At 41.2% G+C, this 70726-nt stretch overlaps 6 protein-coding genes and 1 long non-coding RNA gene across 9 annotated transcripts in view; 3 read left to right on the forward strand and 4 right to left on the reverse strand.

Annotated features, from left to right (window-relative positions):
* The first annotated feature begins 12651 nt into the window (after nucleotides 1-12651).
* On the forward strand, nucleotides 12652-14564 carry LOC125295009. Of its 2 annotated transcripts, none has more exons than XR_007193616.1 (3): nucleotides 12652-12740; nucleotides 12857-12998; nucleotides 14500-14564. It is a non-coding gene; the product is annotated as an uncharacterized LOC125295009 (long non-coding RNA). The 2 variants fall into 2 exon arrangements; XR_007193617.1 differs by lacking the exon at nucleotides 14500-14564 and adding an exon at nucleotides 13060-13094.
* A 31422-nt stretch (nucleotides 14565-45986) lies between these two features.
* LOC125294745 (cytochrome c oxidase subunit 6A, mitochondrial) lies at nucleotides 45987-48323 on the forward strand. The gene is made up of 3 exons (XM_048243713.1): nucleotides 45987-46209; nucleotides 47059-47207; nucleotides 47951-48323. The coding sequence occupies exons 1-3, from the start codon at nucleotides 46110-46112 to the stop codon at nucleotides 48038-48040; spliced, it is 339 nt and encodes a 112-aa protein (XP_048099670.1). The 5' UTR covers nucleotides 45987-46109; the 3' UTR covers nucleotides 48041-48323.
* Nucleotides 48324-50220: 1897 nt separating this feature from the next.
* Nucleotides 50221-54311, reverse strand: LOC125294542 (phospholipase A2-like). Its single transcript, XM_048243387.1, has 4 exons — nucleotides 54296-54311; nucleotides 54043-54190; nucleotides 50831-50961; nucleotides 50221-50592 (listed from the first exon to the last, which is right to left on the reverse strand). The coding sequence occupies exons 1-4, from the start codon at nucleotides 54309-54311 to the stop codon at nucleotides 50384-50386; spliced, it is 504 nt and encodes a 167-aa protein (XP_048099344.1). The 3' UTR covers nucleotides 50221-50383.
* Nucleotides 54312-55444: 1133 nt separating this feature from the next.
* On the reverse strand, nucleotides 55445-58814 carry LOC125294691 (phospholipase A2, minor isoenzyme-like). Of its 2 annotated transcripts, none has more exons than XM_048243633.1 (5): nucleotides 58435-58814; nucleotides 57045-58206; nucleotides 56770-56917; nucleotides 56270-56403; nucleotides 55445-56121 (listed from the first exon to the last, which is right to left on the reverse strand). In XM_048243633.1, exons 2-5 carry the CDS (start codon nucleotides 57091-57093, stop codon nucleotides 55907-55909), a joined length of 546 nt encoding a protein of 181 aa, XP_048099590.1. In that variant the 5' UTR covers nucleotides 57094-58206; nucleotides 58435-58814; the 3' UTR covers nucleotides 55445-55906. The 2 variants fall into 2 exon arrangements, with proteins under 2 accessions (XP_048099590.1, XP_048099589.1); XM_048243632.1 differs by having other exon boundaries at nucleotides 57045-57118; nucleotides 58435-58813.
* A 335-nt stretch (nucleotides 58815-59149) lies between these two features.
* On the forward strand, nucleotides 59150-61938 carry LOC125295160 (phospholipase A2-like). Its single transcript, XM_048244342.1, has 4 exons — nucleotides 59150-59193; nucleotides 60489-60645; nucleotides 61212-61339; nucleotides 61808-61938. The coding sequence occupies exons 1-4, from the start codon at nucleotides 59154-59156 to the stop codon at nucleotides 61936-61938; spliced, it is 456 nt and encodes a 151-aa protein (XP_048100299.1). The 5' UTR covers nucleotides 59150-59153.
* A 208-nt stretch (nucleotides 61939-62146) lies between these two features.
* prkab1b (protein kinase, AMP-activated, beta 1 non-catalytic subunit, b) lies at nucleotides 62147-67368 on the reverse strand. The gene is made up of 8 exons (XM_048244341.1): nucleotides 67179-67368; nucleotides 66623-66814; nucleotides 65886-66052; nucleotides 65030-65123; nucleotides 64605-64719; nucleotides 64118-64251; nucleotides 63791-63859; nucleotides 62147-62784 (listed from the first exon to the last, which is right to left on the reverse strand). The coding sequence occupies exons 2-8, from the start codon at nucleotides 66776-66778 to the stop codon at nucleotides 62707-62709; spliced, it is 813 nt and encodes a 270-aa protein (XP_048100298.1). The 5' UTR covers nucleotides 66779-66814; nucleotides 67179-67368; the 3' UTR covers nucleotides 62147-62706.
* A 3201-nt stretch (nucleotides 67369-70569) lies between these two features.
* The window catches only part of LOC125295356 (transmembrane protein 233), a 5450-nt gene continuing 5293 nt past the window's right edge, over nucleotides 70570-70726 (reverse strand). The window contains exon 3 of the mRNA XM_048244644.1: nucleotides 70570-70726. This exon is cut by the window's right edge and continues 1144 nt beyond it. The gene's annotated coding sequence lies outside the window, so the exon portion shown is untranslated.

A 70726-nucleotide genomic window follows, 5' to 3' on the forward strand; every position in this document is an offset into this window, starting at 1 on the left:
GCTGATTGGACCTGCAGATTTTTGCAGGAGAAAACCCGTAAATATACCGCAGACCCAGACGTACTGAAGGGAAATGCAAATTGAGTGGAAGTACGTACTGTAGGACGCGGAGCCAGGCTACCTTTAAGCCATCCTTGCATACGAAAACTGTCACTGAGCTAGACGAATTCTGTGGGCGCGGTCTCATCTGGGCGAGCTCATGAATAGTAATGAGCTCATTCAATTCCACGTCAGACTGAGCAGCTTTTGTAATTGGCCTGATTTCTCCGCTTATTTCTTTTCAGTGGCTAGAGCTGACAGAGGAGGTAGCAGTTCATTTTCACATTCACAACATAACACAAACACATTTTCAATTAGATTAAATTCAAGGCGAGACACGGCAGGTGAAAACATCGTTTTTTCATGCACTGGTCAATTTCGAGATTTTGGGCTAATTTGCTACCTTAGCATGTATTCTTTCACACTACTACAACAACAAAGCCCGGTTTACACATTTAGGTGTTTATTTCATTACATTTTGTCTACTTTCAGCCTGTATATTTCTCCTAAATTCACCAAAAGTTAGTCTTCTAACGCTTCATGCTCTCTACAGCGACCGTGCTACAAAACATAACATGTGTAGTACCGTTGGAAAGCTCTGTTTTTCCTGCATGACGTTGTGCTATCCAAATATGGACACTTCCTTTGTAACCGCAACCAATCGCGAAAGTTCAAAGGCGAGTCTAGGCTGAGAACGGAATCTCTTGGCTGTGTTCCAAGGCTGTTTTCTCAAATTGAGTTTTTCTCATTTTCCAGTAGAAACATCTCAGCCTATGTAGCACCTATGTACACCAAACTTTCCAGTTATACACTATACAAGATATTCACAGAGGGATTTGTTAATAAATCATTCCTGGCCTGATTTATGTGACATTTTAATCAAAAATATATGGCAAAAATCGATTTTTTAAGGCTATGGACAGTATATTCTGATTTCCTAGGTAATGAAAGCAGATATCCTGAAATCCCTCTGTAATTTTATTTTTATCTTGTATGCAAACAAAATGAAAAAATAATTTTGTAACTGGCTTTATCATCAGATCTATCTACTGAAAATATATGCAAATTTGCGCATATTTAATGAAATAATGCCTAATTTGCATAATTAGACATTCGAATTTCAAAAACTTCTAATACATTTTTTGTTCATACTTGTGTAAATAATCAACCTGAGGAAGTTTCATGGTGATGTCTATTATTTAAAAATTTTACCCTATTCACCTGTAGTGTCTCGCCTTAATTCAATTAAATTCAAAAACGTTATTTATCCCCGAGGGGCAATTTTCTCTATTCAGGCATAGTGACATATAAGACATAACACAACATATAAGACAGGACAAAAGAAAGAACAGGACAGACAGGAGGGGGTAGTCCCAGGAGATGGAGGAGGAGGGGGCTTGGAGCATATTCAAGTTCAAAAGGCAAATAGCCTTAAAAGTAAAGGTGGCCTTCCTCCTGTTAGTCCAAGCCAGAGGACAGCGCAGACGCCTGCCAGAGGGCAGCCATTCAAAAAGTATATATAAGACATGGGTAGAGTCTTCTAAGATGCAGTTGGCATTCCTTAATGTTGCCTTGTCATGCAGTGATGTCAGAGACTGAAGAGGGTGGCCAATGATTTTAGAACATGTGTTCACAATGCTCTGGAGGTGTTTCTTATTTTTGACTGAGAGGAAATGAAACCAGCACATAGATGAAAAGGTCAGTATACTTTCAATAAAGTAGAATCTTCCTGTTCACTCCAAAGGAGTAAAGTTTCCTCAAGAAATACTGCCTCTGTTGACATTTTTTAATAATCACCTCTGTATTAGAGTCAAAACGCAGTTTGTAATCAATGACAGTGCCCAGGTATTTATATTCAAGTAACTTCCACAGGTTCTTCATGGATTGTAGTTGCAGTCCTGCTTCCTCCATGCTTAGTGAAGTCTATGAACATCTCCTTGGTCTTTGTAACATTTAGCTCCCAAAAGGAGCTATCACACCATTCCACAAAATCACTGAGGACAGGCCCGTGATCTTGGACAGAACCATGTAGCAGGGAAAGGAAAACAGTCTCGTCAGCAAACTTCACTAGATGACGATCAGCATGGCGGCTTCTACGGTCATCTGTGTACAAGATGAAAGGTAGTGGTGAGAGGACACAACCCTGGGCCAGTGGATGTGTATCTGATGTCAGAGAACCTCTTGTTGAGCACCTTCTGTGTTCTTTGGGTCAGAAAGTCTGTAATCCACAGAATTAGCTGATGATCCAGGTTGAAACAGTCCATATGTTTTTTAGCCAGCATGTGAGGTTGAATGGTGTTAAAGGCAGACGAGAAATCTGCGAATAGGAGCCGGGCAAAAGAATTTGAGCTTTCTACATGTTTATGGATGGCAATCAATATGTAGATCCCCCCCCCCCTTTTGGCATGATATGCAAACTTAAGAGGACCCATCTTTGAAACTGTTGCGCTGATAATATGAGCGTTCCACTCAAAATCCTTCTGTTGTGTTTTCTACATTTACAACAAACGTAATAACCATGCAGGAGTACAGGATCACAAACTCTTTACTGAAAACTTTCTTATGGACAGGCTCACTCAATACATCACTATAACTGTATCAATCCGCCGCTTCATAGGAAAACATAGTGCCGCATTACACATAAAATAGTTCCTTTGGAACATAACAACTCCTCCCCTTCTAGCATGGAAGTAAATTGTTAAAGGATAATTCCGGTGTGATTTTGACCTAAAGTGTGTTGAAACATGATAACGAGTGTGAATGTATGTCTCATAGCTCACCTCGGCTTGTCCCCTGCACTCAGAAATCTGGCGCTAGTTAGCCAATGCTACCAACACAGTGTTTCGCCAGGTGCCTCGGCATCGGCCTAGCCATGCAAATAAATCACTGTTTTACACCATTTACGAGGCTCAAAGTAGCTCCATACTTCATTGGTAGACTTCCGAGGGCCTTGCCATTTAAAACGAGACATAGAGAACTTTTGAAAAAAGCACTGTGTGAAAAAGGAGTCCTCTCTTTTTCCCCCACGACAAACTTTTGCAAAACTGCCTTGTGTCACACTTGCATGGACTGCAGTCAAACACTCATCTGCACTTTATTCCTGGTTTATGGCTGTGTATGGGTTTATGTCGTATGTATGTGTCTGTATTAAGGTGTTGATTTTAACTGTGATAAGGTAAATGGTACAGACCACCACCCCCCACATTCCCTATAATGGTTTAGCCCAGACCTAATTGGGTAATTGCCTAGCCTATTTAAAGGCAGGCTTATTTCACACGGGAGAGAGATACAATAGACTGGAAACACAGGAGAACCAGGCAGATATGCGGAAGAGCTTGAGGGCCAGAAATCAGGGAAGTCATAGAGTTTGTTTGTTTGTTTGTTTAATATTAAGTTAACCTTGCTTGTTGTGAGGCAAGGTTGGAGTGTGAGGTCCAGAGTTATGCAATGTCGCCTTGTTTGGACAGGGAGCCTAAAAAAGAGTAGGTTCCAGGTGCATAGTTAATGGCACGGTACGTGTTTGTTTGTCGACTGAAGAACCCTGTATTTCATGTTTTGGACCCCTATTGTGCTCCTGGATCTGCCTGTTGGTTTATGGACTAAATAAATTATATTTTTGTATGGAACTGCGGTCTCCTGCCTTCCCTCGACACCACCTAATCCAGTGGCGCACCTCCCTAAACGTGGGGTGGTCGCCTCGGTCCCTCACACACTGGTAGTTTATTTACAAGACGATTTATACAGACAGTACCTTAAGGAATTTTACCGTTAGACGCCATCTTGAATTTAGTCACGATAAGTCGAGTGATGAGTACAAACGAACAGGTATGATAAGGGATCAGATTCCAAAAATAATTTTTGGAGAGAGAGTACCACTCTGGGCAGTGAGTCGTTTCTGCCGACGCAAACAGGTCCACTTGTGCAGTCCCATACTGAGCCCAGACCTGGCTGACCACCTCTGGGTTCAATCTCCATTCCCCCGGGAGTGGCCCAGTCCTGGAGAGAATGTCGGCCGCCCTGTTCTCCACGCTTGGAACGTGTACTGCCCTCACTGAAGCCAGACGCGGCCATGTCCATGACAGCAACTCCTCCGCCACCTGGAGGCACCGCCAGGACCTCGTGCCGCCTTGGTGATTGACATGATATACCGCCGAGGTGCTGTCTGACCTCACCAGAACATGTTGGCTTCGCAACCCTGGCAGGAACCTCTGCAGGGCGAGATGGATGGCCTTCAGCTCGAGGACATTGATGTGCTCTGACGTCCAGGAGGGAGGCCACACGCCCCTCGCTGACAGCCCTTCCCAGACAGCTCCCCAGCCTGTCAGAGAAGCGTCTGTCGAGATGACTTGCCTCTTGTGAGGAAGGCCCCCCAGTGGAACACCCTGGAGTAAGAACCTCCTGTCCCTCCAAGGACGCAGGGCTCGGATGCAAGCAGGAGACACCCGCAACTTCACATGCCTGTCGCCTCGGGTGGAGCTGAAAGGCATTGAACCAACACTGCAGGGGCGTGCCTTCAGCAGGCCCAATGGCAGTACCAAGAGCTGCCGCCGCCATTAAGCCCAACAGCCTCTGGACTTTGTGGGCGGTGACCAGTCTGCCCAGCCGAAAGCCTGTCAGAGCCTCGGTCAAGCTGTCTGCCCTCCGTGGAGTGAGAGACGCCGTCATGCTGACCGAGTCGAGGAGGACACCAAGGAAATCCGCCTGCTGGCGGGGCTGCAAGTTGCTCTTTTTCCAGTTGACCGTGAAACCCAGGGCCTGGATATGGGTCAGAACCGTGTTGGTGTCGTGCACCACCTGCACCTGAGATGGGGCACAAATTAGCCAGTCGTCCAGGTACAGTAGAATCTTTAGGCCCTGGACCTGCAGGGGGGCTAGCGCAGCTGCCACCACGCGAGTAAAAATTCTGGGGGCCAGTGAAATGGGAGGACCTGAAACTGGAACACCCTGCCTTGGAAGGCGAAGCGGAGGAAGGACCTGTGTGCTGGGCAGATAGGGACGTGGAAGTACGCGTCTTTTAGATCCAGAGACGTAAACCACTCTTCTTCCTGGATGGAATGAATCACTATTCCAACGTGGACCATTTTGAATGGCAGCACCTTGAGGTACTGGTTCAAGGGCCTGAGGTCGAGGACCGGTCGGTAACCTCCGTCTTTTTTGGGCACAATAAAATATTTGGAATAAAACCCAGTGTGCCGTGCGTGCAGCGGTACTTCTGAGATGGCCCCTTTCAGAAGCAACTCCTGGACCTCCTTGACAAGCACGGAATTTAAAAGAGGGTCTTTCACAGACGTCATCTTGACCCCTGAAAACATAGGGGGCCGCCGTCGAAACTGTAGGCGGTAACCGTGAGTCACCGTAGCCACAACCCAAGAGTCTGGCACAATCCCTTCCCAGGAGGTCCTGGACAGCTGGGAAGGGCAATCGACGGGCAGCCCCGGATCCCTTGGCAGGACCGCCACCACGGCCTGCACCTCTGCCTGCGCCCCGTCGAGGTCCTCTGGGCCAGGGAGTTGGGGCTGAGCTCTGGTCTGGTGCACGCGCCCGGTCCCGGGGGCAGCGTGGTTGATACCCTGTGGTGTTGGGCGGGCTGCCACCGCCCATACTTACCTGATGCTGCCCTGTGGGGAACCGGAGCCCGCCTGTGGCACACACACTGACCAGTTTCTCTAGAAGCGCCAGCCTGTTCCACTCTGTCTAGCACCCCCTGGGAGTCTGGATGGAACACATGCCCAGGCACCACGGGGAGACCTAACAGGTCTGTCCTGATGGCATCAGGGAGAGAGGTTTGGGCAAGCCACACCTGTCTCGCACAGCACCCCAGAGAGGCCATAGCACTCCCCACATCACGCACGTCAGCTGGGAGTGGGCTGACAGTCTTGGCATCCACCAGGGCCCTTGCATCATGGTCCTCCGGGCTCATCGTTTTTCGCAGAGCCGCCAGAGTGATAGCCAGGGCGTTGCCCATACGGGCTGCCCGTGCTGATGCGTCAAAGCAGTGACTGATGAGACGGTCCGTCTTGGCACACTCCTTACGCAGGCAGCGTGGATTGGGAGATGCATTGGCAGGCCCCAGGGAAGTCCAGGCGGCGATGGACTGCTTGACCGGTGGCATATCCCCTAGCCCTGAGTCGGCCGGATAGGCAGCCTTTGCCAGCTGACGGCAACCTGGATTGAATTGGGGCACTGTAGTGACTTACCCCATGCCGTCTGCAGCACCTTCGTGTAATCCACTGCCACGGGTATACAGGGTGGTGGGCTGCTGTGCGAGACGCCTTCCCAGACGCCCCCAAGGGAAGCCATGTCTGGCATAGGGGCCTGAAGACCCAGGATCTTGGAGGCACTCAACACCCGTGACATCAAGGAGCCGACGGGGACCTCCCCTGGCACCGTGGATTCATCAGTTGGCTCCACCATGTCTGAATGTAGCTCATCCAGGAGGCCGTCCCCGCCACGTCATCGATGGTGAGAACGAGGGGCATGGAGCGACAGCACATCCACATCACCCAGATCAACATCCGCACCATGGCTCTCAGGCCTGGATGGGGAGAGACCTTCCTGGCCAAGGGGCAGAGAAGGGGATGACGTGCCCTGGAGACCCTCCAGCCTGTCCATCCTCCTAGCCAGAGCCTGGAGAGCTGAGAGAATCTGAAGCGACTCCGTGCCATTACCCTCGGTAACGGCAGCTGGAGCCGAAGCTAGCAGGTCCAGGGACCTCCACCTGATCATGCCTGGAAGGGGACTCATGTTGCCGTTTTGCGCCAGCGTATGCTTACGGCCATGCCTATGAGAGTGGGATGGTCGGTCGGGTGAGCGCCGCCTGTCCCGTCCACGCACGTGGCCACATGCCTGGTCAGCCCGGCGGAGCCGTTCCTCCCTAGGAAGGTCACAGGCTGCGCTGTAGGGGCTGTCGACATCCTCCAGGAGGTGGGCAGCCCCAAGGCAAGCGGGACACTCTCTATGCCCGTCATTGGGGGCCATCGTGGCCCTACAGACTCTGCAGTAGTGTGCCGCCATAGCCTACAACAGAAAAACACAATGCAATACAACACAATACAATACAATAAGGCACTTACCTTGGCCGTACAACGCACTGGGTCTGCAAGCAGCAGCCCGTAAAGAGATACAGCAGTGGTGTAATACAGTACACGGGTGGCCTGAAGCAGCGTGCGGACACGCTTAGCAGGCTCACACTGGCCCAGCTAGCTGCGGACAGCAGGGACGGGGTACACAACAGATACACAAAGAAGGCGGCCACCAGTGCGCGAACGCACCCGCCGACGTACACCAGTGGACAACTGGAGAAAAGACACACAGCAGCCCACACCTCGTGCAAGACTGCACCTAGCAAACACAAACAGCTAAACTTACCTTTTGCAAGTAGCCTAGCACACAACAACAAAGCTAACAAGAAGCACACAGTAACATTAGCGACTAAGCGGCCAAGCACATACGTGCTGATCAGGCCCACACAGGTTCCGGCTGCCAGAGCAGTAAACAGAAATAATAACGGTGGCCCACGCCGGTGCGCAAACGCACCCAGCAGGCTCACACCAAGCCCAACTAGCCGCGAACAGCCAGATAAGGTACACAGTAGTTAACAAACAACAACCCGGAAACCTGGCACACACAAAAGGAAAATAACACTGAAACGGCAGCCCGCAGCAGTGCGCGAACGCAGGCAGCAGGCTCACACTAGCTCCTCCGCCGTGCGGTATGGGGTGAACTCAGGAAAGGCGTCAACAAGTTAAACAAAGTTAAACAAAGTTAAATGAAGTTTCCTGAAAAAAACACAGGTTACTGCCACATGCAGACTAACAAACACAGTCAAAGCAAGAAAGCAGTGAAAGTATCGTGACTCGCGTATCACAGGTCTCAGATGAGGCGATCAAGGTGAGAGACTGAACCGGGAGCAATCTCCGCTATTTACAAGCTCGAGTCGTTCTGCTTCCGGAGGTCATGGGCATGACTTTGTTGACATATGGTCTCGGTGATAGGCAGAACGAAGGTGATCATTCCCTTTTTTAGACAGTAGTGATGGTCAGAGTGAGGTCGAAACAGATCGGACGTTTACGTATTACGGACGTTTCATTCCCGACTTAGCCACTGTCATGAAACCACTGAATGAACTGCTAAATAAAGGGAAGAAATGGCAGTGGACGTCAGCCTGTGAGTCAGCATTCCAGACATCTAAAGCAGTGTTTCCCAAAGTCTGAGATTTTGAAAGAATGAGATTTTATTTGGGTCGCCAGCAGGCCTCTCAAGTCTCACGCATTGAGCGTGAGACACACGCATTTCAATGACTTCACACGCTCACACACCACACATGGCATTTCTCACTCCGAGAAATTATTAACTTGCCCGCACAGATATTTCTAAGGGCTATATTTTACAAACGTGTCACACAACGTTGCTGTCTGTGCGCTCATTCAGCTCAGAGAGCTGCTATTCAGTTACTAACCTATCAGCCAAACAGAAAATAGGATTTCTCAACCAATCAGGAAATAGTTAAGTTTTGATGTGGGTCCGCAACGTGGAGACTGCTGGTCCGCGGAGTCGTGGAGTGAAATTAGGCCCGGTGCTTCGTCTGATAATTTACTGCGCAGTTGATCAAGATACCGCGGACCGACAAAAAAGAAAACAAACGTTTCTGCTATCGATGTCATTAAACATGGAGCCAGCCATACAATAAAGTGGTGGTATGAGCGTTCATTCAATGCAGGCGTCTGCGCGAGAGGAACTGAAACTAATTGATAAAGTTGGTATCAAAGCTTCTTTCTATCTGTTAAAACAGATCAGTGATTTACACCTATCTGCTCGCCAAAAAAGCTGGTATTGTGTTTCCTGAATCCTTACATTCAGGTATTCAAATTAAACTTAATTAAAAAAACATGCTTTTTTTTTTCTCCATTTCCTACTAATGTATGATGCTTGCATGAGGGAAACATCCCAAAAACAATAGCACCCATATAATTGTTGCTGTTTTGAGAAGTATTTATTTTCTTATGCAAGCATCATGCAACCATGCAAAAGCAATGAAACTAATTATATCTTACATTAGTAAAGCAGTCCTCTGATGTGCATGTCACAATTCAAACGGGACAAGAAAATAATTATTTTCTCACATTCACTTGCATTAACGATTTTTCAATCTAGAGGTCCAGCGGGGATAGCGGAAAGGGCAGGACTTACCAGCTCTATAGAGCTGCACAGTCCCGCCCACAGCCGATGCCGGATGTAAAAATGTAATGCAATTTCTCCATTGACAATTGCGGTAAAGCCATAAAAACTTAACTGCACGTGGTAGACTTAAAACCAGCTACGGCTGTACTAAGCGATTGTATATGCTCCTATAGACACCAAGAGTTCACGGGGCACTAACCTTGTTTTGAGATAAATGCCTTTTATTCGCGATCTCTTGGATAAATACTTCATTACCCACAATCCTGAACAATCCCACAGTGATGCCTCTGATTAGTGGAAAGGCCGTTAATGGTCATATAGTGAAGGACACTTTGTTCAGACCAACTTGTTCGTTCAATTTTTTGGGGGATTTGTAAAACTATATATTTTTGGAATCCTTACAAACTGAAGAATCAGAAAATCTTTGGTTGACAATTTTTAGAAGTCATTACTGCAGTCATTTTAGGACCTGAAAACGGTGTACTATTACAGTGTTTCTCAAAGTGTGGTCCGGGGACCACTGGTGGTCCGCGAGCAGACGTGGTAAAATATAATATAGATGAGTTGTTTGCAATATTGAACCAACTTGTATGTAGGCTAAATCCAAACAGTTCTGCAACACTGTCTATGTAAGATATGCCAGTTTAAATATGACTCCTCTGACACAATAAGCAAAGTGCAAAGACAATAAGCAAGGTGGTTCAGTGAGTAGGCCTATTGTGTAGGCTTACTATTGAAGTAGGTCTGATCTTTTTTTTTTTTTTTTTTAGCTAGGTGGTCCGTGGGCTTCTTTTTTATTGGTTAAGTGGTCCTTCGTCTGAAAAAGTTTGAGAAACACTACTATTACACTAAAAACGCCATAGGCTAATTTGCTGATATCTTGCAGAGTTGAAATTAAAGTAAATCTGTGGTAAAGAAAATTGAGGAAAAGTTGTTATACAGCATTTTTAGATAGTTCAAAGGGTCATTAATACAAATCCACCGTATAACATTTAAATCAGGTCCCCAGTGTCTCTAAAGTTTCATTCAAAAATGGATGCTTTGCTCTCAGGAGAGAAAATACTGGTATAGGGTAAAAATGTAAACTGTTATGTATTGTAACGTGACTAATCTGAATCTTATTTTTAAATTTAGAGATTCAATTGTCTCTGGGGTGCCAGGCAGTATTTGCTGCCAATTCAAATATAGTCACCGTTAGAGCGAAACTATCACACAAATCAAACAACACAAACACGTTTTATAAGTTTCAAATCATATATTGTGATAGTTTAAATTAAACCAAAAATATTCATACACAACTTAAATAATCGATATCCCTCCATACAATCAAAAACAAAAATGCTATTTAAACAAAAAGGGGAAGTAGGAGAGAGTCTGAGTCACTGAAGGAAAGCGAGTTGTGAAATATGTTGAATTATTTGTATACTGGTGGAAGGGAAACGTGAACTTCGAGATGAGTGTTTAGTTACCAGCGGAGACTAGCCAGGAGCTGCAGAGTAGGCCCTACGACTTGAACCAGGGATCTTCGCAACACCTCGACAAGAGAAAGGAAAACATCTTGCCATGCTACCGATCCATTCCGTCGTGCGCAACACAAAGTAGTTTGAGCCGGTCCTATTTTGCTCAGGGTCCGCGCTGCTTCATAGGAATTCCTCAAAGGGATTAATCCACAAGGGTACGATCCAGAGGAATCCAATGTAACTTATCCAGTGTGAATGTTCTGTTTTAAAATGCTCCCGTCATGTCTCACATGCCCTCGGTAACTACTCTCTCCGATAGAGCTTCCTGTCATTAGCGCTCCTCTCGCAGGTTAGGCCAAACAGCCTTTTATCGTCAGCTGACTGCATGACGTTAACCTAATTGGCGTTTAAGCAACCCGGTTGGATAAGCCTAAAGTAAATACATTTTTATTATAAAAAATATGGAGCGGCCCGCTACACTCTTCCCCCCATGGAAAAACAACCCATGGTTGGCAAAGAACGTCTACTCAACCAAAGCCATGAAAATCGTCGTCATCAGACTCTTCCAAGAAAATGTTGAGCACACTCTGCTTTTCTTGAGCATCTTTTTCAGCAGCAGTGGGAAAACAAGGTTTTAGATTGTTTACATGGATTGTACACAGGTCTTCTCCCGTGTCTTCTCTGACAACTTGGAAATTCACAGGGCCTAACTGCTGTATGACTCTGTAAGGTCCTTTCCATTTGGGCGCTAGTTTTGCTGTAAAGTGCTTTGCTGCTGAGGATTGAGCATGGTTTCTAACCCACACTCTATCCCTGGGTTGGTAAGTTACATCTCTTCTTTTTTATTATAATTTCTCAGCTGTCTAGCTTTTGCCTTTTGCTGCTGAGGTGTGCCTTTATTTGTAGGTTTTGATGTGTGCACCACTTCATAGCCAGCGGAATCAGGTGATAGGGCTTGTCCCTGTACAAGTTTATCCACAGGACTTCTGAGTTTTAAGCCCCAAGTGAAGCTCCGCTTGGCTGTCAAGCCTGTTGTTTCATGTGCACCCGGAGGAGTTTAGTGCAAATCTGAATTCAGGAAGGTATTGGTCCCATTTCCGATGATTATCCTCGACAAATTGTGAAATCATGCATTTTATGCTCCTGTTTACCCTTTCAGTCATGTTGGTTTGTGGATGGTACGCGGTAGTGAGTTTATGGGTAACTGTCCATGTTTCACAGAGTTCTGTAAACAAGTTGGAGACAAATTGTGAGCCTCTGTCCGATAGAAGAAAGTCTGGAACTCCCCAGCGCAGGAGAATTTCTTTTGAAACAGCTTTGCAATTACTGGTGCAGTAGCAGCACGCATGGGAAATAATTCCAACCAGTGGGTGTAGTAATCCACAAATACTAGTAAGTACTCATGGCAGCTTGGGCTACGGGGAAAAGGCCCCATAATATCCACTCCCAACATCTCATTTGGGAAAGTTACTTCAGTCTGTTGTATTTTGCCACAAGGTTTGTTATTTTCCCCTTTGTAGGTCTGACATTTCAAACAGGATCGGATGAAGTTCTTGACGTCGTCCCACATTTTTGGCCAGAAAACTACGTCATGGAGACGTTTGTATGTTTTAAACATGCCTTGATGGCCACACAACGGAGAATTGTGATATGCCTGTAGAATGGTGGTTATGAGTGTTTTTGGCACCCAAAAAGACGGTAATGGTATTTATTGTCAGCTAGGTGAGATTTCCTATAAACCATATTCTCAATCACAGAATATTTGGATTCTGAGACTTTACAACCCTCAGCTAAGGCTTTGATGATGCTGGATATTTCAGGATCTTTCTGTTGTTCCTCCCACAGTGTGGTCATGGAAAAGGGAAAGTCTTCTGTATCCTTCTGACTGAAGTCATCATACAGGCAGGGCCGAAAGTGGAATCCTAGACAGAGCATCCGGTGCCACATTGAGTTTGCTCTTCCGCATTCAATTACAAAATTGAATTTTTTGAGTCGAAGTGCCCATCTTATAAGACGACTAGACGTTTTAGTGCTGTTCATTACCCACTGTAAGGAGGCATGGTCAGTCACCACAGTAAACAACTTTGGTTCCAAATAATGCTCCCATTTCTCTAGAGCCCAGATAACTGCCAAACATTCTCTCTGTAGCAGAGTAATTGGCGCTCTGCTTTGTTTAGGGTACGGCTTGCATAAGCGATCACCTCCTCGTGACCGACTCCCTTCTTTTGGGCCAGGATTGCACCCAATCCCACGTCACTGGCGTCTGTATATACAAGGAAAGGAAAATCCAGGTCAGGATGTCCCAGAATGGGAGGAGAGGTAAGATGGCTTTTGAGTATATCAAATGACTTCATTTGAAGGCTCGTCCTTTTCTTTTCAGGGCATTGATTGGTTCAGCCACTTGAGAGAACCCTGGCACAAAGCAATGGTACCTCCTTTATGTTCGTAGGTGCTGGGTAGGATTTGATAGCTTCCACTTTTACTGGATCTGCGGCTATCCCTTTGGCAGATATGACATGACCCAGGTATTTGATTTGCCGGAGACAGAACTTGGATTTTTTAGATTCAATGTAAGTCCTGCAGCTCGGAGTTTCTGAAGCACGGCGCTTAGATCTTGGAAGTGTTGTTCAACTGTAGAGGAATATATCACGATATCGTCCAAATAAACTAAGCAATTCTTCCCTCTAAGTTCAGCGAGCGCTCGTTCCATTAACCGCTGGAAAGAGGAGGGCGCGTTCTTGAGTCCAAAAGGCATTACCCTGAACTGAAAAAAGGCCAGCAGGGGTCACAAAGGCTGTTTTCAATTTGCTGGAGTCATTCATGGCGACCTGCCAGTATCCACTATTGAGGTCCAAAGTGGAAAAGACTGAGCACCCAGCTAGTGATTCAAGTAGCTCATTGATATTAGGCAACGGGTAAGCGGCCCCGCTTTGGTCACTGCATTCACTTTCCGTAGTCAACACAGAACCTTTGACTTCCATCTTTCTTTGGGACCAGTACAACAGGAGAAGACCAGCCAGAATATGATGGTTCAACAATCCCATCGTTGAGCATTTCTTGAAGCTGCTGTTCTACAATCAATTGTTTTTCTGCAGACATACGGTATGGCTTCTGCTTGATTGGAACCCTCGGTGTTGGTGTATATATGATGTTGCAACAGTGTGGTTCTTCCTGGCTTCAAAGAACAAAGTTCAGGCTGGGACTCCAACAGTTGTCTTAGGCTTGTTTTTCCCCCAGTCATGTACGTCAGCATTTGCAACTGCACTGTCAATGTAATCCTGAGAAGTTAGTGCAACAGGAAGTGGAGTCAAGCAAGGAGGAGGAACAGAGGACAAGAGAGTGAGTTTGGGAGTAACACTGCAGTTGGAGGCTTGCTCATCACTCAGTTGAAAGAAGTAGATCTCTGGTTTGTTTTAAAACTGTACTGGTGGTCAGATGCATGGATTTGTAATCCACTGTAATATAAGTAATCAAGACCAAGGACTCGGTAGGCCAGTGCTTTGGGAGAGAGCACTGCCACTGGCAAGGTACAGACATTATTGCTTAGGTCAATGGTTACCTCAGCCCAACCAAGAGGAGTCTCTGTTTCCCCATTAGCCAGGAATAGTGGACCAGTGGTCCAAGGCTTTAAGTCATGTTTAGGCCTGTTAAGTGCCCTCCATACGCTATCAAGAACCAGAGTGTAACTAGCACCTGTGTCAACGATAGCCCTGCCGCTCCATGTGTCAATGACAACAGGGACCACCAACTGTTGGGGTATGCCACAACTACCAGGCCCCTTGCTCAGTCTCAGCTCTAGCTGCCTGTCGCTTTTCTGCAGAACCTTTGGAGGCAGAAGTCACAGACATTTTTCCACCATGCGGTTCCGGCTTTGGAGATCTTTGCATGCTTTTGGAAGATGGGCCCGATGACTGATGATCTCCAGCAGGGGACTGGTACTGGGGACATGAACCAGGTGAGTGTTGGCCTTTGCAACGCCAGCACATTACTGGAGGTTTCTCTGTGGGTTTATTTATAGTCACTCTCTGTTGTTGTGAGTTTCTACTGGTGTATGCTAGGCGTTGTTCATACTGTGCTTGTTGTTCTAGGTCTTTCTCTAGCTGGTGACCAAGCCTCACAAGCTCGCCCACGGAATTGACTTCGTCCCACGGAGATGACTTGCAAGCTGGGCGCCTAACACTCTTCAGGATCATTTTCACTATCTCCAAATCAGCAATGTCAGGATTCCAATGCTTACAAAGAGCTCGATATGAAAATGCAAAGTCTCGATAGACTCTTGTTCTCCTTGCCTCCGCTTCCTCACCCGGGTCTGCTAACTCGTCTTCATAGTCTTCGGACAAGAAAGCTGAAAGGAAGTCCTTCTGAAACTCAGCCCAAGACACAACCTGAGTTCTGGCAATCTCCCACCAATCGTGAGCGAAGCCATGCAGAACAGTCCTAAAGCTGGCAAGGGATCTCTGCATCAGACAGAGGATGAACAGCCAGAAAGTCTTGACACTTGGACAAATACAGAAGAGGATCCGGATCATCATGTGATCTGCCATAGGTAGGAAAAGACAGTTTTAGATGGTCTGTTTTGATGACACTGGGTTGTCCTGGCCCCAGGTGAATTGACCTGAGCAGAGGCGCGCTGAACGGAAAAGGAGGGAATTTGTGTTAGAAAAACTGCTTTCAATTTTTTTTTCAAGAGCCTTCAATTTACTGTTTTGTTCACTGTTTTCTGTCTGTAAGTTGCTCATGGCAACACATAATTGATCAAGCACGCTAACACAATGATCCATTTTTTTGTGACAGGATATTATGAGTGGCAAGGAAACTCTGGTGATGGCCATGAATGTCCTGCTGAACTTCACTTTGCAGCTGTTCCACCATAAATCGGACTTCACTGAGCTGTCGCGATTGTCCTGACTTTTCATCTCTCAGCAATCATAGGCTTTATTCCCTTTAACATTTTGTCTAATTCAACATCTAGTTGGTCTTTATGTTCTGCATTAGTTTTATCAAGTTTAATAAACTGCTCCTCGGTTTTGTCAGCAAAACCTTCAGTTTGGCCTCTAAAATGAAACCCCTGACTCAGTCCCATTTGCTTTGACAGATCACACACCTGACTATTGCAGTAATCTACTTTCTCAAAAGTAAAGACCAGTTCTCTGCATGGCCCAAAGACTGCAAAGCCAGTCTTCCCAGGGCTTTTCAGGCATTAGGAAAGAGTAGTAGGCAAGTCACGCTGAGCTGAGGGTGCAGAGGAACAAGTGGATGGAGAAGTAGCCATCTCCATATCAGGTTCTTGAGCATCTCCTGGTGGTGGAGAACTGCCTGGAAGCAATCTTAGGCAGCAGAACCAGGACAATCAGACATTCCCTGAAAACTTTGGGTAAATTTGGTGGGCTAGTCAGGCGACTAGGTAGAGTAGTGGGCTGGGGAGATATGGAAAATAATGATTTTCTTGGTGGATATATTGGGTGGAAGCAAAGACTAAGATCCAAAAGTGACTTGGAATGAGTGGAATCCTAGCTGATCACCTTGGGCAGACATGATTCATTAATAATGGTCCTTACTGAGGTGACTTAAGGGGAATGCTACAGTGACTGAACACCCTATAGTGCACAGTATTAAAGGCCACAGATTAAGTATCTGCTGAAAAAAGAGCAGGAGAGGGTAGAAAAACAGCAGCAGTACAAGAACTATACTCTTATGAGATTCCCACAATATTGCATTCAAAACACACAGTTCATTAGTTAATGATTAACAATAAACATTGCAGAGGAATTCAGTAACTCAGCATTCTGTAACGTGACTAATCTGAATCTTATTTTAAATTTAGAGATTCAATTGTCTGGGGTGCCAGGCAGTATTTGCTGCCAATTCAAATATAGTCACCCGTTAAGTTGAAACTATCACACAAATCAAACAACACAAACACGTTTTATAAGTTTCAAATCATATATTGTGATAGTTTAAATTAAACCAAAATATTCATACACAACTTAAATAATCGATATCCCTCCATACAATCAAAACAAAAATGCTATTTAAACAAAAAAGGGAAGTAGGAGGAGAGAGTCTGAGTCACTGAAGGAAAGCGAAGCCAGAAATATGTTGAATTATTTGTATACTGGTGGAAGGGAAACGTGAACTGGAGATGAGTGTTTAGTTACCAGCGGGAGACTAGCCAGGAGCTGCAGAGTAGGCCTACGACTTGAACCAGGGATCTTCGCAACACCTCGACAAGAGAAAGGAAAACATCTTGCCATGCTACCGATCCATTCCGTCGTGCGCAACACAAAGTAGTTTGAGCCGGTCCTATTTTGCTCAGGGTCCGCTGCTTCATAGGAATTCCTCAAAGGGATTAATCCACAAGGGTACGATCCAGAGGAATCCAATGTAACTTATCCAGTGTGAATGTTCTGTTTTAAAATGCTCCGTCATGTCTCACATGCCCTCGGTAACTACTCTCTCCGATAGAGCTTCCTGTCATTAGCGCCTCTCGCAGGTTAGGCCAAACAGCCTTTTATCGCCAGCTGACTGCATGGCGTTAACCTAATTGGCGTTTAAGCAACCCGTTGGATAAGCCTAAAGTAAATACATTTTTATTATAAAAATATGGAGCGCCCGCTACACTCTTCCCCATGGAAAAACAACCCATGGTTGGCAAAGAACGCCTACTCAACCAAAGCCATGAAAATCGTCGTCATCAGACTCTTCCAAGAAAATGTTGAGCACACTCTGCTTTTCTTGAGCATCTTTTCAGCAGCAGTGGAAAACAAGGTTTTAGATTGTTTACATGGATTGTACACAGGTCTTCTCCCGTGTCTTCTCTGACAACTTGGAAATTCACAGGGCCTAACTGCTGTATGACTCTGTAAGGTCCTTTCCATTTGGGCTTAGTTTTGCTGTAAAGTGCTTTGCTGCTGAGGATTGAGCATGGTTACTGAACCCACACTCTATCCCTGGGTTGGTAAGTTACATCTCTTCTTTTTTATTATAATTTCTCAGCTGTCTAGCTTTTGCCTTTTGCTGCTGAGGTGTGCCTTTATTTGTAGGTTTTTGATGTGCTGCACCACTTCATAGCCAGCGGAATCAGGTGATAGGGCTTGTCCCTGTACAAGTTTATCCACAGGACTTCTGAGTTTTCGCCCCAAGTGAAGCTCCGCAGCTGTCAAGCCTGTTGTTTCATGTACGGAGGAGTTTAGTGCAAATCTGAATTCAGGAAGGTATTGGTCCCATTTCCGATGATTATCCTCGACAAATTGTGAAATCATGCATTTTATGCTCCTGTTTACCCTTTCAGTCATGTTGGTTTGTGGATGGTACGCGGTAGTGAGTTTATGGGTAACTGTCCATGTTTCACAGAGTTCTGTAAACAAGTTGGAGACAAATTGTGAGCCTCTGTCCGATAGAAGAAAGTCTGAACTCCCCAGCGCAGGAGAATTTCTTTTGAAACAGCTTTGCAATTACTGGTGCAGTAGCAGCACGCATGGGAAATAATTCCAACCAGCGGGTGTAGTAATCCACAAATACTAGTAAGTACTCATGGCAGCTTGGGCTACGGGGAAAAGGCCCCATAATATCCACTCCCAACATCTCATTTGGGAAAGTTACTTCAGTCTGTTGTATTTTGCCACAAGGTTTGTTATTTTTTCCCTTTGTAGGTCTGACATTTCAAACAGGATCGGATGAAGTTCTTGACGTCGTCCCACATTTTTGGCCAGAAAACTACGCCATGGAGACGCTTTGTATGTTTTAAACATGCCTTGATGGCCACACAACGGAGAATTGTGATATGCCTGTAGAATGGTGGTTATGAGTGTTTTTGGCACCCAAAGACGGTAATGGTATTTATTGTCAGCTAGGTGAGATTTCCTATAAACCATATTCTCAATCACAGAATATTTGGATTCTGAGACTTTACAACCCTCAGCTAAGGCTTTGATGATGCTGGATATTTCAGGATCTTTCTGTTGTTCCTCCCACAGTGTGGTCATGGAAAAGGGAAAGTCTTCTGTATCCTTCTGACTGGAAGTCATCATACAGGCAGGGCCGAGTGGAATCTAGACAGAGCATCCGTGCCACATTGAGTTTGCCTTTCGGTATTCAATTACAAAATTGAATTTTTTGGAGTCGAAGTGCCCATCTTATAAGACGACTAGACGTTTTAGTGCTGTTCATTACCCACTGTAAGGAGGCATGGTCAGTCACCACAGTAAACAACTTTGGTTCCAAATAATGCTCCCATTTCTCTAGAGCCCAGATAACTGCCAAACATTCTCTCTCTAGCAGAGTAATTAGCTCTGCTTTGTTTAGGGTACGGCTTGCATAAGCGATCACCTCCTCGTGACCGACTCCTTCTTTTTGGGCCAGGATTGCACCCAATCCCGTCACTGGCGTCTGTATATACAAGGAAAGGAAAAATCCAGGTCAGGATGTCCCAGAATGGGAGGAGAGGTAAGATGGCTTTTGAGTATATCAAATGACTTCATTTGAAGGCTCGTCCTTTTCTTTTTCAGGGCATTGATTGGTTCAGCCACTTGAGAGAACCCTGGCACAAAGCAATGGTACCAGCCAGCTAAACCCATGAAGCTGTACTTCCTTTATGTTAAGTAGGTGCTGGGTAGGATTTGATAGCTTCCACTTTTACTGGATCTGCGGCTATCCCTTTGGCAGATATGACATGACCCAGGTATTTGATTTGCGGAGACAGAACTTGGATTTTTTAGATTCAATGTAAGTCCTGCAGCTCGGAGTTTCTGAAGTACGGCGTTTAGATCTTGGAAGTGTTGTTCAACTGTAGAGGAATATATCACGATATCGTCCAAATAAACTAAGCAATTCTTCCCTCTAAGTTCAGCGAGCGCTCGTTCCATTAACCGCTGGAAAGAGGAGGGCGCGTTCTTGAGTCCAAAAGGCATTACCCTGAACTGAAAAAGGCCAGCAGGGGTCACAAAGGCTGTTTTCAATTTGCTGGAGTCATTCATGGCGACCTGCCAGTATCCACTATTGAGGTCCAAAGTGGAAAAGACTGAGCACCCAGCTAGTGATTCAAGTAGCTCATTGATATTAGGCAACGGGTAAGCGTCCGTTTCGGTCACTGCATTCAATTTCCGGTAGTCAACACAGAACCTTTGACTTCCATCTTTCTTTGGGACCAGTACAACAGGAGAAGACCAGCCAGAATATGATGGTTCAACAATCCCATCGTTGAGCATTTCTTGAAGCTGCTGTTCTACAATCAATTGTTTTTCTGCAGACAGACATGGGGTATGGCTTCTGCTTGATTGGAACCTCGGTGTTGGTGTATATATGATGTTGCAACAGTGTGGTTCTTCCTGGCTTCAAAGAACAAAGTTCAGGCTGGGACTCCAACAGTTGTCTTAGGCTTGTTTTTCCCCAGTCATGTACGTCAGCATTTGCAACTGCACTGTCAATGTAATCCTGAGAAGTTAGTGCAACAGGAAGTGGAGTCAAGCAAGGAGGAGGAACAGAGGACAAGAGAGTGAGTTTGGGAGTAACACTGCAGTTGGAGGCTTGCTCATCACTCAGTTGAAAGAAGTAGATCTCTGGTTTGTTTTTAAAACTGTACTGGTGGTCAGATGCATGGATTTGTAATCCACTGTAATATAAGTAATCAAGACCAAGGACTACTCGGTAGGCCAGTGCTTTGGGAGAGAGCACTGCCACTGGCAAGGTACAGACATTATTGCTTAGGTCAATGGTTACCTCAGCCCAACCAAGAGGAGTCTCTGTTTCCCCATTAGCCAGGAATAGTGGACCAGTGGTCCAAGGCTTTAAGTCATGTTTAGGCCTGTTAAGTGCCCTCCCATGCGCTATCAAGAACCAGAGTGTAACTAGCACCTGTGTCAACGATAGCCCTGCCGCTCCATGTGTCAATGACAACAGGGACCACCAACTGTTGGGGTATGCCACAACTACCAGGCCCTTGCTCAGTCTCAGCTCTAGCTGCCTGCCGTTTTTCTGCAGAACCTTTGGAGGCAGAAGTCACAGACATTTTTCCACCATGCGGTTCCGGCTTTGGAGATCTTTGCATGCTTTTGGAAGATGGGCCCGATGACTGATGATCTCCAGCAGGGGACTGGTACTGGGGACATGAACCAGGTGAGTGTTGGCCTTTGCAACGCCAGCACATTACTGGAGGTTTCTCTGTGGGTTTATTTATAGTCACTCTCTGTTGTTGTGAGTTTCTACTGGTGTATGCTAGGCGTTGTTCATACTGTGCTTGTTGTTCTAGGTCTTTCTCTAGCTGGTGACCAAGCCTCACAAGCTCGTCCACGGAATTGACTCGTCCACGGAGATGACTTGCAAGCTGCGGCCTAACACTCTTCAGGATCATTTTCACTATCTCCAAATCAGCAATGTCAGGATTCCAATGCTTACAAAGAGCTCGATATGAAAATGCAAAGTCTCGAATAGACTCTTGTTCTCCTTGCCTCCGTTTCCTCACCCGGTCTGCTAACTCGTCTTCATAGTCTTCGGACAAGAAAGCGGAAAGGAAGTCCTTCTGAAACTCAGCCCAAGACACAACCTGAGTTCTGGCAATCTCCCACCAATCGTGGCGGTGCCATGCAGAACAGTCCCTAAAGCTGGCAAGGATCTCTGCATCAGACAGAGGATGAACAGCCAGAAAGTCTTGACACTTGGACAAAAACAGAAGAGGATCCGGATCATCATGTGATCTGCCATAGGTAGGAAAAGACAGTTTTAGATGGTCTGTTTTGATGACACTGGGTTGTCCTGGCCCCAGGTGAATTGACCTGAGCAGAGGCGTTGAACGGGAAAGGAGGGAATTTGTGTTAGAAAAACTGCTTTCAATTTTTTTTTTTTTTTTCTTCAATTTACTGTTTTGTTCACTGTTTTCTGTCTGTAAGTTGCTCATGGCAACACATAATTGATCAAGCACGCTAACACAATGATCCATTTTTGTGACAGGATATTATGAGTGGCAAGGAAACTCTGGTGATGGCCATGAATGTCCTGCTGAACTTCACTTTGCAGCTGTTCCACCATAAATCGGACTTCACTGAGCTGTGCGGTGTCCTGACTTTTCATCTCCTCAGCAATCATAGGCTTTATTCCCTTTAACATTTTGTCTAATTCAACATCTAGTTGGTCTTTATGTTCTGCATTAGTTTTATCAAGTTTAATAAACTGCTCCTCGGTTTTGTCAGCAAAAACCTTCAGTTTGGCCTCTAAATGAAACCGACTCAGTCCCATTTGCTTTGACAGATCACACACCTGACTATTGCAGTAATCTAATTTCTCAAAAAGTAAAGACCAGTTCTCTGCATGGCCCAAAGACTGCAAAGCCAGTCTTCCCAGGGTTTTTCCAGGCGTAGGAAGAGTAGTAGGCAAGTCACGCTGAGCTGAGGGTGCAGAGGAACAAGTGGATGGAGAAGTAGCCATCTCCATATCAGGTTCTTGAGCATCTCCTGGTGGTGGAGAACTGCCTGGAAGCAATCTTAGGGGCATAGAACCAGGACAATCAGACATTCCTGAAACTTTGGGTAAATTTGGTGGGCTAGTCAGACGACTAGGTAGAGTAGTGGGCTGGGGAGGATATGGAAAATACGCATTTTGCGGAGTGGCTATATTGGGTGGAGCAAGAAGACTAAGATCCAAAAGTGACTTGGAATGAGTGGAATCTAGCTGATCACCTTGGGCAGACATGATTCATTAATAATGGTCCTTACTGAGGTGACTTAAGGGAATGCTACAGTGACTGAACACCCTATAGTGCACAGTAGTAAAGGCCACAGATTAGAGTATCTGCTGAAAAAAGAGCAGGAGAGGGTAGAAAAAACAGCAGCAGTACAAGAACTATACTCTTATGAGATTCCCACAATATTGCATTCAAAACACACAGTTCATTAGTTAATGATTAACAATAAACATTGCAGAGAAATTCAGTAACTCAGCACACTGTTTCACAATGGGTGTATGTGTGTGTTTTTTTTTTTTATCCACATAGGCAGAGAGTTCTTTCAATGTTCAAAAAGGCTTTTCAGTCCTATAATCGTATCCCAGTCTTTCTGTAGCAGTTCAGCAAAAAACACCAGTGTAAGTTCAGGAATGTTAGTTTGCTTCTTTGGGAAAAAAAACGTCTGTGTGATTAGTTAGACAGTGTCCCGCCTGTTAACTATGTTCAGGTCCCATCTGGGGTGCCATTCTGTAACGTGACTAATCTGAATCTTATTTTTAAATTTAGAGATTCAATTGTCTCTGGGGTGCCAGGCAGTATTTGCTGCCAATTCAAATATAGTCACCGTTAGAGCGAAACTATCACACAAATCAAACAACACAAACACGTTTTATAAGTTTCAAATCATATATTGTGATAGTTTAAATTAAACCAAAATATTCATACACAACTTAAATAATCGATATCCCTCCATACAATCAAAAACAAAAATGCTATTTAAACAAAAAGGGGAAGTAGGAGAGAGTCTGAGTCACTGAAGGAAAGCGAGTTGTGAAATATGTTGAATTATTTGTATACTGGTGGAAGGGAAACGTGAACTTCGGAGATGAGTGTTTAGTTACCAGCGGGGAGACTAGCCAGGGGAGCTGCAGAGTAGGCCTACGACTTGAACCAGGGATCTTCGCAACACCTGCGACAGAGAAAGGAAAACATCTTGCCATGCTACCGATCCATTCCGTCGTGCAACACAAAGTAGTTTGAGCGGTCCTATTGCTCAGGGTCCGCGCTGCTTCATAGGAATTCCTCAAAGGGATTAATCCACAAGGGTACGATCCAGAGGAATCCAATGTAACTTATCCAGTGTGAATGTTCTGTTTTAAAATGCTCCCGTCATGTCTCACATGCCCTCGGTAACTACTCTCTCCGATAGAGCTTCCTGTCATTAGCGCTCCTCTCGCAGGTTAGGCCAAACAGCCTTTTATCGTCAGCTGACTGCGTGACGTTAACCTAATTGGCGTTTAAGCAACCCGGTTGGATAAGCCTAAAGTAAATACATTTTTATTATAAAAAATATGGAGCGGCCCGCTACAGTATCACCACAAAACTTTCCCAGTTTTTCACTTACATTAAGACAAGTATTTTTTGCATTACAAGTTTTCTGAAATGTAATGTTTAAATGTGCAAATAAGGCTTAATCTACTGAAATATGCACTAATGTGCACAAATGTCCAAACTTGACACGTACATTTTGGATGAAGCCTTAAAAATTAGCATTACTGTTTAATGATATAATAGTAGCCAGCAAGTAAAGAAGGTCCCTCTAAACACCATGGAGGTGTTAGGCAGCAGAATGTTAACAATCATGAGTTTTAACTTAGCTTTGGGAATCCTGGATATTTTGTTTTATTGTGTTAATGGAGATGCTTAGCTGAAAAATTGTGTACTTTGTTCAGAAAGCATATTCAAAAATATATTGAACCATCGTGAATTTTCAACATGGTGGCCGTGGCAGCCATTTGTCAACATGGCCATCTGTGCCAACTGTTTTCAGCAAGGCAGTTGGCGAATATCCGGAAGTGGAGTCTTTGGTGCAGCAACAACGAGGCAAATCCTCAAGTGTACACACTACAAGCATTCTTTGCGTGCCCATCGACTCATATGTGGCTCTGTTCAAATTGGTTCTGGAAGATTTCTTAATGGAAAACCCACAACTGAGAGATGTTTGCTGGCGGGCAACAGAGCAAGTTGAATCGGCATGCTCTGAGAAGGACAAATCCACCAAGGTTGAGTGCACAAATGCAGGCTAACGGTACATTCCTTGAAGCTTTGACTAATGCAGAATTTGTGAAATCGTTAAATGAGTGGGAAGCAAAGAAAGCTAAAAATGCAATTTTCAGATCCATCATGAACTACTTGCATCGAGTGGAGACAATCCTCATTTTGTGGCAGCTTCTCGCACTGCTGACCTTGCACTCCATCTTCAGGCTTCAGAAGGACTTAGCAAACTTTTCTTTGCATTTGACAGAATCAGATACAAGCGACTGTAGCCAAGATACATTGCTGACATGCATGACCTCAAAGCTAAGCATCCTAAGACCTGGAAGGAACATCAAGAGGGTAGTCTCTCAGTCACAAGGAGTGGCATTCCGTTTGTGTCAATCGGTGCAGACCATGCATGCAAACATCTCAACTAGGACCTATGAGATAAATAGAAACCATCAGGCAATAAACAAGATAAAGGCTGCCATACTCAGTCATGGCAATCCAGTTACTGCTGAAGGTGACCGGTTGTACAACATGATCACACATGCCTATGTCCCACAAGAATTTGTAACACAAATCTTGAGTGTTGATGCAACTGGACCGAAATTGTATGAAGACTATGTTGAAGGCAGAATCAATGGTGACAACAGCCTTTGGTCACCTGTCAAGAAACAAAACAACAATATGTTCATGTCAGGTAAACTTAAATCCTCTGTAAAACTGTGGATCTCAGAGAGACCAAAAATCTCTATGGGAGACTACTGTTTCTTGCCAGGTCTAACAGACATGTTGACCAAAAGCAGGCTGTGGGCAACTACAGTATGAGTTCACGCAAACACCACAAGCTCTTTTTGCCTCCAGTGGGGATGCACTTCAATGCTCAGACAAATCTAAATTGATACATCTTTTAGAAAATTTGGCAAAGGAATACAAAGATAATGAGGAGCAACTACAACCTGGATGTGAGGACATAGAATGTCAATGTAGAATGTCTCATCCCACACACAAAATTGCCCTTGTAGATGGCATGGTGGTTGTTCAAAAGTTGACAAAGCCAGCAACTGTAGGCACAGTCAAAGATCTAAGTGAGTGGTTCTATGACAGACTAATGTCACTATCCAGAGACTATGATGAGGTCATTCTGGTGTTTGACACATAGATAGATAGATAGATAGATAGATAGATAGATACTTTATTGATCCCCAAAGGGAAATTCAAAATCAACATACAAGGCTGATTCTTTCAAGCATATCACAACGCAGAAAAGAAGACGAGGAATCCCTATCCAGTACCAAATTAGAGATGATACAAACATCAAGAACATTCTGATAATAGGAAAAAAAAAATAATAATAATAAAAAGAACACACTAAAACAAAACACAACATATAATAAACTAAAGATGTCCTCCAATGAGGGGGGTGGTGGTGGGTAAAAAAACAAACAACAAAAACATAACATTAAGGCAGCTATTTGGCAGTAAAATATAAAACAAAAACCCTAATATGGGTCAATGATCATCTAAATCTATTTGACATGATTTCTTGCCATTTAACTTGACATTTTGACAGCTAGAAATTAAATTCTAGGTAATCCTGGAGATGTGAGATTGAGAAATTAGTATTTGAAGGCGACCATTTTGAAAATCCAAGATGGCATATATTGACCTTGGAAAATTGTCAACCAAACATTTTCTGATTCTTCAGGTTTCCAAAAATATATAGTTTTCATAATCCCCCCAAAAATTGAACGAAATTACACAAGGAAACTGACTAATAGTTTATTATTATAGTAAATATTGACAAAGAGTCTTTTACTGCCTATGACGAAAATCTTAATGTGATTAAAAACTTTCTTGACTTATATTGGTACTTGTATGGTTATGGTTATGGATTTAGCAGACGCCTTTGTCCAAAGCGACACATAAATACAAAACAACATAATAATATTTAAAATTGAACAGGGAACAGATTAAAATGTAGGTCAAATATAGTAAGGAGAATAGTTGTAGTACACAATAATATCAATTCAAGCAATAGCCTAATAAAAAGCAATGTAAAAAAGGGGAAAGGCAATAATAAAACAATAATGTCAATTCAATCAATAATATAAAAACAATGACATGCTAAGACTACATTAAGGAGAATATCAATAATAAACAATAATGTCAAATTAATTAACAGCCCAATTAAAATAAAACAACATTATATATACCATAACACATAAGCGCTTAAACAACTAAGTATATGTTGAATAGGAATGTCTTTAGACCCCTCTTAAACGACTCAAAACTACCACAGGAACGGAGAGCACTGGGCAGTTCATTCCACCAACATGGAACCACTGAAGAAAAGAGTCTGGAATTAGACCCAGTTTTCATGACTGGTCGACACAACATACGCTCACCAGAAGACCGCAGTGGGCGGTTGGGGATGTAAGGCTTGATTATTGAATTAAAATATCAACAATTAAAGTATCAACAAGGATTGGGGTTTATACATCACACAAACTTAGTCAGGGCCAATACACTATCAAATAGACCACTGTAAATGTTAGTTTAAATACTCAAACTTTTCAGGTAGCCGACAGGCTAACCTTTAGCAGCATTTCCGACATTGTATGTCATTACATAATGCAGCTAACATTTGCCTACATGCTGCAACACAGTATGAAATATATTATGTTTTAGTGAGTGTCCAAAGGGGTGAAAGCCACTTTAAATCGGGTCACATTATTGACTGTTGTGTGTCCGAGAGTCAGTTTGTGGGTTTTGTAAGGGCCAGCATGAGGGACGACCTACAAAGTTGTGGTGAGTTAAGCAGGGAGGTTGGTAACGTTAATGCGGCTAGCAGTGCTAGTTAACATTAGCTAGGCTACTGTAGCCTTCATACTGTATGATTCATATCAATCATTAACCTAGGAATACTTCGTGCATTTAATGAACATTTTGTGTAATAATTCACGGCAAATTAATAAACTGAATATGGTGGTCCAAGAGCAGACCATGCACCAGTCCATGCATCAGCCCGACTGAGCAGTGATGACAGCATAGGATGAGTCAGGTAACGTTACGAAGCACTGCCGTTAACATTAACCGCTTTCACACACATACACGATATAAAATACACGATGATAAATATAAATATAAATATTCAATATCAAAACACTATTATTTACACGATTACTCCTGAAATAACTGATATTAACTGCACATTCACTATATAAAAATCACTGTTTGGAGGAAAGGGTTCGCGTGCTGTTGCCGGTTGGAAATGGCAAAATAAATTGAGCCGATTTTGCCTATATTATTCAGTGAGGCGCAGTGGTTTATGGGATGAGTAGTTCTTTCCCTTGGAAATGAAAATATGTACAGTCTTGTACCTTTGACTTTTTTTGGATTTTCTCTTCGTTTTTTCACTCGAAATGATATGTTGTATGCATATGAGTTATGCCGTAGCTGGTTAGCCTAAGACATGCTGTAAAACTCTTTAGATACGGATTTTTCCAAACGTCAATGGAACAAATGAATGGGAATCTTACATCCGGCACCTAACCGCATTTTGGCTGTGGGCGGGACTGTGCAGCTCTATGACAAGAAAAAATAAGTTGTACCAATTGTGTCATTGGTTTTCACCACTAAAACCCAAATATATAAGTTATCTGAACAACAGAGTTAAATTTAAGTCTACTTGGCTAAATATTACAAGTTAACATAACTAAAAGGGAAAATATTTTTTTACAGTGTAGTCCTTAACGATAGCTAGCTAGCTGGTCCTTCCAGTATATCATCCACAAAGGGGTAGGCAAAAACAGATGAAGAAAAAAAAAATGTCTCTCTCCGTGCTACATTCACTACACATATGGATCCAGTCTAGTCCGCCAATTGTTGTGTTTTCTACACTTACAAACAAACGTAATAACCATGCAGATGTACAGGTTCACAAACTCTTTACTGAAAACGTTCTTATGGACAGGCTCACTCAATACATCACTATAACTGTATCAATCCGCAGCTTCATAGGAAAACATAGTGCCGCATTACTACACATAAATAGTTCCTTTGGAACATAACACCTTCATAACAAGGGAGGTGAGGGCTATGGGTCTTAGGTCATTCAGGACTTTAAGACTGCTCTTCTTGGGAATGGGAATGATTGTAGAGTGTTTCCATGACTGTGGGACATTGGCAGTAGATAGAGGCCTCTGGAATATCTGCTGGGAAACTCCTCTAAACTGCTCAGCACAGTATTTCAGTGTGTAACCGCAGATGTGATCTGGACCAGGAGTTTTCTTGATCTGTGTCCTCTTCAAACAATCCACCACAGACTCAACAGTGATGATGATGGGGTCACTCGGGGTCAAGCTACTGATGATATCCGCCAACTGAGACTGGTGATCTTTCTCAAACCTAGTGTAAAAAGAGTTAAGCTCATTGGGGAGGGATTCATCACTGTTGCCAGCCACACACACAGGTCTGAAGTCAGGCACAGTGTTGACTGCTGCCATTGTCTTAATACCCTGCAAGGCCTCCTGGAGATTACCTTGTGTGAATTCCTGTTCGATCTTGCTTTTATACGCTGCTTTAGCTTTTTTTGATGGCCTGCTTCATAGTGCTGGGCGGTATACCGGTTCACACCGTATACCGGTATATATTTTCGTTATGATATGAATTTTTAATATACCGCCATACCGGTGTATTTGATTACACAACGTTTGGAACGCTGCGCCGTGCAACAGTGTTTCAGACGGGACTTTTTTCACACGCACCCATGGTGCCACTGTGAGGCATAGTGAGGGTAAACACAAAACACCATAAGTTTTTCCCCTAAAGTTAAGTATGACCCTTAAGGCTTAATTTCTCCTTAGGTAAGGGGTTTATTTAAGGGTGTTACACAGGATACCTTAAATTGTTTCTTTAGTTAAGGACAAACGTTAAGGGATACTGCATTGAAAGGGATTTACCAAAGACCCTTGATTACTAGCTCCGCTTTAACCCTTTCTGGATTTACCGTCACAAAAATTCTATTGAGATTGTTCAACAGCTGTAACTAGCTGGCTAGTATGTGATGTCGTTAGTTAGCAACCCACCGAACACAGTGAAGTTTAATGTTCTTATCATTCATCTCACCTTAAGAATATTCGCTGAAATTCTCCAGGTAGCAAGTAAAGCATGTTATAGACATGCACTGAGCAATACTAGCTGGCTAGTTAGAAATGATCCAGACTGTCATCAGTGCACCAAAACGAACTTTTTGGTTAATGTTTTGCCTAGCGAACTGAACCGAACCTCATGGCAGGCTAACAAGACATACACATCCACATGAAGTTAACGTTAGCCTACCACTAACGTCATGTAAACCACACATAATATGTTTCTGATAGGCCTATTTGACAGAGTAAGCATATTAGCAGAGAGGTTTTATTTTAAATTGTCTAATTTTCAAAAAAGTATAATTATTGCAAGTTGCACTACTTTTTGTATTGGTTTGATACAAGATGTTTGTGAAATTTGCACAGTAAAAGTTCTGTATTTTGAGTGCAATTGTCTTTGCATTCTGATTAGATTCTTCATTAGAATCATGAGTGGCTCTTTGTAAACAGCATAATTTTCTGGGGCAATGCAAAACTGCATTACCACTAGTGTGGAGTTATTCTCCATCATGACAGTAAAATAGACCATCCTTAGTCAGTGTACTGCAGCAATTCCTCTCTCAACCTGTAGAAAATGCTGTGAACATCTGATTATGCATGGGGGAAAAAAATACCGTCATATACCGTGAAACCGTAAGAATTTTGAAAAATACCGCCCAGCACTACTGCTTCACTTCACTGTTAACTTGTTTTTTCTCCAACATAGATCCAGTGTAGGACAGTCGTTTCTTTTTGTTCAGGATAGCCTTATGGACCTAACCTATTTCAAAAAATACAAATAAAAACGGTTTTGTGTGGCAGGGCACCTTTAAAGACGGGTATGGGGCAAGGTGAATGGCTGGAGGGACCGGACGGCGCATGCGTTTGGACTTCCGTGTTTCGAGTTTTGCTCCGAAGAAGACCAGGCGGTTTGTTTAATGCGATATTTAATTAAATTGGTTGTTGTGCATAAACTGAGTTGTGACTGGGTCTGAATTTAGATTGATACGATGGAGGAGGGTGGTGGAGAGGATGAAGGGATGAGTGGGAGCGAGTCATGGAGTGTATACACTCAGAGTCAGGGACATGGTGGAGGAGGCAAAGGGAGAACAGCTAGGAGGGCACTTAAAGTGGAGGAAAACGATACAAGAGTTGTAAGAAGGAAAGTGACAGAAGAGGACGGGTATAAGGTTGTGATTAAATTTAAAGAGGGTAGTGATATACAGGACGTAAGTCTCTCTGCCTTAACGAGTGGAGTAAAAAAAATCAGTGGGTGAAGTAGAATTGGCAAAAGTGCTACGCGATGGCAGGTTGTTGATTAAGTGTAAGGACAACGAGATAAGGCTATGCGAGTACAAACAATCTGTAAAAAGGAAGTGAGTGAAGTGAGAATGTTTGGCGAACACCGGAGAGCGAGGGGGGTAATATCAGGAATCCCTTTAGGTGAGAAATTAGAGGAATGTAAAAAGATTATTAAGGGAGGAACAGTAGTTGAGAATAATCGTCTTAAAATGACGAAGAATGGTGAGAAAGTTGACAGTACTCCTGGAATTTCAGGAAGGGGTGCTGCCATCTAAAGTGATGATAGGGTTTAATAATAATAATAATAATAATAATAATAAACCTTTATTTGTATAGCACCTTTCATACACAGAACGCAGCTCAAAGTGCTTTACATTTGAAGCATGTAACACAATAATAGTCAGTCAGTCATTATCAATCACTTTTCTTTGCTGTTTATGTTATACTCAGCAACATATCAAAAATATAGAAAATGACGCCATAAGACTGGCAGCCTTAACCCTCTTACCCCCACAAGCACGCCATATGGCAACTGTGGCAAGGAAAAACTCCCATATTCCAGGAAGAAACCTTGAGCAGAACCTGACTTAATAGGGGAGCCCATCTGCTTCTGGCTGGCTGCCCTCCAATAGTAGCAGATGTAGAATAATCTGAAAATGTAGTCTACAGGATAAGATGAGTTAACTAAAAGCTTTCCTGTACAGGTATGTTTTCAGATCTTTTTAAAATATTTACTGAACTCGCCTGCTTGATGTACAGAGGCAGGGTGTTCCATAGTTTGGGGGCATAATGGATAAACGCAGCTTCTCCACTTTGTTTGTGGAGCACTTTGGGTGCGATTAAAAGATTAGAATTGGATGATCTAAGTTTCCTTTGTGGTTGATAAGATATTAAAAGCTCAGAGATATATGAAGGTGCTATGCCATTCAGAGCTTTGTAAGTAATTAACATAACCTTAAAATCAATTCTATAGGAAATAGGGAGCCAGTGCAATTCAGCCAACACAGGGGTGATGTGTTCTCTCTTCTTAGTCTTAGTTAAAAGTCTAGCCATGAGAGTTCTGTATGAGTGCCAATTTCTTTAGATGTTTTTGGGAAGACCAGTGAAAAGTGCATTGCAGTAGTCTAACCTGCTAGTGATAAAGGCGTGAATTAGTTTTTCTGCATCTTGTTGAGTTAAAAAGGGCCGCACTTTGGCAATGTTTCTCAAGTGGAAATAGGCTGTCTGAGTAACTTTACTGATATGGGGCTTAAAACTTAACTCTGCATCTAAGATGACACCGAGGCTTGTTACTTTTGGTTTGACCTGGTGTGCCAAGTTCCCCAGATTACTAAGAATAATATCTCGCTTTAGTTTTGGTCCAACCAGAAGTACCTCTGTTTTGTCATCATTTAGTTTCAAAAAGTTTTTGCTCATCCACTGATTAATGTTGGTTAGGCATGCAGTGAGGGAGCAAAGGCCATCTGGGTTAGTTGGCTCCACAGAAAGATACAGTTGGGTATCATCTGCGTAGCTGTGGAAGTTTACATTATGCTGACTTATGACGTTTCCCAATGGAAGCATATATAGAGAAAATAGCAGGGGACCAAGGCAGCTCCCCTGGGCCACACCAAAAGGCAAGTCATGTTTTTCAGATACATGATCTCCTAGACTGATATAAAAATCTCTGCCAGTAATGTAGGTTTGAAACCAGTTTAGAGCATTATCAGAGAGACCCACCCTTACTTCGAAAGGCGGTGAATTAGGATGCTATGATCAATGGTGTCAAATGCCGCACTCAAATCCAGAAGAATAAGGATTGAGACTTTGTTTGAGTCGGTAGCTAGTCTGAGATCATTGACTATCTTTACTAGAGCCGTTTCTGTGCTGTGATTTGATCTAAAACCTGATTGGAATTTTTCAAGGATACTGTTTTCGTTGAGGAAGGTATTTAACTGATTGCAAACAACTTTTTCAAGTACTTTGCTCAAAAACGATAGATTTGATATAGGCCTGTAGTTGCTCAGATTGGTATGGTCAAGATTTGACTTTTTAAGTAAAGGTTTCACAACAGCGGTTTTAAAAGCAGTTGGAAATATACCTGTTTCTAATGAGGTATTTATTACCTTGAGAAAAAAAGGAGCTAAGCCATCATATACTTTTTGAGGAATGTAGTAGGGATTGGATCTAAAACACATGTTGAGGAGCCGGTTTGAGTTATAATTTTACCAAGCTCAGATTGAGTAATAGTGCTAAAGGACCTTAATTTTTGGGGGCTGTTTTTGGGTGTACTATCAAACATATTACTTGTGTTACCAATAGTCTCCCTTATAGAAATGACTTTGTTTTTGAAGAAGTCTGCAAATTCTTCGCATCTTAGAGAGGATGCCTGACTGAGTGTATCAAAAGGTGTTTGATGCAATAGCCTATCAATGGTAGAGAACAACACCCTAGAGTTTCCACTGTTTTCAGCAATTACCTTAGAGAAGTGGTTCCTCCTCTCATTCGAATAGCTCTATTATAATTTGCAATTTTTTCTTTTTAGAATAGCACGGTGAACCTGTAACTTAGTTTTTCTCCATGTTCTCTCAGCTTTCCTACATGATCTTTTTAGATCATGGATATTTTCGCTCATCCAAGGTGTCAGTTTGCTACAGGGCCTTTTTTAGTCTTTAAGGGTGCCACTCTGTCAAGCAGAGCCTAATTCACGATTAAGAGCCTCTACCATTTGATCAATGGGATGATGTAAAATATCTAAATTTATGGAGTCTATAAGAGCTATGAACTGCTGTTCTGCTCTAATGTCCAAGAGTCGCGATTTGATTGCAATTTCGGGATGAATTTTTGGAGTATGTAGTACAATATTAAAAGATACACAATGATGATCAGACATATTTATATCATTTACTGATAAGTCTGTGACTTCTATCCCTCTGGAAATGACTAGATCGAGGGTGTTGCCAAGGTTGTGGGTGGGTCCTGTAACATGCTGCTTTAGCTCTAAACTGTCCAACACATTAAGGAACTTACTGGCTTTAGCATCAGTTGTCTTATTGACATGAATATTGAAGTCGCCATTTACAATTATCCGATCATAGCTAGTGATGATGAGCGACATAAGTTCAGAAAACTGGTCGAGAAAGCCAGTCCATAGTTTAGGAGGGCGGTATAAGGTTAATAGAAGTACAGCTGGGTCAGCCTTCAGAGTGAGGGCAATATACTCAAAGGAAGCGAATTCGCCAAAGTTGACTCGTGTGCAACTATATTTGTTTGAGAGAATGGAGGCAATTCCACCACCTCGTTTGCCTTGTCTAATTGAGTGGAAGAAATTATACTTTGGGGGACAAGTCTCAACAAGAACAGCTTCGCTGTCTGAAGTCAGCCAGGTTTCAACAAGAAACAGAAAATCCAATTTTTTTTCACTAATAAAATCATTGATTGCAAAGGTTTTGGTAGTAAGTGCACCTATATTTAGTAAACCCATGTTAGCTGAAAATGCCTCTGGCTTTTGAGGAATATGCTGAAGTATGGAAAGAATATTTGTTAGGTTTCTAGTTTTAAATTTGTCTTTTCTTTTTACGGTTTATGAGTTTTAGTGTGAGGGAGTATATTCCTCCACCCGTAAGATGCTACAAGTGTCAGAGATATGGACATATTGCAAGAGTGTGTAAAGGAAAGCAAAGATGTGGAAAGTGTGGTGGAGATCATGAGTAGGGTTGCAAAGGGGCGGAAAATTTCCGGTAAATTTCCGTAAACTTTCCATGGGAAGTTAAGCTGGGGAATTTTGGAAATATTCCAAATTGGAAACTTTCATGGAATTAAAGGAAATTATGGGAATTATTGGGAATTTACGGGAATTAACTGGGAATTTTTGGTAACTCCTACTGTTTCATATACAGACATTAACAATTTGGTTCGTAGTAAGCAATATGATTTGTTTGTTCGTATTTTCGCTTAGCTTAGCATACAAAGATAGCTAACATGCTAGCGGGAATCTCATTCTCTGCCTATGGTGTACAACACTGAAACCACTGAACTGCCCAAGATACACCACGCTACTCAACAACAAAATCCAATTGGTTGGAACATTGACTGACAATCAGTTTGTTCAGTTAGAATCCCAGAAAATGGTAAAACAAATAAAAATATAATGACACAACATACAGTACCACCCCAACCAAACCTTACACTCTAAGAAATGGAAGTACCAGTGTGTACCTAAGTCGGTACAAATGCTTGTCGCTGGGGCAGTACCCTTTTGAAGAACAATAATGTACCCATGAATGCAGGTACATTTGTGTACCCTAGCCATCTGTACCCATCAAGGTACACTTGTGTACCTGCAATGACTAAAATGTACCTGTATATATCATTATCACATAGTACCCTTAAAAGGTACTAATTAGGGTGTAAAGATTAACCGATGCATGCATCGGTATCCGTTTTTAACGTGTAAGATACGGCTACATCGATACGTGAAGCCCCGTATCGGAAAAAAACTAAAATGAACCGGTCGTTATATCGATTTACTTGTTATGAATCGGTTAACAACATTTTCTGGTCGCTCAGACTCTCATTTACGTTCCAAGCAGCGCATTCGTCCCACTTCCGGTTTTGAAACTATATGTGGTACGGAATTGTGGGTAATGCAGTTCATTTTTGGTTACATTCATTGCCTAAAGTTGTCAAATGACCTCATTACCCATACATCTACTGCAACTTAAGCATGTGACAACTTGCATTCGGTCGGCTTTTGTTTTTCGAAATCCAGCACGAAATTAAACACTTATAGCATTCCTAAACAGCAACGATAGTCTGTAGAGTAGCCTTACCTTTGATGAAGGGATTTCCTTAATGTTAAATAATAATTTGGCCCTTGCTGCTAAAACGATGCACAAATTATTAGCCAATGATTTTGTTAATATTCACTCAGACTTGTGGCATTATAGGTTTCTGCATTAGGTCTACTTTTGGAACAAAATAAGCCCAGAGAGTTTATTGATTTGTAGACCTATTTTATTCTTGTAGGGTAGGCTAGGCTATATGAGAAAAGGCCAAGAGTTTCTTAAGCGCTTTTATTTTGGTATTGTCTTACCTCAACAAGGCTACAGCTCCATGAAAACAATCAGATATAACTATAAAATCAGTGAAAGATCTATAAAGTCTATAAAAATGTATTTTTATGTTGTATTTGGCTGCTGTGTTTGACTGAAATGTAGACTATTCTTTTTTCATTTCAATACAGTATATGAAACAAACCTCAGTTTAGATAATCATATTCACACATTTTTTTTTGCCTAATTGACAACCGTGACCATGATAATTGATAATATAAAATTAATGTGCACCATAAGCCAATGATAAAAAATCTTTCAGAATGCTTTCCATTCTTGAACTGCATCGAATCGTACTGAATCGTTTTTTATAAACATGTATCTTTTCTTGTATCGAATCGTGCCCATGTATCTAGATGCAAATCATATCGTCTTTTACATGAGAGATTCACACCCCTAGTACTAATCGGTACTTCAAGGGTACAACCCCAGTGAAAATTTAAGGTGGTACAACTAAAATATATGCACAACCAATAAGTACATTTAAATGTTTATTCTGGGGGATATTACACACAATACTCCACATGAATACAGGTACAATAAATGTTATTAACATGTTCATATTAAAAACACATTCATATCAAAACATCAAAGTATCTTATATCCATATCAATATACATATTCACGTAAAACATGTTATCAATCTTAATGTAAGTGTAAATAATAAAACACTTTGGTTTACAATATTTTGTCTGAGTAGCCACATTGTGTTTATATGCAGTAGGAAAAAAATATATTAATTTGCACGATAGCACTAATAACACCTTTATATGATCTATAAAATACCAATATTTGAGTTAGTAATCACTCCAACAAACCTTGTATGCTTTCGAGTTCATGTTAAAGGAATTATCCGGAGTAAAATGCACTTTAGATCAATTTACGGATGATTGGGAGTACATACGTTGAGTTGACATCAAAATCATGTAATTCGCATGTGTTTTGAGAAAGTTCGATTTTACCGTTTTTAGTCAAAACTCATTTCGCCGCTACAAAACGCTATTTTTATACCTCTTCTACAGTTCCAAACAACATTACACTTACGTGGTAGTGAGTAGAGGGTCCCTAAAGCCAAACCGAAGTCTTTATGTGGTCGGATAGAGAGTCGAGAATGAATTTCATCAAGCCAGTACCTTTCCGTAAATGTTGCTGCTGCAGCTGGCGTCTTTAGGGGAAAGTCCGTAGGAGTCGATTGCCAAGTGTGGCGTAACACGCTCTGGAAATTCACAATTTAAAATTAGCCTTTTAAAAAAAAAAAAAAATAGTCCAGTCCATACAACTTCATTTCAATTTCGAAAGAAATACTGGACTTTTTTTTTTTTTTTTAAATGGCGACGAAATTGTGAATTTTTTGCCTTTGCCATAATGTGCAACGTAACGCATGCGCTATGTGCGCACACTCACAGTTATATATATAAAAAAAAATGCATTGATCATGGTGACAAGAAGTCCTCCCGGAGATGTGCCTTTTATCATTACTTTCAGTTACAATAACTTCGTACACAGAGGAAATAAGCGAACAGCTACATGCAAGGTGCGTGGTATGTATCAAAATAAAATACTGTATTTTTGTATTTAGAAAATAGCCTACTCAAAATACTTTTCAAGGAAGTATAGGAAGCACTGCAAAAAAGCTTTTTTTATCCCAAACATTTAGCCTATTAAAACTATATAGTAAAAAAACAATACAATTTGGCCCCCTCGTACCCGTTATGCAAGTTCATGTAGTGTGATCAGAATTAAGAATAATTCAAGAATTTACATTTACATTGTCATCTAGCTGATGCTTATCCAAATGACTGACAGAGCTTTCAATTAACCACATTATAATCAATAGGCCAAAATCATAATTGTGTATCTGTGCCGAAATTTGTAATTCAAGTCCAGTGCAGAACTGAATAAGAAAATCACACGGCTATGTATCTTGAAGTTCCAGTATGTGAGAGACTTGACGTGCCTCAATATCCAACCTCAAGTATGCAGCTAATAAGGAAATAATATTGTTATTTAATTAAACAAGGTGAACTTCTCCCCACTGTGGAATGCAGAAAAGGATGCTACAAGGAAGGGAATTCCAACACACTCAACACCTTACCATCTATTGATGTCATTGTGGTTGAGATATCTGACATTTTTCTGTTGAAGATTGGCATGGAGACAATGGGACATGGTTGCCTTTGTCAGTGTCCTTATGTGAACTTGCAGAGGTAAACTTGCTCGTCTTTACTTGCGTACGACTTCACACCAGTGCTTCAGACCAGAGCTGATGGTTCAGCAATAGCCGTCACTGAAAAGCTGTAAGTGTTGTTGAACACAGCTGTTCTCACATTAGCTGATTGCGATAAACGTTTTTGTGTTTTTCACATATAGTATTTTGCCGTATTTTTAAAATACAAAAATACACACCAATAAAGTATTTTGATACGAAATACAGAGCCAGTTCCTTCAACCCAATGAAATACAAATGACAAAATACTATTTTGCATTTGAAATACATATTACATGTTTCAAAAATACTACCCATCCCTGGGAACAGGCAGATTACATCATTATAGTCGGCCATATGATGACATTAATAAGAGTGCAATGAGCTGCATTGAGCATAATAAACTGCATTTAGAATTCCAAATCCATATTTCTAGAAATTTTGGTAAAAGTAACTTAAAAGTAATACAATAGTAGTGTAATGCCTTACAATTCAGAGACAGTAATATTATAATGTAATAAATTACTTTGAAATGTCAGTTATAAGTAATACATAATACATTACGATTTTGAAGTAACTTTCCCAACGCTGATCTTAACCAAATACATTGCTATTGGACAAAAAAAAATCTAAAAGTTGTCTGTATTATTATAATTTGCATAATTTATTATGCAATACTTTTCTATATGTATTTAACATCAATAAGAAAAATACCATTACAAAAAAAACACAAAGTTTGGTAACTTACGTAGTCATTAGATCCTTTAGGAAAGGTAAGCTTACTTCCAAGTGGCATATTCTGCCTTGGTGGGTATCTGTGAGAAGGATTTAACGTTAGATTTACGTTAGACCATTATCAAGCTCTGAGTAACTTTATAACATTATAGAATGGTTCTGAGTTGCTCCCTCCAGCTTCTAACTAGATAAGTAATGACAAACAGGATGTTCTGGTGAACATAGGCAACTCAACTAATTAATTTTCACCTAAACAAAATGAGAGTGATCATGCTTACTGCATGTATGCACATACCAGGCTTCTTTCACCTGCACTACCGTTGATATTAAACCAGCCTTTCAGGGAAGTTAGCAAGTATGTATGGCTAACAGTGCTAGGATATGCTCATATATCAATGGGCTAAGCTAGTTAGGATAATGATTGCTAGTGAAAGTTGGCTTCCACAAAAACTTAACATCGACATGGGAAATGACATGGAAAAGTAGATAAAACACACACACAAATAATTTCCTTACCATTTATCCCGATAGTCATGCATTATTGAAGGAGTTTGAACTCCATTTAAAATATCTGAATTCATAGCTAACCTAGGCTAAGTTGCTAGCGAATGCTAATGTTAGCCTTTAAGCCAACAATCTAACTCCATTACTGTAACAGTAGGCTATTTACAATTTACAAACCGAATTTCGATAAATTGCAACTACACCTTACCTCTGAATAGCTTTGCCTCCTCTTCCACAAAGATTATTCCATCCTGCACATGTGTTTTCTCACACCAAGCCAAAGATCGCAATCTTTGACCAAGCTCCTCACTGAAAGTTGCTCCATTCCTTGATGAGTGAGATGAACAACGTTAAAGCCTGTGTTGCAGGTTAACCACCACTGTTGATTAATGGGTACATAAAACACTCAATATATGTATATCATTTTTAAAAATGTCTCCAAATGGTGTTAAATGCCAGTTTTTGTTGTTTTAGCATTAGCGGGTTTTTGTACGCAATCGGGTGATGACGCCACTTTGGGGACTACTTGATCTGCGCTTCATTCATTTCAATGCATTTCAATGGACATCGCGCTTACACTTTCAACATAAAGTTTGTATATTTACACTTCGAATTTCGTCACAGTATTTATATCACAGCTACCCTATGATCTACCAATGGTAATAACGGTGCCTGATATCAATTTAGTCATTTTTCTGAATTTCGGGAGGTCTCGTTTTGGAGGGTATGTTTTACATTCATTCCTATGGGAAACGGTCGCGGTTACACTTTCAACATAAAGTTTGTATATTTACACTTCGAATTTCGTTACAGCATTTATATGACAACGACCCTATGGTCTAACAAAGATAACAATGTCTTGTTATCTAGAACGATTTTAGTTTAATGCAATTTTCTGAATTTGAGAGGCCTCGTTATGAGGCTACATAATGCACCTATTCAGTTCAATGTATTATGCTTATAACATTACGACACTTTTTTTGTTACTGTCAGTGAACAGCACCGAATGAAAGTCAACATTTTCTTTATATCTAGTGATAGTGATCATGTCGTTAGTTCAGATAAGTAGGCTACCGGGCAAACTTAGTCAGAAGATCAGAATATGAAGCATCATGATAGCTAGCTGGGCTAACTTTTTAGTCCCACCTGTGAGCCACCCCAGTTACTTAGCTTCTAGCCGCCGCCGATTAGGCTGGTCATGTCTTCAGCATGAATATTTTCGTTAACTACTGCTCGTGATTGATTGCCATTGACATCGTCAGGGTACGGCTTACCAAAGAGGGAGATAATATGGGCAAGTCGCAGTTTTGCAGGTGCTTGTGTGGGCTGTGCCGTCCCGATGGAAACTGTGGTGGAGAGCTGCAGTAACTAGGGAAGCGAGTGCATTTTGGCCGCTGGTCGAGGAGCTCCCCTGTGACCAGCATATGACACGATCTATCTACCTATCTATCTACCTGTTTATATACATATCTAGGCTATCTATAGCCTATCTATTTATCTATAATCTGCGCTATCTACTGCTGAACAATCCCTTACTCGTCTCTCTTTACTCCTCGTTACTCTCAAGGGTCTCAAGGTGGGCTTTGGTCTGTAGTCTCCCCAAGGTGACGTAATGCAATGCATTGTGGGGGAAAGGAGAATCACTTCAAACGCTGTGAAATAGTACCTGCTTTTTCGTATTATATTCCGTTTTGTGATACTCAACAACATCAAATACAATGGATAACAGTTTAAATGTTTATTATCAACAAGCAAATTGTGCAAATTCGTTGGAAAATGAACCCTGCAACACGGCCTTTAAGGGGAAAAATAACGGTTGCTCCCGTCCCGTATCTCCTCCCCCAACAACTTTTGAGTGACAGGCCATGTACTTTTTGTAGCCTAGGTACAAATATGGTCCCCTTGCGAAAAGGTACATTAATGATCCAGGAACTGTACATATTAGTACTTTAGGGGCTCAATTTTGTTCCCTTTAAGGTACAGGGTCAAAAGTTGTACCTAAAAGAACAAAAATGTACCCCAACCGTACCGCTATTTTTGAGAGTGTATAGATTATGTAAATTATATATAAATTGTCAAGCTTAATCAGACAGATTAATCGTCCCATTACAGTTTATGCAAAATGACGTACACCCATTTGAATGAGGACAAAAGTGACGACAAGCCCATAACTGGGCAACTCTGTTTGCAAACTTCCCCCAGTTTCACACCAGTTATTCCCACATGAGATGACATTTTCACTGGGAATTTATTTTCCCCATGCACATGAACGCATCATAGGTTTCCTTTATGTCTAGTAGCCTATGCTGATTGCTGTGTGCATGGGATTGACGTATGTGCAGGGTAGAAATTTGACTGAAATTGCATTAAATCAGGTTATTTTAACTAATATTATGCTGCAAGATGGGGTTTTGTCCACTTCATTTAAGTTCCCTGTTATAGACTAACTTGCCATATTAACAATTCCCAGTTTATTCACATTAATTCCCGTTTATTCCTGTTAATTTCCGTATATTCCCGTTAATTCCCATGGAAAGTTTCCAACTTTGAAAATTCCCAAAATTTTGCAACCCTAATCATGAGTATGGAAAGTGTGGAGATAGTGCTGAGAGGAAGTGCTGTAATTGTGGTGGGGATCACACAGCAGCTTATGGGGGGTGCCCAGTAAGGAAAAAGGCAGTAGAAGTGCAACAGATATGTGCAGATCGAAATCTTACGTATGCAAAGGCAACCAAAGTGGTCAACGAGCAGAAGAAAGAAAGCCCTGTAGGGAGTTACATGCAGGAAAGGGATACGGATGTGGTAGAAATCAATACAGAAAAGTTGGTTCTGTTTGTAGCATATGTGATCAATTGTTCTAAACAAGCAAAAACAAAAACTGAAAAAATAAAGATAATAATGAAAGCAGCATGTAAGTTTTTGAATATGAAAGATTTGTCTTTGATTCTGAAGTTTAGAGAAATCAGTGAGTGTTCTTTGATGTGGGTCAGAGATGATCAAAAAGTTGAGGAGTTAAATACAGAGATAAGTAGCACTATAATTCAGGTAGCAATAGAGGCTATTCCAAAGTCTAAACCCACAAAGTTGTGTAAAATTGTGCCATGGTGGTCAAAAGAAGTGGTGAGGTAATACGGAAAAGAAATAGAGCTTTTAAAGAGTTGAAGAAGACACATAATTTTCAAAATCTAGTTGAATATAAGAGACTACAGGCAGTGAGGCAAACAATTAGGAGATATAAAAAAGAGTATTGGAAAAGGTTTTGTGACTCAATTGGAAGGTCAACACCAGTGGAGAAAGTATGGGGAACTATAAAGAGAATGAGAGGCTGTGGGAAAGAGTTTGGTTACCCAGTAATGAAGGATGGCCAAAATAGTGTTACTAGTAGTGAAGCTAAAGTGGAGCTAATAGCAAAGACACTAGTAAAAGTACATAGATCTGAAAATTTAAGTCAAGAGGAAAGAAGAGGAAGGGAGGATACTATTGCAAGATATGGGAGTATCAGGTGATGGTGAAGATGCAGTGTGTTAAATAGATTATTTACAATAGCTGAACTTAATAATGCCTTAAGGAAGCTGGGTAAGTCAACTCCAGGAAGGGATAGTATCTGTTATGTCATGCTAGAACAGTTAAGTGATAAAGGGAAAGAGATAGCTAAATTTGTACAATAAGGTATGGATAGAAGGCACTATTCCAAGAAGTTGGAAGGAGTCTATAATTATGCCTATAAGGAAGCCAGGGAAATATCCAACAGTTCCAGAAAGCTATAGACCGATTGCTTTGACCTCTCAGATGGGGAAAACTATGGAAAGGATGGTCAATGATAGAATGGTATACTACCTGGAGACTAGAGGTCTGATCAAAAATTATCAGAGTGGGTTTAGAAGAGGAAGAGGAACAATGGATCCTATGGTGTGTTTGGAGTATGACGTAAGGAGAGCTCAGACAAATAAAGAGACAGTATTAGTGGTGTTCTTTGATATTGAAAAGGCTTATGATATGCTGTGGAAGAAGGGACTGCTTATCAAGTTAAAACTAATGGGAATAAAAGGAAGAGTTTTTAGCTGGTGTAAGGATTTCTTAACAGAAAGGAAAATAGCAGTTAAAATTAATGAAGTATTAAGTAGTTATTATGAAGTAGAGAATGGCACTCCTCAAGGGAGCATCATTATTAGTCCTTTGTTTTTTTCAATAATGATTAATGATGTGTTTAAAGATGTTGGAGGCTCAGTCGATGTAGCTCTGTTTGCAGATGATGGTGCAATGTGGAAGAAGAGTAGAAATGTTGAATATGTTGTTAATAAAATGCAACAAGCCATTAGTAATATTGAAAGATGGGCATTTGAATGGGGATTTAGATTCTCAGTGGATAAATCAAAGACCATGTTTTTTACAAGAAAGAAAATAAGTCCAGATTTAAAACTTAGGATATATGGATCAGAATTAGAAAGAGTAGACTTCTTTAGGTATTTAGGTCTATGGTATGACAAGACGCTTACATGGGCAATTCATGTCCAAAAAGTAGTAGAAAAGTGTAAGAAGGTCTTAAATGTTATGCGTTGTTTGAGGGGAGTAGAGTGGGGTGCAAGCAGACCAGCCATGAAAACTATTTATATAGGATTAATGAGGTCAGTGTTGGATTATGGATGTTTTATATATAGGTCTGCTTCTGCAACTCAGTTAAGTAAACTGGATGCAATACAATATCAAGCTTTGTAGATTATGTAGTGGGCATATAAAACTACTCCTGTGGCTGCTATCCAGGTAGAGATGGGAGAGATGCCTCTTAAGCTAAGAAGAGAGCAGTTGGCCCTTGTTTACTGGGCAAACCTGAAGGGCCACAAACCATCCTTGTCAGAGGGTTCTAATGCCCTGCCAAGAGAAGGGAAAAAAACAAAGCTCATGTTTTGGTTGGACAATAGGAAATGTTGCAAGAGAAATGGAAATTACAACACTAAGTGTAAGTCCAACAGTAGCATATTCAAGTGTTCCTCCATGGATGTCTAAAAAAGTAGCAATATATTTAGCATTTTTGGAAGAAAGGGAGAGTGGAGTTACTATTGATAATTGTGCATTTGAAATATATGTCAGAGAAAAGTATGGAAATAATATTCATGTGTACAGATGCATCAAAAATAAACAAGAGAGTAGGAGTTGCATATGCAATTCCTGAATTACAGTTGGTAAAGGCTAAGAGAGTTAGTGATGATCTTGCTGTATATACAGCTGAATTAATTGCAATATGGTTGGCGTTATTATGGGTAGAGGAGTATAGATCTAAAAGTGTAGCAATATGGTCTGACTCAAGTTCAGCTTTATTAAGTATAAGGAATGTACATTCTGAATCCAGGCAGGATATTATATATGAGATAGTGCATTTGGTAAATAGGTTAACCAGTTCAGGAGTGCTAAACAGGCAACAAAACAAGACAGTATAGGTATTCAGGTACAATATAGCAAAGCTGAAATTAAAAACATGATTAAAGCTAAGAATAAGGAAATATGGCAATATTTATGGGATAATGAAGTTACAGGCAGGCATCTGTATTTAATTTAAAAGAATGTAGGATGGAGTAGGAGTACCAGCAGAAACAAACAGGAGGAGGATATTGTGTCAAGAATGAGGTATGGGCATACAGGGTTGAACAGCACACTAGTTCTAATGAGAAAGCATGCTGATGGTTACTGTGAGTGTGGCATTCAAGAAACCGTAGAACATGTCATAGTACAGCGTCCTAAATTCCAACAGGAACGACAGACACTTATAGAGCAGCTAGCACAAGAAAAAATAAGTCTGGACATAACAGATATACGGCAAAGAAATTCTGGGGAACATTGTTTTAGATGTGTTTTTCAATATTTGAAAACAACAGGTTTATTCCAAAGAATTTAGAGGGATGTAGTATTCAGACCCACACTCCTATTCAGAAGGTGGCGGTAATGCACCTAAAAGCTGTTTGCCAACCGCCAAAAAAAGAAAAAAAAACAAGAAGAAGAAGAAGGGCACCTTTAATGCATAGACTCAGAGAATGTCTAATAAGGGGAGAACTGCCACTCTCGGAAAACTTCCGGTTTCTGAACTGGTTGCAGTTCCTTCTGTAGTTCCACATGAGGGCGCTCGTCCAAGAGTGCAGAATGCATGGGGGTCTATGGAGCTGTACCCCTCGAAATCCACTTTTCTCGGGATATATATTTTTTTTCAAGTCATTTGAATATTGTATTCGAAAGGGGAGGCAAAGAAAATACACTTGGTTGAGTATTATATTTTTTAAAGTCACTTAATTGTTCTAAAAAGCCTTTCAAACGTGTCAATGACGTCACTCATTAGCACAATGCTAGCGTGTTATGGGCAACAATGACCCAACCTGTAAGAAAACAAAAGGACATAAGTACTCGTTCATTCAACTTTTGACCTATAACCCATGTTGAAGTTATACAAACTACAATCAAATCTGAGATTTGTCAACGACAATCAGGTGAAAGAGACAAATTTAGCCGTCTAGCTCCATTGAATCCCATTCATTCTGCACTCATGGCGATCGCCCCCAGTGGAAATCTGGTGGAACTGCAACCAAAATTCGGTACAATGGGACTTAATACGGAGTGGCCAGGCTCTCCGTAGACGGGCTCTGATAGACTGTTCAGTCCATGGTTTAATGCCACCTCCAGTCCATTTAGCGGCGCTCATTGTCAGTGGGTTATGAGAAGATAAAATCAAAAAGACGTTAGCTGCTACTTCACTTCCGTGTCTATAATCTATCATCGAAGATGGCTTCTCTCGGACGTCTATCTCGAGCTCTGTTGCGGGCACCCTTGTCGCAGACCCGTCAGTTTTCAGCTGCAGCAGCTCACGGACATGGAGAACCAGGTGGGTGTTCAAACGAAAATGTTTTCCCAACCAGATTTTTTGGTTATTTCACTTTTTAAACTTTTTGTTCACCGTTATGACCTTGTCTGCTAGGGAGCTTGTTGCTATAACGTAATATAGCTAACTTAGCATGTCCAACTTAAACATAACATTAGTTTCTGCGTGTAAATTTTAATGTTTGTGGTGTGAGTAAATCCATTTGAACTTTTACTTTGCAGTTTACTGTGTTGAAAAGGGTAAACTGCGAAGAGAATGGGAAAACGTGTTCAAATAAGTGTTGAAGTGTGTCAATGCTTCGAAGCTCAAGGTTTCCTGCTTCACCTAGCATGCTAATTCACCAGCACACTAGCTCACCGTAACGTTAGCTGTAAAAGAAAGGCTTTTAGGAACCAGTTAGCTTGCTAGCACAATTCTTGACCCGAAACCTCGGCAGGGGTGAAATCACCTCAGTTAGTTGTCTGTAAATTAACGTATCAGACGTTTGCTTCTCCTCAAATAATCTTGATGCTTACACGAACCTTAGACGAAATGAATCACTGTATCTTAACTTACGTCCATGCATACCGTTGGCCTTAAATGTGAAAGTACATTAACTGACCTCGCTAGGTTCCTTAATGTCAAAACCATAGCTTCTATACTCATAGCAGGCTAACGTTAGGTAACATGGAGTAATGAGAGATATCTTCAGATTTATGTGGTAATTGTTAGGCTTATTTCCTATAGCTGTTAAATGTTAATGTGTTAATTCTTAGGTCTGTGTATCATGTCTGTTAAAGTTCTCTGTTGAGGTTGTTGCCTGCTGAATATTTGCAGACCTATAATGTTATGGGGTTTTTTCTGTCACTGTAGGAGCAGCAAGGCTCTGGAAGATCCTTACTTTCGTTGTTGCTTTCCCTGGAGTTGCTGTATGCATGTTGAACACGTACCTCAAAATGCAGCACCACCATCATGAGAATCCTGAATTTGTTCCCTACAGTCATCTGCGCATCCGCAGCAAGGTGAGATAAAGGCTAGCCAGCAAAAACACCATGTTGTGTGATGAAGACAAGCTATGTCTTTACATTGTCTACTGTTGCTTTGGCAAAAATTGTGAGATTTCAACACGGATTAAAGGAGAATTCCAGTGTGATATTGACCTAAAGTGTATTGAAACATGATACCGAGTGTGAACGTATGTCTCATAGCCCATCTCGGCTTGTCCCCTGCACTCCAAAATCTGGCGCTAGTTAGCCGATGCTACCAACAGCTTGGATCCTGTGTTATTGGTGATGTTGAAATGGGTGTCGTTGAAATGGGTGTCACCTTTCCAGATGGACCTGCAGAGCAAATTGAAATTTGGTTGTTTCATCTGGCTTCACCCATGCTAACTTCCTCTCTTGAAGATTAAATAAATTACTGTTGCTATACAAAAATTGGCCTTCTAAGATACCTTTGTGTTCAATTTTGAAGACTGCACAGATGTATCCTTTGTGCTTCTTGCAACAGCCAATATTCTATCGAATCAACAAGTCAGCTGTTAGTATTTTGGCAATGGTTCCCCAACAATAAATAAATGGAAAACGACGCCAAGTGTTGCTATCTTGCCATCTAGTCTGAAACAAGCCTTGAAACAACTACCTTTGAGCCTGCTATGGCAAGTGACCCAGTAAATAGTTAAAGGCAGTGAGGCAGCCTCCCCATTTTGGTCAGACCCTATGTGGTGTTGTCATTAAATGTCTTAATTTAATTTTATGTTGTCCAGCGCTTCCCTTGGGGTGATGGCGTGAAGTCCTTTTTCCACAACCCCGAAGTGAATGCCCTCCCAGACGGGTATGAAGAACATGAAGAGTAACTGGGATGCAGTACATCTTATCCTCACGCTTAAACTGGGACCACAGTCCCCTTTTCCTCTTCACACATACCTTGGGGCCACACCCCGGTTTGAACCACACTCCTTCATACAGTTTACTTAAACCTCAAGTTTGAGACCTTTAAAAGTTAAAAACTTTCTGTTTACCTCTGTGCTTTCTGTTAAATGACAAGCACACAATGAAAATAGTTACATTTCTTTTGGACCATCTTGACACATTCTCAGCGTAAACGTATGTCTAATAAATAAACATATTTAAATTCCAGGGTGGTGTTTTCTTTTATTACAAGGTTTCAACCATTACATTTTTAAATCCATATTGACCTCTGAAGTTCACCTACAAAAAATGCTATCATCTGAGCTCAAGTGTATTGAGATGCCTTATGAAATGTGCTATACAAATAAAACTACCTTGCCATAGCTTCATTATCACTGCAAAGCCATAGCCATATTTTCTTTTGTTTACCTTCTGTGATAACTAGTCCAGGCTTGTTACAAATATTTTAGATGAAGTGCTCTTGAAAAAGCTATGGATCTTGCCACTTAATCGACTAATTAAGACACCCCCATAGATGCACAAATAGGCTGACACCAGACATAATTTCACTGCATTTATTACTTCCAGTAACTATATGCATGTGACAAACTTCCTTATATCTTAGTGATAATTCTCTAGAATGACCAAAGCAAGAAACATTCTGGTGTTTATTGGCTTTGTACAAATCCCAGACTTAAATAGAGTTTCAGAAAGCACTGAAATTGCTATTTTTCATTGTGCCAACCATAAACTATATATAGCCCATGATGGGCCTGTTATCTACCAGCCAGGGTGGAAGACCCTGAGAATTAGGACAAGGAGGAATTAAGTGCATTACTTGCTGGTATGACCTTTAGACATTAAACTTTGACGAGCAGAACGAACTGTTCTACAGTGAACTGACAAATATTGACTTGCTATTTCACGAAGAGCAACTGGATTTGCTGTCAGGCATTTACCAGTGTCTGATAAGAGGTCTAAATCTATATAATGTTATGAGAGGGGGGCTGTCTGAAAAATTGAAAGACTCAGGTCTATCTTTCTGAATTAGTTTCATTACTCAATTCTGATTTCGGAAGAACTTCCTTTTGTGTCAGAACGCAATGCTTCGGTGATGCTCTCAACACTAAACACTTCAAGTTCATTGAGTTTTACAGAATAGGAAATTGTAATGTTTGCTTACAGTTCTACATAAGCTTATGAGTTTTGCTGTGGTCTGTAAGGGGAGGCAGCTAAAAGTATTTGATACTTTGATAAAACATTCAGGATTTCCCTATGTTGTATCGTGTCATGAAATGGTGTGGTATTGATTATTGAAGAAGATCTAATCAACATCAAACTGCATACTTTTTACTTAAATATTTTCTCTGTGTGCTGTGTGAACAGAGCAAATGCCATTTTGAGGAGGGGGGGGGAATGGAATTCTGAGATACTAAATCCAAGTTCTGAAATGCTAAGCGAACTTATAAGAGAATTTCAACTTAGGACAGAAATTTCAGATTTCGATTCTTTTCTCAAGTGGCTGAAACATTTTTACCTTACCAGACACATTTGGAGTTATGTTCACAGAAACCTACCTGAGTTATGCTTACCTTCCATATCTACAGTCACCTACATGATCTAAATCCAACCCAATACCTTAACATCAATGTCTTCTCAGGCAGACTACATTACGGCTGCAACTAACAATTAGTTAGTTATAGTTTGTTTAATCAACAGTCTCACTACCCACTCGTCATGAATTTGACGCTTGGTCAAGGACCCCTGGTGTCAAATCTGAGTTGATGCCAAAATGCCATTGTTTTCCAAAGCCCAAGATTATGTTTTAAAGGCCTTGTTTTTCCACACACTAAATGTATTTAGTTCACTGTCATAGAGGAGTAAGTAAAATAATATTGAAAATCTTCAAGTCTAAGAAGCTACAATCAGAGAATTTGTATGTATTTTCCTTAAAAATGACACTATTCGATTAATCATTTATCAAAATAGTTGGCAATTCATTTAATAGTCAACAACTTATCGATTAATCATTTAATTGTTGCAGCCCTAAATTACATAATACAAAAGCTATGATTTATTTTATTAGAGAAAACATTATTGTACATGAATGTAGGGATCACACAAACCTCATATAAACATCTATCAATGAAAGCAATAATAACAGCTTCTCGTGACTTAGTTGCGGTGCAGCTATCCTTGTATTAATTCACTCATATTCAAGTTGCCTAATTGCTCAATGCCAATGTACCATCATCCCACATTGCTTTGTAGGGTTTTCAGTTTTGATGTCAGGACAGTAAGGTCCCCCCTTGCACCATTTGGGAGAACAGGGTTACAAACATCACAAGGAGGAGACTAGGGACAAGGCCTCTTGCATCTGAACTGCAGACCTCATCAGGTAGGCCGTTGTTGGAGTCATCATATGGGGCACTGGCGAAGCAATCCGCTGCAACTTTGTCGCACATGCAAATGAACATGTCACAGTCATTGTTGCTGGCTGCAATGTACATGTTTGTAAATGAGAGGAGAGAGAGATGATCAATTAAATGAATCTATTGTAGCTTATATAACAAAAATATGTCATGATAAGGCTATACACAGCTTAATTAAAAGGCACATGTCTAACAGCTTATTTAAATATAGTTCTTAGGCATTTGTGGAAGAAAAAAATAAAGTGTACAACTACTTGAATACAAAAAAGACTGACTGTGTGTGTCAGAAAGGGGGTGACTCACCCATGCAGGTAATTGTCTTTTGTTCATCACAATCAAATTCATAGACGTTGAAGTAGGGGCTGTCAAAAATGGAGCCACAGGACTCAAGGTTTTGGGCTTTATCATAGCAGTCATCGTGGGCCTGGCAGCACCTGCAGAGGAAAGAGATTAGTGACTTCCTCTGCGTCACTCATTTACACACACACACTTTAATACCTTTATTTGGATATTAACACCATGCTGCAGGTTTTGACAGATATGATCAAACACAAAATGATTTGTATACATTGCCGTCCCTAATAAATGGATACACTGCATATTAATGCAAAAAATGATGCCGTATTTTGCTATATCTTTGAATTTGGCTTGCTTCATCCACACAGTCACAACCCGACATGGGGGACTCGAGTCACATTTTTTAGGACTTGAGACTTGCTTGATCAACATGTATAAAAGACTTGACTTTGACTTGCTATTCATGACTTGAGATTTGACTTAGACTTTACAAATGGCTTAAAATGACTTGACTTTTTTTTTTAAAAAGGCTATGCTAGGCTAACTTGCAAATATGGAAGGCTCTACGTTTACCAAAACATAATAATGTTTGCCTACACAGATGATGTATCTGACAACTCATAGGAGAAATGAACAGCAGTCTGCAAGTGCGCAAATTAGCGACATAACTAACCACCACCGAGTCGATTTTCATCCGTCAGAAGTTAGTCATGTTAGAAACCTAATGTCAAATTTTAGGCATGTTAAAGAAACCATATGTAAGAAATGTATTTCAATTACTCATAAAATGGCCCTGATATGTCACTAGACATTAAGAAATCATGTTCATTTCAAATACTTATATCACTGACAACAGTAGTCCGGCCAGGATATTGTCATTTAAAAAGTGAAGTTGCAGCCCTCAACTGATGTTGATGTTGTGTTTTGTCATGTCATGCAGTGTTTTGGCCTGATGCGCCACCCTCTACCTATCTACTTTGAAAGTGATTGCAGTACCAGTTTTGGCCACAATCTTACATATGGTTTCTTTAAGAGTTAGCTTAATATCTATTTTAGATAACACAATATTAGGTTAAAATGTGTGAAATGGCAAAGTGAAACATTTTCTTTTCTAAGTTTAATCTTGATATGCTATAGCGAAAATGTTGCTAATGTAACCTCCCTCCCTCTTAAACACATCCTTGTTCCATAGGCTAGTTACAGCCTAGTAGTAACAACAGTCAGTAGGCCTAGCTAACTGCCAGCAATCAGCATAGAAAAGTAGCTTACTTCACATGTTAGGGCGGCTTATGTATAATATGATATAGCATGGACGGTCCTAAACCCTCCTAAAACCCATTGCGCCGTTGCGCTTTTCAGCGTTTGATTGATTGATTAGTTAACTTTTTCAACATTATTTGGTCCCTGGAAATGGCAGGTGTAACTTGAACTGTTTGAATATATTTCCATGATTTGATGTAGCTTACCTAATACTTGAGGCATATTGAAACAATAGGCTATTTTATAATAGGTCTACTTGAAATTCATTTATTTATATTCGTATACATTTCATCTTATTCTATAAACCATTCAGATGTATGTGGCTTGAATGAATGCAATCTCTATTTGTTTGTTACAAATAAAACTCCAGCAGTTCATAACTAGCCTACTGTAGCTTACTTTAAAATGAAAATGTGGGTAAATCATTAGGGTCATTCCACGTCAAATCAACCAGGGCCCACGCACTTAGGTCTCAAAAAATTCTGAAAAAATTACCAGGTGTACCTATGTTACCCAGGAGACACACTGTAAAATTACTCTTATGTAAGATCAATACTTTCCAAGATACAGCCAGTTTCACAGGGGGAGGGGGGTGTCGATTTTGTTCAGCCTCTTTTTTTTGTCAAAGTTCACAAGCCCACAGCGCAAGAACTAAACCATGTAGGAGGCTCAAATTTTGCATGCTGGTACATAAATAGGAATAGTATGTAGCAAAATCGTCACATTTGGTCTGGATAATCCTGCATGGTCATAGCTGTCCCTCAAAGTTGATACAAATTTTATTGGAGTTTTGGGCTCTGTTTAAGCCTTCAGAAGACATATTTGTACTCAACATAGGCTCTTGATTTATTTTCCTTACTGAGATAAGTAGAAACACTCTCACAAAAAAAAAAAATCCTTCAGGGTCTGAACAGCAGACCTTACAAGTCTAAAAAATCATTTTGGTTCTCATTTTCAGAGCACCCAAACACCTTGTGGGAATATACAAAGAGTTTTTAAATATTTTTTCTTTATTCTCCATGAACTTTTCTTTTTAAAAACACCAATTTGACTTGTCTTTTGCAAATCTTTCTTTTTCACTTTCCACCCTGAACATGGGCAAAATGCACCATTGACATCAATATGTTTTGTATAGAGCTACCACAGGTTACTCTATACAACCACAGGTGGCAGTGTGGTGACTCTATATAAAACATATTGATGTCAATGGGGCATTTTGCCCATGTTCAGGGTGGAAAATAAAAAAGAAAGATTTGCATTGGATTTATTTTCTGTGTGAGAGTGTTTCTACTTATCTCAGGAAAATAACTCAAGAGCCTATGTTGAGTACAAATATGTCTTCTGAATGCTTAAACAGAGCCCAGCCAAAAACTCCAATAAAATTTGTATCAATTTTGAGGGACAGCTATGACCATGCAGGATTATCCAGACCAAACGTGACGATTTTGCTACATACTATTCCTATTCATGTACCAGCATGCAGAATTTGAGCCTCACTTGCGCTGTGGGCTTGTGAACTTTGACAAAAAAAAGAGGTCGAACAAAATCGACACCCCCCTCCCCCTGTAAAACTGGCTGTATCTTGGAAAGTATTGATCTTACATAAGAGTAATTTTACAGTGTGTCTCCTGGGTAACATAGGTACACTTGGTAATTTTTTCAGAATTTTTTGAGACCTAAGTGCGTGGGCCCTGGTTGAACTGACGTGGAATGACCCATTATGAATTTGTATGATTTGGCTATGACATGACTTGACTTGCTTGACCCAAGCTGTGACTTGACTTGCTTGATTGTCGCAAAAAATGACTTTAACTTGCTTGAGACTTGAAGGTTAAGACTTGAGACTTGCTTGTGACTTGCACAAGTGTGACTTACTCCCACCTCTGGTCGCAACCCATGCAAAACACACACACACACACACACACACACACACACACACACGCCAACACACACTGAACCTGTCCAGATCATCCACAGGTGTCCCCTCTCCCCCAAGCCCGCAGTAGCAGCCGTAGTCCCAAAAGTCCAGCAGAGGGTCCCTTTCTGGCAGTTTGCACTCCACCATCTGCCTGAACTGCTGGAGACCTCGCTTCTCATATGCTGCCACTGAATAGAGGGAGAAAAACATGATGTCTTTGTAGCAGTAATGTTAATGAAGGCTTTGTGTGTGTGTTGAATAAGTGCAATGGTATCTGCAAACAAGACACTTACACACTGGCAGGACCATGATCAAAAACAAAGTGGAGAAATGGTATTTCATGTCACTGTTTGGAGAGATCAAACAGTAGAGTTACTGTAGTGATCAGAAATCTGGACAGAATTTTACATTGTGTACATGGGATATGAGAAGGGTCTTTGAGAATGCGTAGCTCTAACTGAATAGAATATGAGATTAAATTGAGATAGATAGATAAATATATAACTTCAATAATATAGTGGCAACCTAAAAAGGTAAACCTAATCTCTAAATAAGTGGAGTGTTTGGTTGATTAAGTGACAGATTTATATAACCAAATAACCTCTCCTGAAATATACATCTATGAACACATTTCTATGCTGCCAGAAATCGCATCAAAATGACCCAACAGTTTTCCCAATCCATTGACAATCTTACCAGAAAAGCGTTTCAAAAGGTAAACAGCCCTACCTGGCAATGGCTCCAAATTGCAAGTGATGTACTATGTTTTTAGAATAAATGTTAAAAAAAATGTGCACCAAACTGGAACTATTTTTGCATCTTAATGCTGGCCTCTAACAAATGTTTAACACCATAATCTACAACAATGATGCTAACTCATGGATTTCAAAAGTGCAAAATCAGAATATGCTCAGCACATTTGTCAAACCTGCGAACTGTTTATAAGGCTGTGTGTAGATTTAGTGTGTATGTGTGTGTGTCCATCGGTTCCTTCCTCATAGCAAAGCTCACCACACACATGTGCTGAGGTTCCGTTTTTTCTGTCATTGCCACGAAAGGCAAAGAACAGGTCCCTAAAATTGATAAATACATTACTTATTCCCTTGGTGGTTATATATGTATACAATCAAAGGAAATATGAGGGCACATAATTATATTATGTGGTGAAATACCACAGGTTGCGTGTCCGTTAAACTGGCTTTTTATATGAAACAATGGAATATCCTTAGACTTGTGCCAGACAGTGGGCCTATTGCACAATCGCCAATAGCAACTGGAGAGTTGGTTCAGTACTCAGGTTGCAGACTTATAAGGTGATAACAGGCTTAGAGTAAAACAAACTGTAACTAAGAGATAACATTGTAAATACAGACTTTCTCTGCTGAAAGTAGAATAATTTCAAAGTGATGTACTGCATAATACCTTGAATGCACTGCACACGGTAGGGTTCAACAATTTATTTTATAAATTTGCATTACGATATCATCATCTGTCATCTACCACATCGACAAACACTTTTTATTTGGCTCCCTTGTGCTTGCTTGACAATACTGTGAGTGCTTTACCACAGTATAAATATTTGCAATATCCTAGAACTGTTATAAGTAATCCAGAGACACTTACAATAAATACATAACCTACATAGCAATAATCAATAAATACAGGGCTACATGCAAAACATGAATTACAGAAAAAAATGAGAACTTGTCAATTCTACATCCTGTTTGCTCATACAGTCAATTTTCTTTACCACTGTTGGATTGATTAGGCTACATCATTTTCTTCACATGAACATCATATTCATCATGATCCTCCTGAGGGCAATGGTTTCTAATAACCAGCGCAGTGACCATGTCCATATCTGCCCCTCACAGACACAGCATAGGCTACTGCATTTCCAGTGGTCAATATGAAAGATTCCTCTGTAGTACTGTGAGTAGGAGGAAGACGAGGGCAGTCATGGGACAGACAGAGACGGATGGGAAGGGTGGACCCAGTGCAGCGCTGCAGGTCCCGCTGGGCAGGTTATTGTTGGATGCATTGTAGGGAGCACCGGCGAAACATTCGGCCGCCACTCTGTCACAGTCACAAATGAACATGTCACACTCATCATTGCTGGCTGGAGGAGAGACAGATAGATGGGCCGAGAGAAAGAGAGACTTACTAGAAAGTAAACATGCCTCAATATGACCATTTTGGACTGACGTCAATAACCCTGGAGTGCTTGAGCAAGCCCTATTCTCTATTGGTTTTGTTCATTTACTCACACAAGCATGAGACTGTCTTGCTGGTCTCATTGCAGGTGAAGTCATAGAAGTTTGTGTAGGGACTGTCCAAAGTAGACTGGCAGGCACTGTGGTTCTGAGCAAGGCCATAGCAGTCGTCATGCACCACACAGCACCTGGAAGAATGAAGGAATTGCTTTGATCTTAAAATAAAGTGGTCACACTCACCCCAACAGTTTCTCATAATAACTAGAGGAATGCAACAATGAACACTGGTGTCCTGTGTGCTGTCACAAATTGTAAAAGTACATGAATGAAATAAAAATAAATGGTTAGATATCCTGACTAAATGTATGTAAGGGATGATGGCCACAGATGTGTCATGCAACAGAAGTAATGGATGAGACTATATAAACCGTTACAGTGATGATACATGGGGTATGAAGTGCCCAAGCAAAATCAGGAGCATTGGCCAGCAACATTGCTCAAGATGCCTTGTGGCCATCATCAGCTTTAGACTATCGCCTATCCTTCCCTCTGACCTGTCCAGGTCGTCAACCGGTGTGCCTCCTCCTCCAAGCCCACAGTAGCAGCCGTAGTCTCCAAAGTCCAGCAGAGGGTTGCTGTTTGGTAGAGTGCACTTGATCATCTCTCTGAACTGGATCAGGTTGCGCTCAGGCACTGACAAATCTGAGAGGATGAAAACACGTTAACTTTAACAAACAAATCTAAGGGCTAAGGCCACAATGAATAGATTACACATATAACTGAATAAATAAACTAAAATATAAAACAAATGTTAAGAAAAAATACTTACAAAGAGGCAAACAAAGGCTGAAGAAAAACAGTGAAGGAAGAGGGCTCATTTTCCTGTTTCCTGAATGATGGGGTCTTCAAATATGTTAAATGGTAAATGTTAAATGATAAAAAACAAACAAATAAATAAATACACACTTTTAAACTCTTAAATAGTCATCTCTTAGCTTGTACTTCAAAGATGCCCCATGTGTGTATATCCATAGACTATTACCGATATACCATTGTGAGAGGCTGGAGGCTGTAGTGTTCTTCCTGACTATCTTGCCGACTATTTGCCGACTATTTTGACATAACAATTCCTTATGTGATAATTTGGTCATACCATGCTTTCAGGATTGTTATGACAATTAGGCCTACCAGTTAATACCAGTCTTAAAAGACAAGACAAAACTGTTTAACCGGCAAAAAGGTCCACATTTCACAGGGGGAAAGCTTGAAAATGACTTTCTTAACTAGGCAAGCAACCTAACTTACAATGGGTTGAAGACTGTACTACTCAGCAAAGAGAAAAGGAATTAAAGTTCTATAAATACCCCAACCAATCAACAAAGCATTGATGAAAACACTTAAGTACAAGACCAGGGGCAACAATCATTCCCAAGGCAAAATACAAGTAAAACACAAAAGGTACAAATGAGGACATCTGGTGGCAAAAGGCAGCATGGATAAGTTCTCACAGGACAATAGGGTATTATGACTATCGACATACAGAAATGCAAAACATTCATGTGAATGTTGTTGATAGCTGTCAGCTTCCAAAATACTTGATGTCATTTGACTTAATGCTGTCATGGCAGTGGCATGCATATTCTCAGAGCTGTTATGGTAATTACGTAGCATGTCACTGTCAGTTACACACTTATCTAAACCTGTTACCAAGGCTTTGAAAATTATTTGAAATGAATCTGTTTCTCTGTTAAGTCTGAACAAGAGCATGTAATAGCCAGCATCAAAAGATTGTCCTGCAACATGATTCTGTGACCTGCTCAGTTTTATGGGAAAGAACCTCAAACAAAAGACCTCTGTGTAGGTAAAGTATTCTCCTATGATAAATATCCCTCTGGAATCCTAACAGGACAATATTACAGTCATGATTATCAAAGACTCCATTCATTCCTTGTGCTCCTTGTGTGGCCTGTCAGGGTTCGGGTTGGACAGGCCTGGAAAAAAACAAAAAAACTTTCCCTTCTCACATTCTGGATGGAGACAAACTTTTGCAGAAAAGACAGTAGTTAACTCTTCCAAGTACAGAATTTGTTCTTTCCAAGAAGTTAAAAAGCTTGTCAGTGTTTGTCAAGTGCAATGTGCACATATTTAGTATTTATTACTCTGTTTTCACAGTTATTGTTTATAATGGGTTTTTTTTTCAGATAAGAAAAATGACTTACCTTTTATTTAAAAGAGAATTCCTTTATCCAAGACTATACACTTGTGTCAGAAGCAGTGGGTGAAGAATTGTGCTTGTCGAAAGTTTCAACTACCTGGCAGACTTAGGATGTTTCACTGACAGATTTTATGGTGTCCTCTTTTATCTGTCCCATAAGACACCCAATGTTGCTTTCCCTCCCACCTCTTTCTCTCTCTCTTGCTCATTCTTTCCCAGCTATGTGGTGCTGTCTGCTTATCATAGAACCAGTTTTTCAGCTGGTGGCAACTATGAAGGCACATGCAGTTGTCATGTGTGATTTTTGCACACAGTGACAGACGCACCCAGGATGTAAGATAAAACTTACCTCACATTCTTGTCAGCTGGACACGCAAAACGTTTAAACAATTTAGTCTTGCATCATACCATATGTCGTGGCCTTCCCATTCAGTCATCCTAACATGAAGTAAAGTTCTGTTAAAAGACTAAATGTAAATGTAAAATAGATGTTACATATAGACTATGCTTTGTCATTATGTGTCAGTATTCCATATTTTGTATTACATCATAACCTGTGGGACTCATGACACACCACATGGCTCGTGCCCATTTTCCAACAGTTTCCCCTTCTCCACGATTCTTTAAATAAACCTTTTCTCAGTTCCCTTATCACCCTCTCTTTCCTGCTCCCTCTCTATAAATATGTGTCTACCCGCATACTCTCTCTTGATCTTGTCTGACATGATGAACTTCTCTAGCCTCGCTTTGCTGGTTTTTGCAGGTGAGAATTAACCTTTACCTTCATTGTTGCCACCCATCATCTCACTCTTAGTCATCTTTCACTTTCTTTTTGCTTTATCATCTTTATATTCATATGTATATGTTTGTTTTATAAAAAGGGTTCTTCAATGTTTTCTCAGTTAGCCTTATATATCAGATTAGTAAACAGAATGTGCCTTTGCAACATTGAATTAATGGTTGCTGATAATGGGCAATATTGCATTAAAGATCAGCCCTTCCTTTCTACAATAGTCATGAACCCTTTTGCAATTGTAAGCACATAATGTAATCTGAAAACTGTTGCCCTGATAAAAAATGCAAATGATCTCAGCTGCTATTCTAACTATAATGGAGTGGAATGGAAATTTCTAAGTGTCTCCAAACTTTTGACTGGTAGTGTATATCAGTCTATCCAGAATGTATGCTGACCCTAGGTGGGATCACTCATCATCTGAAGGCACTTAACTTTTTAACGAAAAAGTAGTTAGAGTAGTTACATATCTGTTCATTTATTTGTTCATTTTTTACAATTTGTGTTCAGTAGTTAAATGTTGTCTGTTTCTTGTTAATAGTCGGCTGCTGTAACATTTGAATTTGAAATCATGCTTGTTTGCCCACTTCCACAGCAACATGTATCTTAGTATGAAATCAATAATGATCTTAGATGTTTGTGTTGCTGCAATTATCATTGGTTATGGACAATTGCACAGCTCAAGAGGAGTGACATCATGTCCACTTATACAACTTAAGTAGCAAAATTCATAAGTAAATTCAGCAGGTTTATATGCTTTAAAAACAGAGCATTTACTTGGATAACCTAAAACTATCTCCTCTGTTTACCAGAAATATTGCTAATGCTAAACAAGTGTCATAACCCGAGATGACAAGACTTTCACAACTACTACATTCAATTCAGGCTCATTGTGGAAGACAGTAATGCCTAGAGCTGCTGTCTTTTGCCTCGATCACCTGCGTTCCTGAGTGTTTGTATCTGATCTGACAGTGTTCTGGCAGCCCTGACATTCAGATTAACACTTTAATTATAATCCAGACAATCCTTCAAGTACATTATAGGTACAGAGGAACGTATACCTGAATGCACAGAAGAACATGCTCTGCTGTATTTCAATATGTTATCCCATGGAAGACTATTGCACTGTTATTGAAGTAAAATAATAATAAAAAAACAGTAGCCGCTACAATCTTAAAGTGTTATTATTAAGGACAGATCCATTCAGGCTTTACCATGCTTATGCCCATCTCCTGTCTGCCTCCCCCATCCTGTCTTTGTACCAGTCTGCGGTGCCTATGGGGCCCATGTGCCCTATGCCCTATGGCAGTTTGGGGAGATGATCCAGTGTGCCCAGCCTCAGGTCAACCCTTTCCTCTACAATGAGTACGGCTGCTGGTGCGGCCTCGGGGGGTCCGGGCAACCCAAGGACGACATTGACTTGTACGTATGTGTGTTTCACACGCCTTTTCATACAGTGACCATGCAAGAAGCTTGCTGAGTCTGATGCTGAAAATCTGCTGTGTGTTCCTGTGTTATTGATTCCTATCAGTTTATTATTATTATTATTATTATTATTATTTATTCCTATCAGTTTTTTTTATTATCATTATTTATTCCTATCAGTTTTTTTTTTCATTCACATGGCTGGCCTTGAGCGTTGCACAATGTTCTGAATGTTTTGAACTATTTTACTATATCTTATCGTACTATCTCTGCAAATTTCCACCAGCTGCGTATGACAACTGATTTTTCAGTGGGATGGCCCAATTTATTTTTTCTTTGAATACAGTCAGCTGTTCAGTAATATGGTGCCTGCATAGGAACCACCTCTTCCTGATTTCAAGATCTCTTAAATCAAAACTGATTAAGTGCAATTTGTGAAAGCCTGTATGACATGGGCCATTTAGGGCCTGTGTCCACCAATCGCGTTTTTTGCGCCGACGGCATTTATGGATCATTATTCAGACTCTCTCTCTCCCTCTTTGTCTCTCCTCACTGTTGCCCAGGTGCTGCCAGGTTCACGACCGTTGTTACGAGGCCAGCAGAAAGATGCCAGAGTGCATGCCCATAATTGACGTGCCCTACATCAAGGTGTATGACTTTACCTGTTCCAACCAACAGGTCAGCTGCCCAGGTAAGAGGGGAAAACAGTAATACTGGTAATAAACAGATTATCAATAACAACACATACCCAATAAGCCTGACCGTATCCTAACCATAACCTCAGACTCTTCTGAAAATAATTTGTTTTCAGTAATGCTACCAATGACTCACAAATCTCTTGCCTCATCAACCTATTTGGTACAACTAAGAAATGCTGGATTTCATCAGCAGACTTCTTTTACTACTTTTAGAGAAATTAATGAAATCTGAGAGAACCAGAGAGGTATATCCAACCTATAACCTGGCAAGATATATTTAAGCTTAACTGTCTTCAAGACAAGAGTATCGACCTGCTCATCAAAATGTTATGCAAAATGTATGTCAGAGGCTACAGATAAAAGCAGCATTCATTCCTGGTTGGTCATGCATGCCATGTACATGGGTGTGACTTAGCGATATTATAAAAGAATATTCTAACAACCCTTATTTCTGTGTGCAGCCTCTAATGATGCCTGCCAGGCTGCGGTGTGTGAGTGTGACCGTGTCGCTGCCCATTGCTTTGCGAAGCATGCCACTTCCTATAACACTGACTACAAGAACCTTAATGCCAAGGTGCACTGCGTTGACTGAGGTCTTCACAAATGTGTTTGTGTCACACGAAATGCTTACTGACCTAAACACAATAAAACAAGTTTGAATACTTTAAAAAACCTGATATTATTTACAATATTAATCATATATGTATAGAATGGTAAATCCCAAACTGTGTGTCTGTGTGTCTGTTGAGAAATACAGTACTTCAAGCATCAGATAACTCTCTGAATAAGTATTGCTGTCATTAAAATGTACATATATTTCATATATTTAATTGTATTATATTATACCTTTATCTTCATTCAAAAACATTAAGGTCTCAAAACAGACTCAAGTACACTGTGCACAGACTGGTGTAACATTTCACAGTCAGAGTATGGTGTACTCAGAATTAAATTCTAATAAAAAAATGATGATTACAGAAGAGGGCCAGTTTATGAAACAAGACAACGGTAATTGCCAGCTGCACTGCTCTATGTGTTAACACACAACAAACCCTACAGATAAGAGATTAATCCAATCTACGCATAGGGAATGAGTCTTGGACTGTCTTGGACTTTTTTGCCTTTTACACACACACACACACACACACACACGTCATAAACTGTACATGAGAAAAAGCTCATTTGTATCCCCAATTTCTCCAACACCTGAATCCCTACTGTTGTTCCCCACCTACTCCAGGGTTGTTGTGGGAATTCCCACAGCTGACTCAGATAATAAGGCATGTGCCTAATAATAACATACACAGACACACCCACTCACATAGACAGACATATTTGACATACACCCTGGTGTGCCTTGTTATGTGGGTTTGTAGAGTAAAGTAGTGACATATTTCTTTTGGTAACGATGAGTTGCACTAAGAACAATCACGCCATCCTGAAACGACATGAAATAACAATATGAGTGTTTGTTCATAAATAATGACAATCTTCATTTTATACACATCCTTCCATTTCAGGGATGAATTGTCATAATTTGTAATTTACCAAACATATACATACAATATTAACAAATATTTTTAATCCATAGGGTTACTTTCAGAACTTTATCAACAACACATTTCAGTTGATTCATAACACCTGTACATAAACAAACAAAATAACTGTTACACCATGTGTAGCTAAAGGAAGATGATACAACATGGCATAAATGGTAACATGGTATGTTACACAAACACACACACTCTACCAGTCAAGTTTGGGGTCACTCAGAAATTTCCATTCCACTCCATTATAGACAGAATACCAGCTGAGATCAATTGCATTGTTTTTTTTTTTTTAATCAGGGCAGCAGTTATTTTTTTACATTACATTATGTGTGATTATCTAATTGCAAAAGGGCAATTAGATAATCACACATATTAGCCTTTTTAAAAAATGATATCAGATTAGTAAACAGAATGTGCCTTTGCAACATTGGATGAATGGTTGCTGATAATTGACCTGTCACTAAGCCCCACCCCCCATTGTTACCGTGTGAAACTCGGACAAACATACTAGACTTGATTAGAAATACATTATGGAGAATGGCAGCTGACAGTGTATCAAAGCAGGCTTTGAGGAGGTTTTGGTTGATAAAGGATTTCATTTTTTATTAAAGGTGGTGCTTAGCGACAGGTGAATTGGCAATGTAGATACTGCATTAATGATCAGCCAATGCAATTGATCTCAGCTGGTATTTTGTCTATAATGGAGTGGAATAGATATTTCTAAGTGACCCCAAACTTTTGATCGGTAGTTTGTGTGTGTGTGTGTGTGTGTGTGTGTGTGTGTGTGTGTGTGTGTGAGTGAGTGAGTGACATACCATGTTCCCATTTATGCCAAGATCAACCTTAAGTACCTTGACTGTGTTTCAAACTCAAGTTATTGTCCCACAAACATACCTTAATGGAGAGTGCATACAGATGATTTAGCATCACATGGTTGGGCTCAGGGAGCAGAGCTGGGTCACACTGTGCACAGATTACACACATTTTACTGCACAGAATATGTTTACCTGTGTGTGTGCTCTACAAAATGAAAACATCTACTATGATGTTTAATAGAGAACTAGAGAGAAGTTCTAGATAAGAGAAGACAGGACATTTGTTAACATATCCTGACCGCCAAAATGCCAATATGTAAAAGTTAAATGAATAACTTCAATAATGGAAACATGGTCTTGCATAAGTCACTCATGTCGTGTGACACCCAGTTGGTAGCAAACTTACAGACACACCGGTGTCCTTGTTGAGTAGGACCTGCAGCAGGTGTGGGGGCAGAATGGGGGGAGACCGGAGTCTCTCATCGGGCCGCACAGTGTAGGGGTCCTGGTGGTATGGCCCTGGAGGGGAGCTAGAGAGGTCTGGGAAAGAGAGACAGAAAGAGGGAGGGAGGGAGAGAATTCAAAACAGTGACTGATTGATTGGTCTCAGTCTCAAAGTAAAGATAGGGTGAGTGGTTACACATACAGTATAGTCATGCTAACACGGGCACACGAGTAAGAGACACCTGCTTATCCCTTGTACTTATTCTGAATGTGTACATGTCACGTGTGGGTGTGTGTTAAATTATTCACTGGAACATCTCATAACTTTCATGAATTAATTTCCTGCCATTTTAGATATTTAAATGTTTAGATACTGAGGACATAATCAGTACAATTTTTATATGTATTATGTATATGTATTTTTAACTTTACACAAAAAAAAACCTTACCTGACATATCAGCACACTTTTCAGAGTCAGTTTTGAGGGCATCAAACACTTCGAAGTCTGTCTTTTTCACCCTGATCACATTATTCATAGTACCTGCTTTGCCGACTGTCATAGGCTAGAAATTAAACAGGTGTTTGGGTTATGACATATAACACATAATTTGATTAAAAAACAATTCAGTTGCAGGAATTGAACACATTTTGAAACGGACTGTTAAACACAGGGGGACAATGTTTTAAACATTTATCCACAAGGGTCTTGTAGGAGGAGCTAATGGAGGATATCCTCTCTGTTTACTGTTTACATTTTGTAAGAATATGCTTTTTCTTTACTCTTCTATAAAATAATGTGCAGTTTTCCGTATCACAGGCCAGATAGTATGGCTAAGTCAGGGGTTTAGTTTCACAAAAGGATTTCAGTCTCACCTCTGCTGGGTCCCAGGCCCACTGCCCATCCACGCAGTATCTGTACTGATGCTCCCCCTCTGGTAGGTCAAGAACTGCTACAAAGTTGTGCTGGCTTTAAGGTGATATAGGCAACAATGTATTTCTGTTCAAATCAATGCTACAATAGGGTCTATATATTTAGTAAATATATGGTCACATCACACACTTTGCCAGGCATGGCAAAGTATGTGCTGAAAACAATAAATCTTTCAATACAATTACCTTACTTCCATGGCACCCAACTTCCGGGTCATTGTATATTCACAAACTTTGTCATTGTATAGCTCACAAACCAGTAATCAGTAACGGAACCCCACAGACCCTACCGTCCTCCTATGATGATCTAGTAAGACGTGTTTTACAGTAAAGTCACAGATTCAGTAGCACTTGCAAAACTGAAAAAGCTGTGCCCTACTGGTCGTTTTTATTTGTCATGTCGTTTTCTATGTACTGATGTCTATTGTTCAGACCTTTGTATTGCAAATATGAAAAGCGCTGTATAAATAAAATGTGATTGTATTCAGGGGCTGTTCAGGTACAGCTTTTTTTCAGAAATGCGGTCTTATTTTTCTGAACTACTAGCAACACTGACATCTAGTGGTTGATATGGTACACACCAGGTCAGGTGTGTCACTAAGACTTCAAGACATTCTGGGCCTTAGCCCAAAAGTTTTATTCTGTAAATACTGTAAATGCACAATTTCTGCACACTATGGCAAAAACATGCATGCATGATCTGTTGTTTGACTCCTGAACATTACCTCACCTGGAACAGAAAATGCCATCATTCAAACTTTAACAAAAACACTGGGACATCAGTGGATGATCTGTGCACCTGCGAGAGAGAGGGATCTTGGTGGCCCAGTTGTTGAATGAACCAGAAAGGTAGACCTCCTTCCCTCCACCTGTCCACCGGAACATAGTTGGCCGATTCTGGGATGGGTTTTTCATGTCTGACTCCTGATCTTTTTGCCACGCAAGAAACTCATGTGCCTCAGGACCCTATGAGGGGGATAAAAATGCATTGTTGCAATGCAATCAAAAATGCATGTTCAGCTTGCACATTTAAAAGAAACCCTAAGACTTAGAAATTGGGGCCCATTTCTCTGAGAGATGGTTAAGCAGTATGGGCCAAATAAACTAAACAGTGATTGATAAGTGGGGGAAGCTGTGATAATGGGGGCAGTCGTGGCCTACTGGTTAGCCCTTCGGACTTGTAACCAACTTGTAACCAGAGGGTTGCCGGTTCGAACCCCGAGTAGGCACGGCTGAAGTGCTCTTGAGCAAGGCACCTAACCCCTCACTGCTCCCCAAACGCCACTGTTGCAGGCAGCTCATTACGCTAGGATTAGTGTGTGCTTCACCTCACTGTGTGTTCGCTGTGTGCTGAGTGTTTCACTAATTCACGAATTTACGGATTGGGAATAATTGCAAACCAATAATTGGGAATAATTGAGACAAATTTCCCTCATGGGATCAACAGTGTATGTATACTTAGACTGAACATTGTGGGCTTAGTGTTAAGGAAAATGTATTAACCTAGGCTACAATATAGGCCTACTTAACACACACTTTAGGATCATCATGAAACAAATCTGTGTCCTCGTTGCTGTCCATCAGGATGCTGGAACGATGTTCCTCCTTCCCTTTCGAGCTGTCACGGTGTCTCTCCCCATGGCCCCCTCCATGACCGTGACCGTGACCTCTTTCGCTGGTAGTGTTACCCATCGATGTGTGCCAGGTACAGTAGGCCAATGCAGTTCACTGAAAGACACATAGCGAAGGGCTAATTAGCTGGCTATTTATCACGGGTGTAGCTATGCTATCCTACAATTCAACCATTTCCCTTTGGTCGTCATGCATGACTGATCGACAAATTCCTGACTCCGGTTTGTTAAGTGTCGACACCGCATTAGAGAGAACAAAGACGGCAAAATATTATAGGCTATCGAATTACAGATGTGATTTTGCGCTAAATAATAATAATAATAATAATTTTTAATAAAACATTTGCGCCCTACGACCAACTCCAAAACAACACGAGTTCAACTGAAATATATCACCTACACCTAAACAAAAGCCTATATCAACCGTGCGTAACTGTGCAACCAGGTCAGACATTTCTTACCTTATTCTGAGAGTTGAAATCCACGTTTAAAAACAATTCCTACATAACCACTCCCGCACAACAGCGGCTGTCTTGGTTAACCTTTAACCGTGAAGGCAAACCCCTCCCGCCTCGATGTACTTTGCTCAAGGTAGCCAACTTGTAGGCTTAGTCTAACCAACAATATTTTGACTATAAACAATGACGTTTGTCATTTGAAACGATGGATTCCGGCGTTATAAATGCGAATGAACCATTTGTTATCCATTGCACATAGGACATGGAGAATCAGCATAGGAAACCACACAGTTGGGTAATTTACCCATAGACCTATAGGTCTCTTTGACAATAATTTACAGTTGTCCCTGTTGACCACTAAGATGGTAGGCTATTTCTTGGCAGATGTTCCATTACAAATAATACTGCTTTCAAGGGACAAAAAAATAGCTGCAGTTATAGGCCAAGGCTGCTGCAGCAGTTATATAACTGATATCAGTTACTGCCTACTGCAGTTGAAGTAAAATGCAGCACAATGGTTATGTGACCAAATGACTGCACATCTGCAGCAAAGTGCAGTAGGCTACAGTGTAATAGCAATGCCTTTTTTCATGTCCAAAATACTGCATTCCTGAACAGCAATGATATTCTCAAAAAACTGTTTTTGAAACTGCAGTTATCTTTGAAAGGGCTAAGTTCAGTTTCAGGTCATGGTGTCTGGAACAACATAGTTTTACTCAGGTTTATTCAGGTAGTCTTTGTCTTTGAGCTCTGGTCAGTGAAGCCAACACAACAGACCACTCCATGAACGGCTCCTTATTGGTATTGGTAACTGAATTCCTTATTAGTAGGCTATAACAGACAGTCCGATCCCTTGGGTATGGTACTGAGACTGAAGTTTTTACGGCTCACCTATTCACTCTTCTGGCCCATTAAACTAGGCCTGTGATGGAATCCACCAACTGCACACGTCTCATCTTAGCCACCCCCGTGTACGGCACATTCTCACGGTTATAGCATTTCACTGTGTCATGCTACAGCAACTCAACACTCTGAGAAGCATGGGGAGGTGGCCTGCATCGCATCCAGAGATTGTATACACACTTAGATAAACACAGACTGAGGTGCGAACAGTGGGCTAAGGGAGCATGGGTGCTGGATGAACTGGGCAACTGTTAGGAAAGTTGCAGGACCATGTATGGCATGGCATATATTTATGATAATCCTGCCAATTACATTAATAGGGCCTATATTTAATTGTGTTTGCATGTACTGTACAGTCATTACTGAGCATATCTTTTTTTGTCTACAAACTCTTGTCAGTCACCCCAAAGCAGCATGCAAGTCTGTGAAACACGTATCAAGAGTCTCCTCGTAATCCTCCTCATCGTCATCATCATCAACACGATCGCCGCCAGCCTCAATATTGCATTTGGCGCCGATGCGCGTGGCATAAATCAGTGGTGCCTGCTGTCCTCTCTGCGCCATGTTTACGGGGAATTTGGGGCCTATATTTAGGCACGGCTGGTGATACGATTACATATCGGAATACATGATCCTCCAGACTCGGCAGATTGCTGTGGGTGTGAAAGCGGCGAGGGAAAGGAGGACGGAGGGCAGGAAAGAAGAGGGGGAAAACAGAGACTGGACAGAGGGTGGGAGCAGAGGAGTGACCAGTAGATAGGGTGGGAGCAGAGGAGTGACCAGTAGAGAGGGTGGGAGCAGAGGAGTGACCAGTGGAGAGAGAGGGAGCAGAGGAGTGACCAGTAGATAGGGTGGGAGCAGAGGAGTGACCAGTGGAGAGGGTGGGAGCAGAGGAGTGACCAGTAGATAGGGTGGGAGCAGAGGAGTGACCAGTGGAGAGGGTGGGAGCAGAGGAGTGACCAGTGGAGAGAGAGGGAGCAGAGGAGTGACCAGTAGATAGGGTGGGAGCAGAGGAGTGACCAGTAGATAGGGTGGGAGCAGAGGAGTGACCAGTGGAGAGAGAGGGAGCAGAGGAGGACCAGTAGATAGGGTGGGGAGCAGAGGAGTGACCAGTGGAGAGGGTGGGAGCAGAGGAGTGACCAGTGGAGAGGGTGGGAGCAGAGGAGTGACCAGTAGAGAGGGTGGGAGCAGAGGAGTGACCAGTAGAGAGGGTGGGAGCAGAGGAGTGACCAGTGGAGAGGGTGGGAGCAGAGGAGTGACCAGTGGACAGTGGGGAGCAGAGGGACCAGTGGACAGGAGAGGAGTGACCAGTGGAGAGAGAGGGAGCAGAGGAGTGACCAGTAGAGAGGGTGGGAGCAGAGGAGTGACCAGTGGAGAGAGAGGGAGCAGAGGAGTGACCAGTAGAGAGGGTGGGAGCAGAGGAGTGACCAGTAGAGAGGGTGGGAGCAGAGGAGTGACCAGTAGAGAGGGTGGGAGCAGAGGAATGACCAGTGGAGAGAGAGGGAGCAGAGGAGTGACCAGTGGAGAGAGAGGGAGCAGTAGTGAGTTGATGATGGTGATGGAGAGAGCTTGTAGGTAGTGGCCATTGCTTGTTTTCTGTCTGTAATTAATTTCTGTCCGTAAATAATTAATATTACAGTAAAGCATTGAAATGGCTGACATTGAGAGACATGACAAACAGCAATAAATCAGACGCTGAATGAGCAAAGAACCAATAACTAAAGGAGAGATAAAGCAAATAAAGTATAAGTGGATAGAAATGAAGAAAGTACTGTTATAATTATACAGTAATAATAAATACTTAAAAGTTAAATAAAGTTAAACTTTACAATGTGAGAGTAATAACACAAAAAACATTTTAACTAGAGTGCATCATAGTATATTTATTAAAATCCATCACTATGTACAAGGTTTATAGAAAGGCAAACAATCAAAATGTACAAAAGCCAATAGAAATGTATTACCATAATAATGCATGGTGTTATTACAAAGGACAAAAGTGTAAAGCTTCTCTTAAATTGTACTGTTCAAATCACTGTTATCTGAAGACACATAATCAGCCAAGAATTAACAAGGTCTATCGGACAACTACAAATGTGAGTTTGTTTGCACCAAATTTTTCAATTTTGCCTTTAAAGGAACCATATGTAAGATTGTGGCCAAAACTGGTACTGCAATCACTTTCAAAATACTGAAGAGCGGTGTATCCCCTCCCCCTCCCCCCTGACTCGAGGTTGCCAACCCTGATTGCGAAACACTACTGACTTCGTAATTAGTAGATAGGTGGAGGGTGGTGCATCAGGCCAAAGCACAACATGACATGACAAAACACAACATCAACATCAGTTGAGGGCTGCAACTTCACTTTTTAAATGACAATATCCTGGCCCGGACTACTGTTGTCAGTGATATAAGTATTTGAAATGAACATATTTCTTAATGTCTAGTGACATATCAGGGCCATTTTATGATTAATTGAAATATTTTTCTTACATACGGTTCCTTTAAACAACACATATTGGGGTTAAATCACTGTGTGATTTCAATCAATCATTGCACACCGGACAACAAAATGCAAAACATAGTTCTCAAAATGAAGAGTTTCAGCCTCCTAATTGTCACTGACATGTAAGACCTGGACAAGACAC

The sequence above is a fragment of the Alosa alosa genome, chromosome 5 (genome assembly GCF_017589495.1).
Source record: "Alosa alosa isolate M-15738 ecotype Scorff River chromosome 5, AALO_Geno_1.1, whole genome shotgun sequence".
Classification (NCBI taxonomy): Eukaryota; Metazoa; Chordata; class Actinopteri; order Clupeiformes; family Clupeidae; genus Alosa; species Alosa alosa.

Bases quoted from the DNA above. Each gene is read 5' to 3' on its own strand.
- LOC125294745 (XM_048243713.1), top strand. From the start codon at position 46,110: ATGGCTTCTCTCGGACGTCTATCTCGAGCTCTGTTGCGGGCACCCTTG. The intron at 46,210-47,058 runs GTGGGTGTTCAA...CTGTCACTGTAG, and splicing joins TCACGGACATGGAGAACCAG to GAGCAGCAAGGCTCTGGAAG. The intron at 47,208-47,950 runs GTGAGATAAAGG...TATGTTGTCCAG, and splicing joins ATCTGCGCATCCGCAGCAAG to CGCTTCCCTTGGGGTGATGG.
- LOC125294542 (XM_048243387.1), bottom strand. The intron at 50,962-54,042 runs GTTCAGTGTGTG...TTTCCTCTGCAG, and splicing joins CCTGTGGATGATCTGGACAG to GTGCTGCCAGGCCCACGATG. The intron at 50,593-50,830 runs GTGAGTCACCCC...TGTACATTGCAG, and splicing joins AAAGACAATTACCTGCATGG to CCAGCAACAATGACTGTGAC.
- LOC125294691 (XM_048243633.1), bottom strand. From the start codon at position 57,093: ATGAGCCCTCTTCCTTCACTGTTTTTCTTCAGCCTTTGTTTGCCTCTT. The intron at 56,404-56,769 runs GTCAGAGGGAAG...TCATTCTTCCAG, and splicing joins CCGGTTGACGACCTGGACAG to GTGCTGTGTGGTGCATGACG. The intron at 56,122-56,269 runs GTGAGTAAATGA...TCTCTCCTCCAG, and splicing joins CAAGACAGTCTCATGCTTGT to CCAGCAATGATGAGTGTGAC.
- LOC125295160 (XM_048244342.1), top strand. From the start codon at position 59,154: ATGATGAACTTCTCTAGCCTCGCTTTGCTGGTTTTTGCAG. The intron at 59,194-60,488 runs GTGAGAATTAAC...TCTTTGTACCAG, and splicing joins CGCTTTGCTGGTTTTTGCAG to TCTGCGGTGCCTATGGGGCC. The intron at 60,646-61,211 runs GTACGTATGTGT...ACTGTTGCCCAG, and splicing joins CCCAAGGACGACATTGACTT to GTGCTGCCAGGTTCACGACC.
- prkab1b (XM_048244341.1), bottom strand. From the start codon at position 66,778: ATGGGTAACACTACCAGCGAAAGAGGTCACGGTCACGGTCATGGAGGG. The intron at 64,720-65,029 runs GTGAGACTGAAA...TTTAATTTCTAG, and splicing joins GGGCCTGGGACCCAGCAGAG to CCTATGACAGTCGGCAAAGC. The intron at 62,785-63,790 runs GTATGTTTGTGG...ATGTCGTTTCAG, and splicing joins TGTATGCACTCTCCATTAAG to GATGGCGTGATTGTTCTTAG.